General features: G+C 43.5%; 1 protein-coding gene across 3 annotated transcripts; it reads right to left on the reverse strand.

Annotated features, from left to right (window-relative positions):
* Positions 1–9,849: 9,849 nt before the first annotated feature.
* Positions 9,850–35,396, reverse strand: HAO2 (hydroxyacid oxidase 2). Of its 3 annotated transcripts, none has more exons than XM_047728288.1 (8): positions 35,280–35,396; positions 25,653–25,791; positions 23,809–23,960; positions 21,001–21,284; positions 19,433–19,642; positions 14,211–14,369; positions 13,791–13,860; positions 9,850–10,178 (listed from the first exon to the last, which is right to left on the reverse strand). In XM_047728288.1, the coding sequence occupies exons 2-8, from the start codon at positions 25,781–25,783 to the stop codon at positions 10,123–10,125; spliced, it is 1,062 nt and encodes a 353-aa protein (XP_047584244.1). In that variant the 5' UTR covers positions 25,784–25,791; positions 35,280–35,396; the 3' UTR covers positions 9,850–10,122. The 3 variants fall into 3 exon arrangements, with proteins under 3 accessions (XP_047584244.1, XP_047584243.1, XP_047584245.1); XM_047728287.1 differs by having other exon boundaries at positions 13,791–13,863; XM_047728289.1 differs by having other exon boundaries at positions 13,791–13,995; positions 35,280–35,372.
* Between the last annotated feature and the right edge of the window lie 36,464 nt (positions 35,397–71,860).

The raw sequence follows: 71,860 nt of genomic DNA on the forward strand, positions 1-71,860 counted from the left end.
TAGAACTGCTTGCTCTGTGCCCCCAAAGATTTTGGAATGTTGTGTTTCCATTTTCATTTGGGTCAAGGTATTTTTTAATTTTCTCTTTGATTTTTTTATTGACCCATTGGTTTGTTTTATAACATATTTGGCCCCTGTGTGTTTGTATTTCTATTAGTTATTTCTTACAATTAATATCTAGTTTTATTCCATTGTGATTAGAAAAGATGCTTGGCATGATTTCAGTCTTTTAAAGTTTATTGAGACTTGTTTTGTGGCCTGACATGTGATCTATCTAACCTGTACAATGTTCCACATGCATTTGAAAAGAATGTGTATTCTGCTATTTTTGGATGGAATTTTCTATATATATCTGTTAAGTCCATCTGGTCTAATGCATTATTCAAAGCTACTGTTTCCTTATTGACATTCTGATTAGACAACTGTTTCCTTATTAATTTTCTGTCTGGATTATCTATCCATTGATGTTAAGTGGGGTGTTGGAATCCCCTACTCTTATTATATTACTGTTAATTTCCCCCTTTATATCTGTTCGTATTTGTTTTACACATTTAGGTGCTCCTATGTTGGATGCATAGATATTTATAATTTTTTTTAATATCCTCTGGGTGAATTGATCCCTTTGTTGTTACATATTGCCCTTTTTTTCCTTGTTACAGTCTGCTTTAAACTTTATTTTATCTAAATATTGCTAAACCCAAAAAGCTTTGTTTTGTTTTGCATGGAATGTCTTCTGCCATCCCTTCACCTAAAGTCAGTGTGTGTCTTTAGGTCTGAAGTGAATCCCTTGTAGGCAACATATGGGTTTTTTTTTTTATTCACTTGGTCACCTTGTGTCTTAATTGGGTAGTTTATATTTAAAGTAATTATCGATAGGTATGTATTGTCTTTTTGTTAATTGTTTTATGATTGTTTTTGTGGTTCTTCTGTTTCTTTCTTTTTCTATTGCTCTCTTCCCTTGTGGTTTGATGACTTTCTTTACTGTTATACTGGCATTCCTTTCCCTTTATTTTTTGTCTATCTATTATAGGTTTTTAGTTTGTAGTTACCATGAAGTTCACATATAACACCATATATATATATATATATATATATATATATATATATATATAGCAGTTTATTTTTTTATTTTTATTTTTTAAATTTCTTTTCAGCACAACAGAATTCATTGTTTTTGCACCACACCCAGTGCTCCATGCAATATGTGCCCTCCTTAATACTCACCGCCTGGCTCCCCCAATTTCCCACCCACCGCCCCTTCAAAACCCTCAGATTGTTTTTCAGAGTCCATAGTCTCTCATGGTTCACCTCCCCTTCCAATTTCCCTCAACTCCCTTCTCCTCTCCATCTCCCCTTGTCCTCCATGTTATTTGTTATGCTGCACAAATAAGTGAAACCATATGATAATTGACTCTCTCTGCTTGACTTATTTCACTCAGCATAATCTCTTCCAGTCCCGTCCATGTTGCTACAAAAGTTGGGTATTCATCTTTTCTGATGGAGGCATAATACTCCATAGTGTATATGGACCACATCTTCCTTATCCATTTGTCTATTGAAGGGTATCTTGGTTCTTTCCACAGTTTGGCGACCGTGGCCATTGCTGCTATAAACATTGGGGTACAGATGGCCCTTCTTTTCACTACAACTGTATCTTTGGGGTAAATACCCGGTAGTGCAATTGCAGGGTCACAGGGAAGCTCTATTTTTAATTTCTTTTTTTTTAAAGATTTTATTTATTTATTTGACAGAGAGAAATCACAAGTAGGCAGAGAGGCAGGCAGAGAGAGAGGAGGAAGCAGGCTCCCTGCTGAGCAGAAAGCCCGACGCGGGGCTCGAACCCAGGACCTGGGATCATGACCTGAGCCGAAGGCAGCGGCTTAACCCACTGAGCCACCCAGGCGCCCCTATTTTTAATTTCTTAAAGAATCTCCACACTGTTCTCCAAAGTGACTGCACCAACTTGCATTTCCATCAACAGTTTAAGAGGGTTCCCCTTTCTCCACATCCTCTCCAACCCATGTTGTTTCCTGTCTTGCTAATTTTGGCCATTCTAACTGGTGTAAGGTGGTATCTCAATGTGGTTTTAATTTGAATCTCCCTGATGGCTAGTGATGATGAACATTTTTTCATGTGGCTCTTAGCCATTTGTATGTCTTCATTGGAGAAGTGTTTGTTCATATCTTCTGCCCATTTTTTGATATGATTATCTGTTTTGTGTGTGTTGAGTTTGAGAAGTTCTTTATAAATCGTGGATATCAACCTTTTGTCTGTACTGTCATTTGCAAATATCTTCTCCCATTCCGTGGGTTGCCTCTTTGTTTTGTTAACTGTTTCCTTTGCTGTGCAGAAGCTTTTGATCTTGATGAAGCCCCAAAATTCATTTTCGCTTTTGTTTCCTTTGCCTTTGGAGACGTATCTTGAAAGAAGTTGCAGTGGCTGAAATCGAAGAGGTTACTGCCTATGTTCTCCTCTAGGATTCTGATGGATTCCTATCTCATGTTGAGGTCTTTTATCCATTTCAAGTTTATCTTTGTGTACGATGTAAGAGAATGGTCGAGTTTCATTCTTCTACATAAAGTTGTCCAATTTTCCCAGCACCATTTATTGAAGAGACTGTCTTTTTTCCACTGCATATTTGTTTCTGCTTTGTCGAAGATTATTTGACCATAGAGTTGAGGGTCCATATCTGGGCTCTCTACTCTGTTCCACTGGTCTATGTGTCTGTTTTTATGCCAGTACCATGCTGTCTTGGTGATCACAGCTTTGTAGTAAAGCTTGAAATCAGGTAACGTGATGCCGCCGGTTTTATTTTTGTTTTTCAATATTTCCTTAGCAATTCGGGGTCTCTTCTGATTCCATACAAATTTTAGGATTATTTGCTCCAGCTCTTTGAAAAATACTGGTGGAATTTTGATCAGAATGGCATTAAAAGTATAGATTGCTCTAGGCAGTATAGACATTTTAACAATGTTTATTCTTCCGATCCAAGAGCATGGAATGGTCTTCCATCTTTTTGTACCTTCTTCAGTTTCTTTCATGAGTGTTCTGTAGTTCCTCGAGTATAGTTCCTTTACCTCTTTGGATAGGTTTATTCCCAGGTATCTTATGGTTCTTGGTGCTATAGTAAATGGAATCAATTCTCTAATTTCCCTTTCTGTATTTTCATTGTTAATGTATAAGAAAGCCACTGATTTCCGTACATTGACTTTGTATCCTGCCATGTTACTGAATTGCTGTATGAGTTCTAGTAGTTTGGGAGTGGAGTCTTTTGGATTTTCCATATAAAGTATCATGTCATCTGCGAAGAGAGAGTTTGACTTCTTCATTGCCAATTTGGATACCTTTTATTTCTCTTTGTTGTCTGATTATAGCAGTTTATTTTAAGTTGATATTTGCTTAAGTTCTTGAATGCATTCTAAAGACACATTTTTACTCTCCACTCCCTGTTTTATATATATGATGTCACAATTTACATTTTTTAATTTTGTGTATCTCTTGACTAATTTTTGTAGATATAATTGATTTTACTACTTTTGTGTTTTACTCTTCATACTAGCTTTATATATGATTGATCTATTACTATATGTTTCCTTTTATCAGTGAAATTTTTTTCCCCTCATAATTTTCTTCCTTCTAGTTATGGCCTTTTCTTTTCCACTTAAAGAAGTCTATTTAACATTTCTTATAAGGCTGCTTTATTGGTGATAAGTTCCATTAACTTTTGTTTGTTTTGGAAATTCTTTATCTCTCTTTTAATTCTAAATAATAACCTTATGAGGTAGGGTATTCTTGGTTGTAGGTTTTTTCCTTTCAGCACTTTGAATATACGATACCACTTCCTTCTGGCTTGCAAAATTTCTAAAATCAGCTGACAGTCTTAAGGGGTTTCCCCTGTGTTTCTAGGTTTGACAATTTAATTACGTATCTTGTTGTGGACCTCTTTGGGTTCATCTTGTTTCTGTGGTTCCTTGTCTTTCCTGGTCTGTTTCCTTTTCCAGGTTAGGGAAGTTTTCAGCTATTATTTCTTCAAATAAGTTTTCTGCCCTTTTATCTCTCTCTTCTTCTCTGGAAACTTTATAATATGGATGTTAGTATGCTTGCTATTGTCACAGAAATCCCTTAACCTATCCTCATTCTAAAAATTTTGCTTTTCAATTTGTTGCTTTCTTTTACCCTGTCTCCCAGATTATTGATCCATTCTTCTGCATTCTCTAATCTGTTTTTGATTCCCTCTAGTGTATTTTTTCATTTCAATTATTGTATCCTTCAGCTCTAACTAGTTCTTTTTTTATATTCTTTGTCTTTTTATTGAAGTTGTCACAGACTTTATCTGCTCTTCAGTCAAGTGCAGTGAGCATCTTTAAAACCATTACTTTGAACTTTTTATCAGGCAGATTGCTTATCTCTATTTCACTTATCTTTTTCTGTGGTTTTATTCTATTCTTTTGGAATATATTATTTGGAGCATATCTGTCTTCTCATTTTGTCTGTCTCTTTATGTTTGTTTTTCTGTATTAGATAGGTCAGTTATATCTCCTGATCTTAAAAGTAATAGCCTTAGGTAGAAGGGCCCCTGTGGTGCTCTGTAGTGTAATACTACTGGTCACTGGAACAAGTTATCCCTTGTGTGAGCTGCACATTCCCTCCTATTATGGCTGAGCTGTGACTACTACAGGTAAACTGGTGGGTGGGCTAGCCCTCAAGCCAGCTGTCTGCAGTGACTCTCTGCAACTGTTGTGGGTGTACTTGTGGGCAGTGTTTGTTCCTGGGGTGACTAGCTGAGAGGCCTAACAGTAGCTACAACAGGCATGCTGGTGTGTGAATTAGCCAAACCGCTTCTTGGTGTGGGAGATGCTTTGGAGGGACACCAGTTCTGGCTAGAGATGCCTACTTGGTATGATGGGACAGTAGTCACTTTGGGGGGAATGTTCATCCTGACTCCGTGTGACAGAATGGGAGCTGCTTTGAAGAGGCACATGCCAGGGTGAGTGTGCTACATGGAGTGAATCCACAAAGGAACACTGGAGTGGGGCAAGAGGTACAAACAAATAGATGGGGGAGTGTCAGAACTGACTCCCACAAGCATCTAGCCATCTGGATCAAGGGAGGGCAAGAAAAATGGCACCTGCTGGCACCTAAGTTCCCAGAGATATATACAGATCGTTGAGCTTCTGACAAACATTATAAAATTGGTCAGTAGATCTTCATGTATAACCCAGGCACTTTTCAAACTGCAGTTCTGTGCTGGATGTTGGGCTGAGTGATAGAGGGTGGAGTTTTTAAGGGTAGAGATTCAGTTTCCTATAGCCCTCCTTCTCTCCAGGAGTTAAGCTTTACTGCTTTTCAAAGCCAGACTCTATGGGGTCATGTCTTCCCAGTGTGAGTCCCCAGGGCCAGGGTGCCCAGCATGAGGCTTGATCCCCTTGCTCCTCCTGCCTGTGATGTCCCTCCCACTTGTGGATCACTGCACTGGGGCTTTGGTTTCTGACTGTGTCTCTGTCACTTTTACCCTTCTCAGTGTGGCATTCCTTTTATGACTCTAGCTGTGGAAGATCTGTTCTGCCAGTCTTCAGATTGTTTCCAGAGTAATTTGGAATACATGTAGTTTTTGCTTTGGTATGTCCATGGGAGAAAGTGTGTCCAGGATTTTACTTTTAATCTTGTAGGTTTCTTGTAGATAACATTTAGTTGGGTCTTGTTTTTTGATTCACTCTTACAATCTCTGTTTTTTGATTGCCTTAGACCATTTCTGTTTAAGGATAGTATTGGTAGTAGTTGGATTAATGTCTACTGTATTACAATAAATCAAAAGTATTGGCAAGGATGTGGAGAAAAGTGAACTGTTATGTGCTGTTGGTGGGACTGTAATGTTTGTGCAACCACTATGGAAAACAGTATGGAGACCCCTTAAAAAATTAAAAGTAGAACTACTATGCGATCCAGCAGTTCCACTTCTGAGTATTTATCTGAAGAAAATGAAAACACTAAATTGAAAAGATATATGTGTCCCATGTTCACACAGCATTATTTGCAAAAGTCAATATATGGAAACAACCTAAACATCCACTGATGGAAGAAAGGATAAAGGCACTGTGATACACACACACACACACACACACACACACACACACACACACTGAATATTATTCAACCATAAAAAGGAAGGAAGTCTTGCCATTTGTAATACTATGGCTGGACCTCAAATGCATTATCTAAATGAAATAAGTCAGATAGAAATGAATACTATACAATTTCTCTTATATGTGGAATCTAAGAAACAAAAATGAAACAACCAAGCTCATAGATACAGAGAACAGACTAGTGTTTGCCAGAGGTGGGGTAGGAGAAATGGAAGAAGGGATTAACAGGTTTAAAAAAAAAAGGATTAATAAATCAAAACTGTAAACAGAAGTTCTATAGTACAATAGCATGTCAAAAGAAGTAAAGGTTCCTAGGTAGGAGCCAGTATGGAGAATTTGTTTATGCAAGTAAACCATGCAAGTGTGGCTGAAATGCCAAAGCGTGCAGAGTGGAGTTAGATGAACTTGCCGAGGTGAAGTGGTGCCAGAACATGCATAGACTTGAGAGAAATTCATGGCAATGACTGGTTTTCTCCTAAGAGCAGAGTGAAGCCCAAAAAGGAATTTAGTCACGCAGTGGCATGATGAGAATTGCATTTTTAAAAGACCGCTCTGGGTACCATATAAACAGATTAGATTAGATTAGATTAGATTAGATTAGATTAGAAGACTCAGAGAAATCTATTAAGAAAAGATGTTGAAAATCTGATAGAAAGGATGGTAACTCTCATTCAAGTCATGGTATGGAAATGGAGGAAAGATAAGGGGCTCATGAAAAATAAAAGGAAACATTACATTGCCCTTTTTCCAGACCACATCCCAGGCACACATACCATGGTCTATCTGAGTACAGCCACTGTCTAATGTATGATACCCCCCAAAATCCATGATTATTAGCTACAATAGAACTTTCTAGTTAAAATTCACACTCTATCCGGTGCTCAGCTGATTTCATAAGAGGCAGGAGAAAAACAGTGTATGATATGTCGCAATATGTATACTTTGCTTTCTGGAGATGGCAAATGACTGGTGGTGGGAGGAATGTTGACCGCCAGCAGGCCACAAGTGTAAGGGAAAGGCTCACTCGCTCCACATAGGCCCTTGTTTAATAACTTACCAAACTTGGAAGCTTAATTAGTCTAGCTAAGCAAGCCCTTCCTCCCATGTGTCGAAAGAACTGTAAATCAACAAATCAATCAATCGATCAGCCAGAACTTTCCATAAACAGTTACATGAAATACACAATGCCTTTAAAAGAATGCACTAACCTTTTAAAATGAAGTACCCATAGCTCAACACAATGCCCATGTATTAATACTCTAAATGATAATAATAATAAGGAGGATGGGAGCAATTACTTCATATTAGAGGGATACCAGATAGGCAAAGAGGAGAAAGAGTATGAGAACAAATGTTTTGTGCATTATGCTTAATATTTGATATTATTTGTGTTATTGGTCTAAACTGGGTTGCAAACTATAACCTGCAAGCTAAGACCAGACCACCATCTGCTTCTGTGAATAAAGTTTTATTGGCACATAGCCACACCCATTTGTGTATGAGCTGTCTATGGCTGCTTTCATGCTGCAGCAGCAGACATAGGTAAATACAAGACTGTATGGCCCGCAAAGCCTGAAATACTTATCATGTCCAGTCTGTTGATGAACCCATCAAAGACATTCTCCAGATCTGTTAGTGTTTTTGAGCTCTACAATTTCTTTTTTATACTTTCTTAGAATTTTCATCTCTCTGCTTAAATAACCCCTCTGTTCTTGCATGTTGTCTACTTTGTCCATTAGAGCTCTTAGTATATTAACCATAGTTGTTTTAAATTCCAGGTCTGATAGCTCCAACATCCCCGCCACATCTGAGTCTTGTTCTAATGCTTGTTCTGTCTCTTCAAATGGTTATCTTTTGCCTTTCAGTATGCCTTGAAATTTTTTTGTTTAAAGCCAGATATGATGTAATGGGTAAAACAAACTCTGGTAAATAGGCTTGTAGTGGTGAAGTGATGGTAAGGTGTGTGTATGGAGGAGTGTTGTGTAATTCTATGATTAAGTCACAGTCTTTGGTAAGCCTGTGCCCTTCTACTGTGACATTTACCAATGTTGCTGGGACAGGGTGACTACAGGGGCCTAGAGTTGGGTATCTTGCACCTCCTAGGTCAGTTAGGCTCTGGTAAAACCATAGCAGGTTGACATCTGGTAAAGAGGTTTCTCTTTGGGTTAGCCTTGGTGAGAACAGAATATTCTGGTGTATTTCAAAATGGTTACTTTTTCCTCCTCCTGCTGGAAGCTCTAGGGAATTATTCTCTGCTATTCACCATAAGATTCTGGTAGAGTTCCTAGTATGAGGGTAGGGACCGCCTATGAGTGGGACCCCATTTTAACTTTCAGACTCACCCACATAGAACCTCCAGCATCTCATCAATTACAGTTTAGGTGTTCTGACCCTGGTGCTGGTTTTCAAGATTTCTGCTTCTGTGTATTTGCCTGTCTCTCCAATTTTGGGGACAGTGGTTTTTCCCTCTGACCTCACTCTTCTGAGGTATCGAGAGGAATTGTTGATTTTTCAGTTTGTTCAGCTTTTTATTTTGCTGGGATGGACTGGTGACTTCCAAGCTCTTACACTCTGGATTGGAATCAGAAGTCCCCAAATAATTTATTTTCACAGTGAGAATCCAAGAAGATTAGTATTATTTGATAGATAAAGACAAAGATGTTTTGAGTCTTGCCAAACAGCTTGAGGACAGTGGAGCCGTAGTCTGAGTCCAAGCATCCTGACCCTGGGATGACTCTAAAGCTAATTGTCTTTATCAGAACACAATGTTTATCTCTTAGGTACCCAATATTCTGTTCAATTGTTGAAAATGTTCTAGTGGAGAAGCTTTCTTTGCCTTCTTTACCCATCCGTTCTAATGTAGGACATTTCTAGGAGTCAAAAAGTACCTTCTGAGATTTAATATATATCTCTTCAGGTGACGGTAGAAATTCCTCTGTCCACACTTCTGAGGCAAAGAGAACAGCCCTTTGGTACTATCTTTATGATATTTTTCCATGTTTCCCTTGGAATCTTGCATCTAGTTCTCTGAGTCTGCAGGAAAAGCAACTTAAAAAAATAGCACACACGTGTGTACAGTTATTATCAAGAGACATGTGCAGGGAGAACTTGTACTAGATTCTCTAGTACAAGTAAGCTAACATCCTTATCTGTAGACCGGATTGCCTTAATGCCATATGCTATTGTGATTTGTCTCACTCTTACCCCAAACCAATCTGGAATGACACAGTTAAGCCCCCAGCTGGTGGTTTCAGGGTTGTAGAGATGACCTGGCCATCAGCACCAAGCCCCATCTAAATCAGGGTCCTGAGCCTCTTTTCAAAGACCACGATTCCGTTAGGTGTCTACTACTGTTTTAAATGTTCTAACTACAATGGACTTACTTTCCATCTTTCATCTGGTTGGTCTGTCTTGTCCTGTTTGATAGACAGCTCTCGAGTATGATTTTTGTTGAGGAATATTTTATATGAATAGCTCTTCTGTTGAGAGTACAAATTCTCATAATTATTTCATAGAGGTATAGAGAATATATATGACTCCAAAGCCCATGTTTCAACTGTATTATTTCCCTGTTATCTACAGATTGGAGTATTATTTTGCTGGGAGAATATTTTTTATATATAGCCCTTCTGTGCAGGGTGTAAATTCCATTAGCTGGTTCATAGAGATACATAGGATAGGCAAAAAAATTAATCCACTATTTTAGTCATTGTTGATCCACGTTTTTAACATTTTTTTCTTTCAGAGCACAGTTTTAAGCAAGAGCATCTAACAAGTAGTGAGGCAAAGAAGAGCATGTCACATTTGAGGAAGAGGAGGGGTTTGGAGGGCCTGAAGCACAAGGGATAGAATGATCGACGATGCAGGGGATGAGCCTCTGGACAGGATGGGGCCAAGGCAGGAGGACATCACATACCACGCTTTGGGCTTGTCTCCCCCTGTGGGCAACCTCAGCGGTCTGGTCATTAGCCCTTTTTCTTTACAACCTGGAGAACTGGACCAGGTCCTGATTGATTTCGGTAACCAACCGGCAACCTAAAAGAATAGTTAACAAGTTTATTCTTTAAAACACCAGCAACCCACTCATTCATGGATAAGAGGATGATCCAATGGGAACAAGCCTGACTTGAGGTGCTCACCCTGAAAAAACATTATGGATACCAGATGAATATGTGATTCTGACTGCCTTGAGAATTACTTTGTGAGTCTGTGCCCGAGTCCTCTATCAACACTGTCATGCCAAAATGGCATAGTAAAATATAGAAACATATTTTAGCATTTGAAAAATCAGTTCATATGTGCCATAGATATACTTGGCCTTTATCTGAGTGCTGATAAAGCTCAGGGATCTAGGAAGTATGTCTCAGGGAAAACTATGAGTCGGGAATGAGAGATAGGATGAGTATTTCATACAGTGGTTGCCTTCTATGGGAAAGTGCTGCAAAAGGTAACATTTTTTTAGTGGAGGATCTTAATTAAAATGCAAAATTAGAACTGTTGCTGAGATTAGATGCAGGGATTGAAGAGAGTGATGTCGGATAAGAAGCATGAAGAGGAAGGAGAAAGGGGGTAATCCGTTGGTACAGACTGGAGAGTTGTGACCTTGAGTAGATGGGAAATCCCCGGTGATGATAAGTCAGAAAGACTTGAGTGCCACAATGTGTAATGACTAATTCAAAGTTTATTCCACATGTACGATGTGTGCACCTGCACATCCCAAAACACAAATTTAACAAAATGTATTACTTGCCAAAATATAACTAATGAGAGGGTTCTTTCCCCCTCTAAAAACCACACCTGGGTCCATCGCAAGGGACAGAAATGGCAGGCATGGGATGTGTAAGTAACCCACAGACTGAACTCATTCAGCAGAAGCAAGAATTTGGTGCCAGAGGCGGCTTTCCTCAGAATGGACAGTGGTCTTAAAAACTTTGGTTTTCCCCAGGGCAGAGAATAGGAGGTCTTCACAGGAGGCAGACCTATTCAAGGAGCACAGAGAAGACCAAAATATGATCTTGGGTTCTATATTGTAATAAAAGTAAAATTTAAGTGATGTAAAAATGTCTCACTAGTTGACTCAAAATGTCTCCCTTTTGAGACCATTGGACACATAAACCTTGGTAATGTTTCTGTACTTACTCTCCTTTCATCAGATTGGCTTCTGGGTCTCCTGCAGTCCCAAGGGCACTGCCCTGCCCTTGGCAGAGGCTCAGTGGAAGTTTGAGAGAGAATGCGTATTTATAATTTTTTCATTACTGTAAATTAGGAGGATACTTACACTAACATGTTTTGGCTACTTTCAAGTGAAGTGGGTAATTCCAAACAATAAACTTCAAGAAGGTTCATATACTTTTTAATTCAGCCTCCTCCCCTTATGAAGGCTAAGACTTTAGTGAGGTCCCTGTAGCCTCTGTTGGCCTGATTTGTATGTGGATATTTTTCAAGACAGTTGATGATTTTAGCCTTCCTATAAGTATAATTTCAGCAATTGGTCTCACAGAAAAACCATGACTTTTAAGCTGATTTGCTTTCAGCAATAGTACAAATAGAGGTTCCTCCTAGGGCTGTGATGTTACAGGGTCATAAGGGGAAAATGTCATACATCTTCAGGGGAATTCGGAGAGAGAAACGATATTAATGAATTCCTCCTGGGTGCTGATTTTGTGTCAGGCATCTTACGTGCATTGTGTGTGGAAGGGATAAGGGGTGACAGAATCTTGGGGATTTCATGCTCTGATTTTGCATTTTAGTGAGCTCCACCAAAAGCCCAGGCCCCCCTTCCCACCGCCAGAAATCCCTTCTTCCCAAGGACTAGCCTGGGGTAGAGACTCTTATGCAGAGGACACCAACAGATGCCCTGCTGCCTGAGTTTCCTATTCTTTCTCATTGCTGTCCCATGTTTGGTTGTGATTACTCATTTTTCCCTCTTTGCATTTAAAACAACACATTCTCATTGTACAACAGTTAGAAGAAGGGGAGTATAAACTGTCAGCCCTAAATGGGCTCACAATTCTGTTTTTTTCTCTGTCCCTTTTAAAAAAGGACACTCTCCACTCTACTTCAGAAGGAGATTTTCCAACCACTATTTCTACCCCAGCAATTGTTAAGTGTCAACTTTTGGTAAAATAAAAAAGCTTTGTTATTGTGAATTCCCCCAACAGGCTTCTGTTAAAAGAGGATCAGACATCATTTCTCAAAGATGGGAGAAAATATTTGGGGCAGCAGGAGAAGTCATCTCAACCTCTTGGAATCTGCAGAAGCGCATGGGTCTACCCATCCTTCACCCCTCTCCCTCCCAGGGGCAAAACACACCAATATGATATCTGTTCATGTTCATGCCCACCTCTCCATTATGGGAGAGACTTGGGGATACCAGGTCATTTACTAACTTATCTTCATAGGCTCTGAAGAGTATGGTTCTTGTCCAAAGTTGATGGTCCTTGTCCTCCATGCCTTGATCTATCCACCTCCCCCTTTTTTTCTTTAATTAATCTACTCAATGGGCAGGACGCTGGTGCTGGCACTAATGCTGATCTAAGGTTTCTAACTTGTATTACTCAAGCCCAAAAGTTTGAATCTGCAGCCCCAGGGGACACTACAAAGATAATTTAGACATTGAGTATAAGACTCTTGTCTAAATATCAGATCGAAACCAGACTTGAGAAGAACCTGAACATCTTGTCTTGGGCTCAACACATAACCAATGCTCTGTAACATTTATGGAAATAAGTTAATGGCATAAAGATAATATTGATTCCACACCGGAGCTCTTGATTCATTATTTCCTTACTTCTGGAGAAGGTGTCTGTTATTACCAAATTTTAGAACTGGGGAGGGAACGGAGGTCTCAGTGGGGTTCATCTTGTCTGTCCTTTCATGTTGTGATCAGTTAGGTCTACAGCAGACAAAGACAAGCAGAGATAGAGCCGTTGGCCACTAGCATTTGGGTAGAGCAGCTCTTTTCTATGAGGCTGCTCCAGGCATGTTAGGACAGTTAGTGTCCCTAGCCTCTGAGCACTAAGTACCAGAAGTATCCATCCTTCAATCTTTGCACCAACTGGAAAAAAATAAACTTGGAACTCTAAACCAAATCTTCCTAAAGAAGGCAATCATCGACGATCTTAGTTGAGAATACTATTTTGTAGGTCATCAGGATCCCAGGCTTTGCTAAAACGTATAAATTTTAGGAGCACTGCTTTATAATAACTTCCTTTTTGACTGAAGTCCACCAGCATGTAACTTCCAGATGTTCACATTTCTCTGGTCGTGGTTACACAGGACGGCACTTCTCCTGCTCCCCGCTTCTCTCCTCCTGTTGTGTCTGTCTCCCCACTTCCTCCATGCCCCCTCCTTGCCATAATTTCTCAACTCCCCACAGCCCATGAATGTGAAAAGATGACCCACAGAACCACACTCAATAAACCTGCAGGCCGGAGCATAAGGGGACCCTCTTTCCCATAATCTGAAATTTCATTTGCTTTCATGGCAGAGGAATCACATTTGGAGCGTGTGTTCAGTCTCCGTCTGGGGCCTCTCTTCCCTCCTCTCTCTTCTGGGCAGCCACTGGGCTGGGGAAAGGTAGCCACTCCTCTTCTGTAGCCCTCATGCCTTCAGCTCCAATGCAGGAAAAGAATTGTGAAAACTTACCTGTGAGGCTCATGGAAGTGTGGAATTCATTTTTTATAAGGTTCAAAACTTCCTCAACGCCATGTTCACCCTGCTCCCAAGATGGGGGTTGGGGAGAGACAAAAAGAAGCATGAAGAACATTCTGCGCAGGTGCTGAGTATCGGTTCTAGGTATGCTCTCAGCTGCAGCGGGGAGGACGAGGGTGTCTGTGAAATTGGAACTATGCTGGTAAGACAGGGAGGCAAAGAGGAAAAGACGGGGGTGAGGGGTCCTGAGAATGTACAGCGTGCTGCCAAGGAAGCAGGAGATGTGGGCAAGGGAGGAGCTGTCCCTCAGGGATCTGTGGCACTTGGAACATCAGCTCAGCTTGGATGGCAAACTGCAGTAAAGCGTGGGGGCAAATGAGAAGCCCAGTATCTTCCCGCTGGTTTACCTCTCACCTTATAGGCAAGACCCCACAGGATTGGTCTCCCTAGAAAGACACACTTAGCCCCAAGGGCCAGCGCCTTGAGCACGTCATTGCCAGTTCGGATCCCACCGTCCAGGTACACTTCCATTTTCCCTTTCACAGCGGCCACAACTTCTGTCAAGGCATCAATCTGAGAAAGAAACATGCATGGCTTGAGGGACTTCCGTTTTCACTTTCAGGGATCATGGGGCAGAGGTGCCCCCTCAGTGTGGGTTAGGAATAGGAAGTCCGGGTGTTGGTGATGTCTATGAGTTTTTTTCCCCTCCCATGCTGGACGCATGATTCCCCTGTCCTACCAGAGCAGTGCAGCTACATTCCCAAGTCCCAAGGACTTTCTTTTTAATTTTTAAAACTATTTAATTAATTAATTTATTTGAGAGAAAGTGCGCACACGAGCAGGAAGAGGGGCAGAGGGAGAGGGAGAAGCAGGCTCCCCGCTGAGCAGGGAGCCCCATATGATGTGGGAGCTCTATTCCAGGACACTGGGATCATGACCTGAGTGGAAGACAGATGCTTAAACAGCCCCCCAGGTGCCCTGGGAGCCCAGGGACTTTCTGCAGGCTCTCCCTCATGCCATTTTCTTCCCTGACAGAGTGCAGTTTCTCTCTAACTCACTTGTTTGACTATCTACAGCTCGGAAGAAACTCTTGGTTCTTCTTCATCCTAAAAGGGATATTTTCCATTTGTGGCATTCACTTTAATGTTCTTTTCAAAGTACATTTTGACCTTTTATTTTCTCCTGCCTTCTCTGTTTCCAGGGTGGCACAGCTAGGAATATTCTCCATTGCTAAGGCACTGAGTCTTTTTGGCAAAGCAAATGTGTCTGGACCACAGTGTGTTTTGTGTAACTGGGTTGCACATTGCTCCTTACACACCACATTTGAATAACTTGTTCCTGACTCCTATATGGTTTATCTGAGACGTGGGTTAGGAATGCAAGCATCAGTGCTGTTGAGGCAGGGTTGAAGACTCTGAAAGGCGAAACAAAAGCAGCTTACCACTTGGCCTGGTTTCTCCCCAGACTTTGTCTCTCACCTTGCCTCCCCAGTTCCAGGCTCTGCAGCTACGAGGCCTTGCCAACCCACAGTGCCCCAGACTGAGCCTAAGCCTGAGCACCTCCAAGTCTAAGAGGAGGGGTGACAGCAGAGTCTGGGAGCAGGGTCTTTGAGGACAGAGTTCTGGAACTACCTCAGGGCTCCTGTTCTATGCCTCTTGGACAGACAAATGGAGAGGAGGTGAAACTGAGCCCTGGGGCACTTCTGTTGCAGAAGAAATCAATGGGAATCCTATCTCAATGAGATCCTTTGGGTGACTGAGCAGAATATGAAATCAGGGAGGAAAGAACTTGGTACTCTAATTTACAAGTGCAGGAGAACTGAATACATTTTAGACTTACATGTGAGAACTGGTAAGAATGCATGTCCAGATAAGGGCATTTTTATAGCCCCACCATGGTATTACTTGGCATATTTCAATGATGTTGAGAAAAAGAAATAAACCTATCTGTGTAAATTCTTGCAGTAAGCCGGATTGGATGATGGGGCTGATGGAATTTGAGAAACAGACCAGGCAGTGAATTTTAACCTAGGGTCCAGTATTGCTTTAGAGTTAATTTCTATAGGTCACGATAGGACATTTATTAGAGCCTTCTGGAAACAACAGCTAGCTGACCCATTTCTCAGGTCCCAGGAAGAAATACAGGAAGTATATGGAAACTTCTAGAGATGGGAACCTCAAAGAGTTATACCCCTCACAGGGAGGGGTCTGCGGTGAGAGGAGTGAGGCATTGGCCTCCAGCACAAAATTTAGGGAATGCCAAAACACTCAGATAACTAACATTTTAATACTGTCAAACTTTGACCTGTGAGTACTTGTTTTTATAAATAAGTTTTTATTGGATCCGGGGCCAGGTTGACAGTGAGGCAGGTTCTTTGAGTGTAGGGACAGATCCTATCTTTTAAAATGTTGATGTTTTGTTCACCATGGATTTTTTGCACTGATTAAAATTTTTTAAAAGTGCATTTAGCTATTATTTGCCTTACTAAGTTTTTCTGGCACCTTCTCAAGTTCTGAGCCAGAGGTACCTCTCTAGCTTCACACCAATCTTGGCACTGTCCCCAGATGACCTTGGGTGGTTTTGATGTTAAGTCAGATGGCTTGGGAGAATGACATGTTGATCAGCATGATGGGGAAGGAGAAATTCTCTCTCTGAGTCCTGCCTTTGCCAGCAGTCATTCTCTATTGAGGAAACGCAGTGGGGAGCAATTACTCAGCCTCTTTCTCCATGTATTACTCAGTCCTCCCCCAAGGGAACAAGACTAGCTAAACTGATTCATGAGAGAGAGAGAGAGAGAGCCGATTGCATAATGTTTCATTAGAGTTATTTCGAGAGTCAGCATTCTACTCTTTTTGCTACTTTCTGGTAGTGGTCTCTTTTTTGCTTTCTCTTCCTACCCATAGGACTGCTCAGGACCTGCTATACTTTTTTGCATCCTGTTCTGCCAATTTCTGGGTGTGTGGAGGTGGCCTGTGGGCATCCTCGCAGAAGTCAGGTGAGAGAACTAGCATGTGCTCTGCATATCTACTTTCTCCTGGGGTCACAGGTCAAAATTTGGCATGGGAAGTAGGATGCCTGACTGTTCCCTTCAATCAGCTCTTATGGAGAGCTACAGTAAAGTGCCCCTTATCCTCCAACTGGGCTTGTTACTCTGTGCCTGTTCTCTCTCCATGAGAGCCTGGTTGGGGGGAAGGGGCGAGTCATCAGCACCTTAAACCTCCAAGCTTCACAAGTCTTGAAATGTACAAACCAGCCAATATAGCTTCTCCGCTTCCTGGAGTTCATTTTAAAGAAGTAATTGAGACTGTGCTAAAGATTTAAGGATGGTCACTGCTGCATTGCTTAAAATAGTGAAGGCTTGGAAGTCACTGAATGTTCCAACAATAGGCAGCTGGTTATATAAATTGTCCATTCATGCTCTACACTATTAAAAATGAGAGAAATGGGGTGCCTGGTGGCTTAGTCTGTGAAGCTTGTGCCTTTGGCTCAGGTCCTGATCCGGAGTCCTGGGATCAAGTCCTGCATTGGGCTCCCTGCTCAGTGGGGAGTCTGCTTCTCCCTCTGCCTCTCCCCACTGCCGGTGTTCTCTCTCTTTCATGTGCACATGTGCGTGCACATACAAAAAGAAAATAAATAAAATCTTTAAAAAAATGAGAGAAGTGGGGTGCCTGGGTGGCTCAGTGGGTTAAAGCCTCTGCCTTCAGCTCGGGTCATGATCCCAGTGTCCTGGGATCGACCCCGCATCGGGCTCTCTCCTCGGCAGGGAGCCTGCTTCCTCCTCTCTCTCTGCCTGCCTCTCTGCCTACTTGTGATCTCTCTGTCAAATAAATAAATAAATAATCTTTTTTAAAAAATGAGAGAAGTGTATACATTGAAATGAAATTATGTTCTTAATATATTGACAAAGTGAAAAGAGAAGAGTTACAAAATAGTATGTAGCTTTTCAAACCTAACATGTCATCTTTGCATTAAGAAATTGATAAAAAAAATCCCAAAATATTGTCATTAATGATAATCATGAAATTAGGGGTGATTTTTATCTTCTTTTTGCATATGTACCTTTTATAATTTATCTGCAGCGAACATGTTTTACTTACATAATAGAAAGGCCAAAAGAACTTGAGAGAGAAAAAACCCACTTCCCTGTCTTTCTTTTTTTTAAAAAAGATTTTATTTATTTATTTATTTATTTATTTATTTATTTATTTATTTATTTATTTGACAGAGATCACAAGTAGGCAGAGAGTCAGGCAGAGAGAGAGGGGGAAGCAGGCTCCCCACTGAGCAGAGAGTCTGATGTGGGGCTCGATCCCAGGACCCCAAGATCATGACCTGAGATGAAGGCAGAGGCTTTAACCCACTGAGCCACCCAGGTGCCCCTCTTTCTTTTTTTTAAAGATTTATTGATTTTTATTTTTAGAGAGAATGAGAGAGAGGGGAGAGAAAGAGAGAGAGAAAGAGAGAGCATGAGAGGGAGGGGCACAGGGAAAGGGAGAGAGAATCCCAAGCAGACTCCATGGGGAGAGCAGAGCCTGCTGTGGGGCTCAATCCCACGACACTGAGACCACGACTTGACCTGAAAACAAGAATCAGAAGCCCAAACCACTGCATCACCCAGATATCCCCACCCCACACTTCCTTTTTCTTAGAATGAATCAAGTAGTGATAGAAGAATCTCTTGGAAAATATAAGCTATATATCTCCAGGAAAATAAATCTCCCATCCAAGTACTAACCAGGCCCGACCCTGCTTAGCTTCCAAGATCAGACGAGATCAGACGCGTTCAGGGTGGTATGACTATAGACTCCAGGAAAATAAATCAACAATTAGTTCCCACTTAAAGATTCTTTCCTTGCCTGCCTCCTCTTCATTTGTAATGGACACAAATTCAGAAGGGGGATGGGGTGCCTGGGTGGCTCAGTGGGTTAAGCCTCTGCCTTCGGCTCAGGTCATGATCTCAAGGTCCTGGGATCAAGCCCTGCATCAGGCTCTCTGCTCAGCAGGGAGCCTGCTTCCCCCCACCCCCACTGCCTGCCTCTCTGCTTACTTGTGATCTCTGTCTGTCAAGTGAATAAATAAAATCTTAAAAAAAAAGATAGGGGGAAAATCACAGACTGTCATAGATTTTTAGAGAAGGATTCATATGGCATTTTTTGGTTTGTTTTACTTTGAAAGATGGTTATTTATTTGTTTAAGTGAGGTACTGCTCCTTCCCAGGATGTGTCATATGAGAAAACATGTTGTCACACTCCATGCACACAGGCAATCTTTAAGCTGAATGCTTTCCCCAGAAGGCAGGAGACCTCAGTGTCTTTGGAATGTCTCTCCCAACTCCACAACTTGGACAAGTTATGTAACATCTCTAAGCTCTAGGATCTCCCTCTGTAGAAGAGTGAGGAGGATATGTGTCTTGCAGGTCGGTTGTGAGATTTAGAGATGATATATGTGAAGTTTGTAAAAATGAGCTTAAATCACACAAGGCTGTTAATAATTAAAAGTTCTTGCGATTACCAGCATATGTGATCAGGGAGAGGGGAGTGTGGGCCAAAGCGTACAGAGTACCATGCTGTAAGCATGTGCACATGCATGTGCACACACACACACACACACACACCCTCTGAAGTTACCCTACTCACAGAAGCAGGAACGTCATCAAGCTGCCTCCCGCCGTGGTTGGAAACAATGATGCCACGGACATTGTGTTTCACAGCTAACTCTGCATCCTCTTTCGTCAAAATCCCTTTAAGGATGATGGGCAGTCGAGTTAGGCTCTGAAGCCAGGTGATATCATTCCAGCAGAAGGATGAGTCAATGGGGGACATCTGGAAATAAGGCGTTGTATGTCTCTGTGGGGAAGAAAGAAGAATCTTAGACCTGAGCTCCTTTAGGATTGTTTGATCCATTCCTAAACGAGACCCATTCAGATAGCCACATTTTATAAGCCTTAAAAGAGGAGTAACAAAACCAATGACACTTCCAGCTCCTTTTCCTAACAGAATTTGTGCAAAAAGAATGAACTGTCTCAACTGCTCATTCATTAATCGTTAATTGTGTCCCTGCTCTGCCAGGATCTAGGGACACAAAGACAAATAAGACACAGTCTCTCCTTTATTTATTTTTTATTAAGTTCAGTTATCCAACATAGAGTACATGATAAGTTTTTGATGTAGTGTTCAATGGTTCATTAGTTGTGTGTAACACCCAGTGACTCAGCCCCTATTCTCAAAGAACTCAGAGTTCAATAAGTGAAGGGGATGAACAAAAGCATTTATAGGTTGATATAACATGTTATGCTTGAAATATGCCCAAGGTTAGAAGAACTAAGAAATACTTGATGATCCTGAATCAGATACTACCTTATATGTAACCTTGGCTCACCATGTGAATCAAATACCCGTAAATCCCAATGTGCTTCTGGAATCTGAGATAAGGATACCAGAAAACTTCAAGGCTAATTTGTGGTTAATGAGTAGAACTGTGCAGTCGCTTGACTATCACAGCCACCCACTGGCTGAAAAGGCTGATATCATTATCTCTAGCCTAACCGAGGGGCCCCAGTGTTACCATGACTTTCTCTCTCTGGGGCATTCCATCCCATCTGACTGTAGGATTTTAAGGGGGAAGTAGCCTTTTTCACCTATTTCAGTTACCTATTTCACCTATTTCAGAGATTCCAAACAAGGGTGGTGCAGCTCCAGGAAGGAGTTCTAGGTGTAGAGAGGTACTGCCCTCAGTTCTCAAGGCAGCAGGGGGAGGGGCCAGGACTGGCTACTGTGGCTCTGTGGACCAGTCACCTGATCTGTGAGCATCCTCTTCAGGAGATCAGTTTACTTAAATGTGCCATCCAGAATTATCATTTTTTTAAGTGTCCCACAGTGTAGAAAACGTTGGAAGAACTTGATGAATTTCCTCTCCTATGCCATGGAAAATTCCTTCCCATAGCTTTCCTATTTCTCAGCACCCAGCTCTGGCAGAGCACTTCTGGTGACAGCACTAGCTCCAGGAGTGAGGACATTCTGTGTTATCTCCTGTTCACCTGATAGCTCTGGGGAGCAGGGACCAGTTCTGCTTTTTGAACCATGGCCCCTACAGTGTCTGGCAAGAGCAGACACTCAGTGTCTTTTTGTGGCAAGAGGGAAGGGAGGAAGGAGGAGAGGATTTATGTCCTGTCATGCCTGCCCATCGGATCTGCTCTCTCTCCTACCTCCTTTGGTGAGCGAAGGTCTTTCAGCAGTAAGTTCCTCTGTAAGTCTAGTTGGTTTCGAAAGTCGCATCTCCTGTTGCCCATTTTGGGTGTATCCACAGTGATGACCAGAGCTTTGAAACCCAGGGCTTCAGCCCTCTGGACCAGCTGTTTGTTGAGCTGCCGGTCTGATGTTGGGTAGAGTTGGAACCACTTGAGGCCCCTGGGGGCAGTAGCCACAATATCTTCAAGGGAGCAGCTGGCATAGGTGCTGACGATGTAGCAGATCCCGGTTGCTTGGGCAGCTGCAAAGCAAACGCCACAGCTCAGGTTGGAGGGAGGGCGGGGCTCTGGGCTGGGCTGAGATGCCCTCGGAGTCTGTGCCACCTCTGACCTGTTTGTACTGGAAAGGAAGACAAAGCTTGACTTCATTCTGCTTTCTACTGGGGCAGGGGGCATAGGGGAGCATTCGGTCAGCCTGGGAGGCCCCCTGCTATATAGCCTGTCTTCCAGACTCTGTCAAGATCCCCGGCTGGAGGGGTCCTTTAGTCCTCAGGATGTTCTTGGACATGCTGCTGCTTTCAGATGGGAGAATGGGCTGCTCATGAACTTGTGAACGATGCAGAAGGGAACTCAAGAGGACAAAGGGTGAGGAACTGTAATGCCAGTGGAGAGGACTGAGCTATGCACTGGAGAAAGCATGGTATCTGAGTTAGAAGAGTGCTCATTCTACTTAGCTGTGTGCCTTGTGTCTCATTTTCTTCTTCTGTAAAATGGAGGGAAATGACAACACCTCTCTTATAAGGTTGCTGAGAGATTAAACAAGGTACTAGATTTGGAAGCATTTTTATGTATTTTATTTATTATTATTATTATTTTTTAAAGTAGGGGCTGGTGGGGAGCTCACGATCCTGAGATCAAGACCAGAGCAAAGATCGAGTTGACGCTCAACTGACTAAGCCACCCAGGCGCCCCTGGAAGGGTTTTTAAAATTCCTAAGTGATGTGCTGTACACAGGCTTAGTGATAACGAGGTTGCCGAGGATGATGGCAACAGTGATGTTGACACTCACTGCCTACTGTGATCGTTGTTTTCAGCAAGATTCTCCACTAGGTCAATGTCACTACCATTCTGCAAGCCATGAGCCGAGAACCTGGCCTAATCAGGATTTAATATTTTCAGCTTCCAACATCAATAGGAGATACCCCATTCTTCGGACCCACTACAAAAACACGACATGTCCCACCATGAAGATTTAGTAAAGCAGTCATAGTTCTACAGGATATTTGTATTTTAACCTAGCCAGACTTGGCTTCTTTTTTTTTTTTAAAGATTTTATTTATTTATTTGAGAGAGAGAGATCACAAGCAGATGGAGAGGCAGGCAGAGAGAGAGAGAGAGGGAAGCAGGCTCCCCACTGAGCAGAGAGCCCGATGCGGGCCTCTATCCCAGGACCCTGAGATCATGGCTTCTAACCAGCCACTTGGAACTCCAGAATCCTTGGATTCATTGCTTCCTGTATCACGGAGTCAAAGGAAAAGATCCCAGGGAAGTCATAGGGAACCTGCAAATAAAATATTTCCTAGATGTGACCTAGAGTGAAGATTATAAAGGGAGGGGGCGCCTGGCTGGCTCAGTCGTTAAGCATCTGCCTTCAGCTCAGGTCATGGTCCCAGGGTCCTGGGATCGAGCCCCACATTGGGCTCCTGCTGGGTAGGAAGCCTACTTCCTCCTCTCCCACTCCCCCTGCTTGTGTTCCCTCTCTCACTGTGTCTCTCTGTCAAATAAATAAAATCTTAAAAAAAAAAAAAGATTATAAAGGGAGTCACAGGACTATTTTCAGACCCTTTCCTCTCCCTTCTCTTCTCATTATTTTTTGGAGGTGAGGAATAAGGGAAGAGAATAACGGGCTACTTGGAAGGAGACATACAAAGTAAGAAACTTTTTGTCATGTAAAATGACAGTCAGCGTGCCTGGGTGGCTTAGTTGGTTAGGCACCTGTCCTCAGCTCAGGTCATGATCCCAGGGTCCTGGGACTGAGCCCCGCATCGGTCTCCCTGCGCAATGGGAAGCCTGCTTTTCCCTCTCCCATTCCCCCTGATTGTATTCTCTGTCTCTCTGTCAAATAAATAAATAAAATAAAATAAAAAAAAGATAACAGTCAGCTGGGGCATCTGGGTGGCTCAGATGGTTAAGCATCTGCCTTCGGCTCAGATCATGATGTCCAGGGTCCTGGGACTGAGCTCCACAATCAGGCTCCCAGCTCAGCAGGGAGTCTGTTTCTCCCTCTGCCTCTGCCTTGCCACCTTGCTTGTGTTCTCCCTGTCTCTCTCCCTCTCAAATGAGTAATAAAATATAAAAAAAAAAAAAAGTGACAGTCAGTCAAGGAGGCGGGAAATGTGACATATGGGCAGGGGCTTTGTTAGGACTTCATGTCACGACCCTCTCCTCATCCTAAATTCAGAGACTTACCATTCAGCCCCAGCCCTGGCCCATGAGGGGGTCAGGTCAAAGAGAGCCCTATCCTTGAAGCCACCCTGAGAACCCCTTTCCCCACAGACAGTAAGTGGCCTGTATCCCTTCTTTGCAGGATGGCCTGCTTGATTTCCACATCTACTCCTCTGAAGCCGCCCTGTCTAACCGTTAGTTATGATGGAAATGGATGTTTTCTCAATCTCAGATGAAATGTTATGCAAATATCCCTCCTCAAGCCTGGCCAGATTGCTGTCCCTAAGCTCCTTCTGGGAGAAATCCCGCCATAGTTCTGAAGGATACCAGCATCCTTCAGGACTCCTGGGAGGGGAGCCTTGAGGGACAGCTGGGTCATACCTCTGGCTGTGCTCATTTCTCCATCCGGCCAGACGAGGCAGTGGAAACCCGTGGGCGCGATGCAAATGGGGGCCATGATCTCCTCCCCTTGGATTGTGGTCCGGGTGTCCACCTCTCGCACATCTCTCAGGTACCGGGGACGAAGGCGGATTCTGCGCTCAGAAACAAAGATCTTCCATCAGTGGGCTTATTCTCCAGCATGCAGCTGCCTGGGACCGGGGTCTCCAGATTCGGGTGTAGGTCTACACCAGACTGGGTCCCGAGAAACCGTGGTGGGTCAATTGGCTGATTAGGTTACATAGACCGACTTTCCTTCAGAAAGCCTTTCCCAATACCCGGGCCCTCATTAACCCCTCTTTCTCTAAACCCCCAGTGCACCTGTGGTCCATGCAGCCTCCGGCCTTGCTCTAACACAGGTCTGTGTCTTTGAGTCTTGCCTTCCTGAGCAGACTCTCAGTGCTTGGAGGCTTTGACTGATTGCCGTAATGAGGATCAGAAAAGAGAATAAGCGGGAAGGAGTTCTAGGCTCTTCCCTCACAGGTTAGAAACAAGTCTCCGCTGATGGAGGACAAATCCCAGAGAATGATCATGGTAGGGGCTTGTTTTGTTTAGTTTTGTTATTTTGTTTTTTGCTAGCGGCTAATTCATTTGACGATTAGACTTAACTACTGCTTTAGAAAAGGGTAGGGAAAGTCACAAATAGTAAATATGTAAAACACCCTTTTAAGTCCAATAGAGAGACTTAGTCTCAGGATCCAAAAATGCTTGTTTTTCACAAAATATTATTATTCCTACACACAAATGTGGAAAGGTTTTGCTAGATACATTGTACAAACTTGGGGAAGATGCAGACTTCATCTGTGAAATGGGAGAAATAATCCAAATTTCCTAATTGTCTCATGAAGGCAAAATGAGCCAAAGCAAGTAAGGGACCTAGTATAATTCTGAACAAGTATGAAAATTGCCGAACTTGGTGTTCACCTTGTATCCCATTTTTCTGTTTTCTCCTCACCTCTCTTATTACAAGGGGCAGCAAACTTTTACTGTGAAGGGTCAGAAAGTAAATATTTTAGACTCTGTGGACCGTGCAGTCTGTCACATTGACTCAGACCTGCTGTTGCGATGCAAAAGCAGCCACAGACAGTATGTAAATGACTGACCATGGCTGGTTCTAATAAAACTTTATTTATAAACACTGAAGTTTGCATTTCATATAATCTTCACCTATAACAATTTATCATTCCTTTTTTGATCTTTTTCAATCATTTAAAAACAGAAAACAAAAATTCTTAGCTTGTGGACCATGCGGACACAGGCAGTGGGCCTGCTGCCATGGCCTGTGGGCTCTTTTCCACCTTGTGCTGTACCCGCTTCTCTTCCAGCCCAGCTCTTCTTTGAAATCAGCCTCCTTTCACCCCTTAAGAGTCTGTGGGTCTCCATATTTCTTGTGTCCCCTCTCCCAACAGACATTATCCCCTTCAAGCCAGAAGTTTAGGAACTCAGGAGATTTAGGCCTACTCTGCCGACTTCTCCCCTTCCAGGTGACCCTGGACTCTTGTCCTGTCTTGTTAGGTGGCAGAGCTGCTGGGATGCAGAGGGAGGTTGACTCATGCTAGTTCTGCAGAGGCACAAAGATAAACTCTTTCTCCATTCATCCTCTCCCTGGCCACATGCCTCCACCTGCCCCCCAAACCTGCCAAACCCCAAACAATAACAACAAAACCCATGAATTTATCTTGAGTACTTTGTGTTCTTTGGAGGCAGAGAGCTGGGCTGCTACCTTCCAAGGACCCCTCACCCAGTGCACCTTAGCTTAACAATAGAAAGGATACAGAAGACCAGACTTTTTAAATGCTGCGATGTTATCATCCCGGGTGAAGCATTCATCAGATCCTCCTTCAATAAAATCCCAAGTTGACTTAGATAGATGCTCCTGGGCATAAGCCTGAAAATCTGTCAAACACACCAAGGGCATTTCTGGACCTTCAAAGGAAAAACCAAAACCAAACAAGACACTGAGGTTTCGTCAGATGTAGAGGAGAGGGTAAATGTGGGGACTATGTCCTAAAGCTGTTTGGATTCAACATTAACCCCCCAGCATTCCTTATCCCTGGAAGTAGAGCCAAAGATGCTGATCCCCGCGCTTCCATTCTCCTGCCCCCATACCCAAATGCTGATTAACTGGTTTTCTAAATATCCCTCATGTTTATCCCCTCATCTCTACAATTCATGGCCCCAGATTGAGTTGAGGCCCTGCCACCTCTTGTAAGATTATTACAAAAATGTCTTCTCTCTGTCTCTGAGCCTCCATATTCACTCTCTAGCTTGTCTCCCTCCAGCTTCCTGGATCTTTCTGAAATGTAAGTCTGATCAAATGCCCCTTTCATGGTATTCACAGCTTTCCTGGACCAGCTCCTAATGGTCTTACCAGCTTCATTTCTGGGTGGCTTTTCCTTGTCATTTGAGGCACTACAAGTGTTTCCTGAACATTCCCAAGGGCAGTTTCCTACCTCTTCACCCTTTGCGGGAGGAGATCATCAGGCTGGGAAAATTGGGGCTGAGCTGATATGATAACTTGGGAGTTCCTGGGAACCTCTAGAATGGTTTGCCTGGAGCTCTGGTTGGTATCAGAGAGAAGCTTATGGTCTTTGACTCCTTGACAAGGACATTGAACATATTCACTTTGAGACCAAGAAAGCAGCATGTGTGACCTCCACTCATTCCCACCCCCAAACCAAAGTAGATCTGGAGCTTGGTACTTTTGGTATGCCCTCTGCCCCACCTAAAGACGAAAGAGAGCATGGTTTGGGGATAGATCTGTCTAGTGGGGGCAAGGGGAGTGGGAACCCTAGCTACAGAGATGTCGAAGGCACTTGTTGCAGACGAGGACAGCATGTGGAGCTCCTGCAGGAGAGGATTCCAGCATGAAAGGGTGAGAATCTATAGTCCAGAGTGTTGGGCATCTCCCTGGCAGCAGCCAGTGAGGTGAAAATTAGCCAGAGGCTGTGAGTAGAAATGGAATGACTTTTAAGTCATTGACTGAGGGACAGGAATAAGCTCCAGGATCTAGGGCTTCAAACGTGAATGGGCTGGCTCCTCTAATGGACACGGAGGCCAAGGAGGCCAGATGAAATATGGAGTGTTGGGGATCTTGGTGGGGATAAGGGTGGGCCAGAACTGGTGGAGGGAATCCAGGGCCATGCTGGAATCTAGTCAAGTCCAACAGAGAAGTGACCCCAAACACCTTCCCAAGGAACTGAGCAGAAAGAAGTTATGGCAGAGCCCTTGGGATGTGCAGTGAAGAATCTGGAGCACAGCCACAGAGCCTTTATAGGCAATGCACTTTGTCAGTGAGCAGGCAGGGAGTTATTGAGGTGCTGAGTTGAGTTTGACAAGGTAGAGCAACCATGTCTAATTTATCTCATTCCTGCCAGACCTTTCAAGTCTCAGTGACTTTGGTTGAATGTGTTTCTCATTGTAGTTATCCATCAGTATCGCGATCACTAATTTAAACCTCTGTGTGCCTAAGAGTTAACATACCAGGCTCGAGAATGCTACCCCTTGAGAGGCCTGCTTGCAAAGTTGAACCTCAGTTGGAGTCTGGGAACTTGGATTTCAAGAAGGTTCCCACTACTCCCTGATAAGAATGGAATGGCCCACTGGTCTAAATTGTACAAACAACGTGGTTTATGCTGAACACCTGCTTTCCCTCTGAGGGTCTAGAATTTGGGCATGGGTGTGGCAGAGAGTGTCAATATGACCAGCTCCCAATAAAAGGCTTTGGGCAATGAGTCTCTAAAATGACCCTCCATGCTGGTCAGTGCTTCACACGTGTTGTCACAACACACGGTTGGAGGGATGCAGTGCATCCTGTGTAATTCCACTGGGAGAGGATGCTTGGAAGCTTATACCTGTTTCCCTCTAGATTTTGCCCCATGAGCCTTTTCCCTGTGCCAATTTTGCTTCTCATTCTTTCTCTGTAATTAGTCATAGCCTCAATGACATGCTATGTCCTATGAGTCTCCCTAGGGAATCCCTGAATTGGGACCCTCAACACACTTTATTTTGTTTTTGTGGGTTTTTTAAAAGATTTTATTTATTTATTTGACAGAGAGCACAAGTAGGCAGAGCAGCAGGCAGAGAGAGAGGGAGAAGCAGGCTCCCCTCTTAGCAGGGGAGCCCGATGAAGGACTCGATCCCAGGACCCTGGGATCATGACCTGAACTGAAGGCTGATACTTAACCAACTGAACCCCTCAAGAGCCCCCCAACATGCTTTCTATCCCCAGGCATTAGGATGGTATGTGACAGTGAGTTGCTGTTCACGAATATTCATTATTTGAATGTAACATTCCTCTATCTGTCATTTCTGCCTTGTTGGATGAGAATTCTCCACCAGGTTTCTACTTCCAATGTCTCAACAAATCTCCATCTCCTGGAAACTTCTTGGAAATAAATAGCCCAGAATCTTTGTATACACCAAACATTTTATTACCATGTTTCTATTTACCATTTCTTTTTCTGTCTACTGTTTCCTTTCTACTTCCCTGCGAAGTAGATAGAGAAGTCATTAGTGTCTTCATTTTGTATTTGGAGAGACTGTGGCCTAGGATATGGAATAACTTGTGAAAGATCAGGCAGTAAAGTGTGACAGTGGAAGGCTCAGAGTCACGTCTTCTGATAGTCTCTAAAGACAGACATTTTTTTTTTTTTCGATTTCATGGTGTAGAGCAGAATAGTTGGTTGACATTAATCACTTGTTTCATTGAATTTAAAAGGATTTCACAGGGTGAAAATACAATTATGCATTTTTGTCTTTTTATATCTTTTTAAAGTATTGAGCCCAGTGGATTTTTATCAGAGGTCCAATATGAGGCCTCTAGTTGAACAGAAGGGCAACTTCATTGTTCAAAGCCTTCCCCACATGTGGAAGGGAGACTTAACACTATATGTTTTTATGTATCTCAGTTTGATCCATACCAAACTTAAAACCACCAGGAATTCAAGGGAGGATCCAAGTTATCAAGTGGTTTTCTTGTATTCCCATTTTTATTGATCTCCGCTGCAGTATTTTTTCTTCTTTTCTCCTCTATCTCAACCACCCAAGAGGAAGAGAAAATGGAGAAAAGGATAGAAAGGATAAAAGTCTTTTGTAAGAACTTTAGCTTATTGTCAGCCATTTATTTTCTTCAGGCATTTTGTCTCTTGGTTAAAAACGGTGAGGCATGACTAGCATATGGGAGATGAGAAAGTTCAAACGTAAGAGCAGAGGACATTCAAGGTACACATTGCTCATGACTGGAAGGTCAAGTAGTTTTCTCCGACTGAGAGATAAAGAACAACATAGACTATGACCAGTGGGCATTTCAAGGCAGATCTTTTCTTCAAGATTGCCATTTGTTCTAATGCAATTAGGCGAGATAAACAAGTTATCTGTCTTTGAAGATTTTAAATGACTCGTAATTCATGTTGGTGTCACTTTAGGAATCTGGTTTATCAGAGCTTCCACTTGTGTGAGAAACCCCTAGGTGTTCTATAAAAAATGTCAGGGTGGAAATCACAGGGCAGGTCACTGAGATACAAGGGGGAGCAAGGCTTGCTTCAGAGGACTCAGCTCCAGGTGCAAGTGCTTGATGATGAAAGGTGGTGTCCTTGAAGACCCTCTGGCCTGGTCCCCTGAGAACTTATGCCAAATTTCTCAATGGAGTGGGAGAGATAACATCAAGGCTATACTTTGGGGACCTTGTCTGAGAGATTACACTGTTCAAGGTTGGCAGAAAGTGCTTTAATCACTGTATGTGGGGTGACAGCATCAAGGAGAGTGGCTGCAAAGCCTACGGCCATCACCATAGCAATGGTAGCATTGGGAGGGGAGACATGACAGCAGGAGGAGGCCCTGGTAGTAGAATGTGTGGTGGCAGAGGGAGGGGGAGCCCAGGGCTGGGGCCACAGTCAGTGTCAGGACCAGAGAAGACATGAATTGGCAATGGCTATAACTGAGGCTCATGAGCTCCTAGAGAGTCCTCCAAATGGGGAGGAAAGGTCAGGGTAAAGGAGTTGGATTTCTAGAAACATCTGGTCAGATATCAGTGTCTGTAACATTCGGGTGGCCTAAGGAACCAAGGATTACATCTGTGTGGGAGCAAGGGAACAAGGGGCCCAGGGTGGGTCTGACAGACACCAGTCTCATCAAATGCTGCAAGAATGGGCTTAGGTTTCTCTCAGCCCAGGGTCAGTTCTGGTTTTTCTCCTGAGCCCTCACATGGCATGAATGGAAGACTCAGGAACCCTCCTGGGCCACGACGGCCATTTTAAAAAAAATCTTTATTCTGTTTCATGTAATAATCATCTCTCCTCTTCAGCCCACCACTCCTCCATTACTCCCATTAGCTGGTTTTCCTTTTCAGGAATTAAACTTCTCTTGACCTGTTGTCATATTCTACCATGAGACGTAGAATGTTCTGGTTTTTCAGAACCTCTTCTGCAGGAATGATGGGAAATGACTCGTGTCTTTGTTTTACCCCAGAAGCTTTGTTTATCACAAGTTGAAGGCATTTTTGAGGTTCTGAGGGGAAACACATTTTTATCAGGGATATGCTTGGCCTGGAGCCATTGTGACCTAATTAGGTCATGAACTGCCCACTATCCCACCTCCTCAAGACTGCAGATCCTGCCCAGTGAGGATTAGAAGACAATAAGAGATGCAAGGGACATCAAAGAGAGGGAGAGATGTGTGCCACCTGACACCGTAGCAGAATTTAAAACGAACCTAGGTCTTCTGTCTCTACATTCAGTGCTCTTGCTGACATAATAGATGACTCTTGCAACTTCCCCTGGATAGCCTGGCCATGGTCCCTGGATTCACTGCACCTTATTTGAGGACTAGCTTCTCATAAGGCTGCGGGGGGCACCTGGGTGGCTCAGTCGGTGGAGTGGGTAACTCTTAATCTTGGGGTTGTGAGTTTGAGCCCCATGTTGGGTGTAAAGCTTAATTACAAACAAAACCTTAAAAAAAAAATCCTAACTCTTCCAGAGTTTTATCTACGCTGGATTTCATCATTCCAGTTCATCCTCTACTCCTTCTGACCCAACTTGGTTAACAGGTATCAGCCAGAAAGGCTGAGGTTGGAGGTAGAGCCCAAATGGGACCAGTGAACTGGTCAGTAGACTAGTGATGGCATCAGGCTGGGAGGCAGCCTGCTTCAGGGAGGTTATTGACCATTAGTAGGTACAAGAGGATAGGATAGGCAAGTTACTTCCTCTCCCTAGGCCTCAGTCTCTCATTTGAAAACTATAGGTTTTTATATACTTCCTTTTAATCTTTGCCAGGTTTGAAGTCATCAGAAATTAAAGATTGGGCTGAGGTCCTTGGTGTGTGTGGGGGGGTGTCTTCACAGTCTGTGCTTCTCTGGCCGGTAAATGCAAAGACCTCATTTAAGTGACGCTGTGTTACTAGATCACCATTTACTTTGTGGCAGTAAAGTTCAGAACAGGGAACCAGCATATCCTTTGGGCTTCTTTCCTAACATCAAGGAGCTGGGTACTCACAGCTTTCCTTCCCTCTTGCCCCCCAACCTTGAAGCCTCTCTTTCTGCAAGCTGCTCTGGCCCTCTAGTGCCACCTTATGCTTCAGTGGGGAACTGCTTGACGTATACAGTACAGCTTCCCGTCTACAAGCGGGTGTGGGCTCTCACCCAACATGTGTTCCCAGCTCCCAGACCCAGGGATTCCATCTCACTACATGTGTATGCTTCTTCCTCCTTCCTCAGTTTATCCAAACCACTGGCTGATTTTCTTCCTCCACCTCACCCCTGCACCGGAAGTCTTTCTTCCCTCTGCTTCCCTTTCCAGGATCTTTCCCATTTCTTTTCCCTTTTCCATTTGCAAACCAAAAATAGCTCCGTTGTGGTGAATGAGATTAGTGCTATGTAGTCTCTTGGGTTAAGAACACAAATGTTAAAAAAAAAAAAAAGTTATGATTCTTTACTTAAAGGGTCTCTGAATTCTCTCTTCCTCTAATTAAGCCCGTTTTTCCTCATTGTCCTCATTCATGAAAAATAAAAGAAGCTATGTATTACATAATTTTCTTAGTTTTCAGTTTCGGCCTGTGACTAGGAATGCAACTGCATTGCTCTCTACTCTTTTGCGTTGCAAATATGCCAATTTTCTGTTACTTCGCCCACCCAGAGGGTATTTCCAGTGACCTGGGAACCCCACCACGACTTTAATGGCATTCTTTCTATGGGAAAATATGTGTTGGGTTCCAAACAAATAACTTCCAAGTAGAATCTTGGAGCACAGCCATGTTGTAAATTGCGTGCTTTTTCCGGGGGCGTTGGAGACTGTTGAGGACATAGTGGGAGACCTTGATCCAAGTGCTCATATAGTGTTTTGAAAGGTTGGGGATTTCCCAGTTCTATTGAGCAGTGGAATAATTTGATTACACAAAGACCCTGGGAGACAGCATGATGGTCCCTTGATAATAAAATGACAACGAAATTGCAATCATTTATCAAGTGTTTTACGATGTGCCATGAACCCTGTAGATCGTTTATGTGCATCCCTACTTCAACCCTTATAACAATTCCCAAACATAAATGTCGTTATCCCCATTTCACAGGTGAGAATCCTGCAGTTTAGAGAGATTCGTTAATTAGTACTTTGCCCCCCATCACACATGGGGTGATATGTTCTGACTTCCACGGCCTGGTTCGTAAGCACCATGAAAAAAAAAAAAAGCAAATGTATACAGCCAAGTGTGGTTTCTAGAATGAAAGAGTTGGCATTTCAATGCCATGGGCATATGTAGCTTTGCTTGCCAACTTCCCTCAACAATCTGCAACTCCATGAGAAAGTAAGAAAATTTCCTTATTTGGCTGGTCATAAACAATAACCAGCTAAGCGATGAAGCAATCCTAGCAATCTAAAAGCACTCTTAAATACATTATACCATTGGATGCCTCCGGGGAGACAGTGATCAGAAAGTAGATGTGCCACAATCCCATCTTAGAGAGGAAAAAGTTAAAACCCAGAGAAGCCAGGGGAATTATGTGTATGCACACATGATGAGAATAGCAAAGCCTGACCAGGAATCCTTCTGACTTGCTGTGGGTATGATTGAGCTGGAATAGAGCATTAGTGGTGCCTTAGGAGACCTTTGGGTCTCTATCTTGCAGGGTTGGGAGAACTGCATAAAGCGAGCTTGGCCAATTCCCACATAATCTAGGCTATTGGGAAAGGTATCCCAGAGGGAGATCACTCCTCCTGCCTTTGCATTTGCTCAAACAGATGGCATGTGTGGAATAGACCTCACAGACTAACCTCCTAGCACCTCTCACTATGGCAATGACTCCAGATTGTCTTTCTGAAGGCCATTGCCTACAGCTGCTAATGATGTTCCCTAAGGTATTAACAGCTGAGGGAGTCCATGGAATCAAGAAGACAGACTCTCTGGGCACCTGGGTGGCTCAGTCGGTTAAGCGTCTGCCTTCAGCTCAGGTCATGATCCTAGGGTCCTGGGATTGAGCCCTGCATTGGGGCTCCCTGCTCTGTGGGAAGCCTGCTCCTCCCGCTCACACTCCCCCTTATTATATTCGGTCTCTTGTCTCTTTCTCGGTCAAATAAACAAAATCTTAAGAAGGAGAAGGAGGAGAAGAAGAAGTGGGGGGAGGAAAAGGAGGAGGAGGGGGAGGGAGAGAAGGAGAAGAGGAAGAAGAAGAGAAAGAAGGAGAAGAAGGAGGAGGAGGAAGAGGAGGAGGAGAAGAAGAAGAAGGGGGAGGAGGAGAAGGAGGAGGAGAAAAGGAGGAGGAGGAGAAGGAGAAGAAGAAAGACTTTCCTAAGGCCCACTTGGCTCAACCTCAGCTCTGCTACCTGCTCCCCATGGTTGTGTGAAAAAAGATTCATGAAAGAAGAATATTAAGGCCTATCCCACAGGGCCCTTGTGAGGACTAAGTACTCCAGCCTACGCGAAGTTCCTAGACCAGCGCCTTATGTCAAAGAGTCCCCAGCAGATGGTGCTTCACAGGCGTTATTACCTTTGCTGACGACACTGGCATTCTCATCTGAAGCTCGGGAGCCTCAGTTCCGTGACTGCGTAATTTGGACCCTGTGTCAGGTTTACTTGTTAGTTTACCCAACACAATTTCCTGGGTACACACAGTTGGCCAGGAAGGCAGAGACCTTGACTGCTCATCATAGGCAGCCCCCAGGTGATAAGAGACAGGCAGGGCTCTGCCACTCGTTCTGGCCCGTGGGCTCGGGGTGAAGTAACAGGTGTTAAACCCCGGGCCAGGAATTAAAGATGATGCATGACCTTTCATCATTCTCTTCTTTTGGCTACAACAGTGTGAAGGCTGTGCTCCCTGGAAGGCAGAGCTGTGAGATAAAGACAGCTTTGGTCCCTGAATCACCATTTGGACAGGAGTAGCCCTGAGGACCAGCTGATTTTGTTGTGGCCAAGAAATACATATTTATGAATTAACTTTTGGGATGCCAATCTCTGCTCTCAAGAAGTTTACAGTCAAAGACAGACTTCAGTAGCTCATTCCCTGTCCGTTGCTATGGCATAGAGTTTAACAGGAGTCCCTTCCTGGGGGATGCTGTCTGGGGATTTAGGAATATTCCCATTGTTTCTCGAGGAACACCCACAGATGATATCCTACTCCATCGAGTTTAGACAAGCTCCAGTTCTCAGCTACCCAGAAAATGAGGAAGTGACTACCTTATAGAGATCTTGTACAAATGAAAGGATTCTTCACGATGCAGAGTAGCCTGGTGGTTAAGAGTAAAGTTTGGGGACCTTTGCCTCCTGTTTGGAGGTAGGAGAAAGCAGAAAGCCATTTCTCCTTCGATTCTATTTCAAGACTCTTTCTGTCTTGTTCCAGTGATCTATGTGTCTATCTTTATAGCGATACCACCCCAACTCCATCACCATTCTTGGGCAGTTTCCTCCAGACTGATCTACAGATTCGGTCTGACCCAGTCACAATCCCAGAAGGCTCTGTACTGGAGGGAATGGTTAACTAGTTCCCTGCAAGCTTATTTTTCAAAGAAACAACCCCAGTCCAGTTGTTTGAGAAAAGTTAACTTCTTTGCCTTTTAGGAGCGACAGCCATGTCCCTGGTTTCTTCTGCCAGTGCTCAGGAAGCAATGGTCAAATTACAGTGTACTTCCCCAAGGGCTGGAACTTTTCCCTCTTAAGGACACCCGTAAATATTCCGTTGAGTGGTTTCTAAGACTTAACTTCACTAGGCAAGAGCTTCTCTGTAGTGTCTTTGAAACAAAGCCTTTTGCCAGTCCTTTCAGGGTCCTTTGACCTGTCTCTATACAGCCCCCGTTGGCCACATATCTCCCCTTGAAAACTCACAGTCAACACCTCTGATGCCCACACAGTCTCCGGTCTCTCTTCTAGAACTCCTGCCACTTGGTCTGCTCCCCCTCTCCCAAGCACACAGAAAATGCCCCGGAACAAACCTGATGTTAGCGTCTTCCAGTCTCTGGGGAGAGTGGTGTCCAGAGGCAGCTGTGGAAATCCTGACTCACTGCTGGACGTGGCAGGAAACCTAAGTCACTACCCAAAACTCCATGAGTTCATGGTAATAATTTTCCAGCTTGGAAGTAAATGAGCAACTAGGCCAGCACAAGGTTAATCTTGAAATGAACTTTGTGGGTTTTGCAAGGTCACTTCAAATTTGAGCGAGTTCATTACAAAATGAAACTTCAGAATAAAATAGTTGCTTCTTTGCTCCCATGTCATATAGGTTCCCAATTCATCAAAGATGGTTTCTGGAAGGGAGCAGGTGATCTCAGGTGGAGAATTACAAAAGCCTCGGTGCTGTAAAGGAAAGGCTTGTCTGAGGAGGTTCACCGAAGGTCAATAATTAAACAATTTGTTCAGGTCCTTCCCTCCGGGCCTGCCCCAGCTCTTGTCACGTCTCCTTTGTAGTATAACAACACTGAACATTTATTAAGTGCTTACAGTGTGCCTCACATATTGCCTGCATTATTTTACTCCATCCTTGCCTGCAGCCATATGGGTGGATATTAGTTTCTCCATTTTTTCAGAAAAGAAAATGAAGTTATATAACACCCTTTCCTCCTAAGGAGCAGAATTGGAATTTGACTCGAGCTTGCAGCCACTGTTTGGCGGCATGTGGAGGATTGTAGGCAATTCTGTGGACCATGGCAGTGGGATCTGTCTGTCTTTTAGGATCTGTGGTTGGAGCAACAACAACAACCAAAAAATCACTTCTATGGGATCGTTTTATCCGCCACCCTCCCCGCCCCCCCCCCCCGCACCTCCCCCCCACCCCGTCTCGCCCCGCCCCGCTCCTCCATACTGTATTTGCTTGGAGAGTAATTGCTGCCTGTGGTATTACCGCTAGATGGCAATGTGACCTCAGAAATGCTTTCAAAGGGCCCATACTCTGGAATCTGGAAATTCCATAGCAGTTCTCACTCCTCCGCAGTCAAGTCTCTAGGCCATGCCCACAGTCAGCTCCCCCAACACCTGGTCTGCTCACTGTCCCCTGATCCAGACTTTCCATTGACATTTTCCAATCTTGGATTCTGTCCCTTCTCTCCAGGGGACATTAGTGTAGTGGTTAGGAACACAGGTACTGGAGCATAATGCTGGAGCTTAAATCTGTGGCCACTTAATTTCTCTGTATTTCAGTTTCCTATAACGTCTCCCACACTTTAATGAGAAGGAAATGAGTGAATGCTTTTAAGGGTCTTGTAATAGATATAACATATAGGTCTCATAACTAGATTCATAGTTTGAATCTGGTTGAAAGTAGATTCTCAAGTTTGAGTCTAATACAGTTTGGGGGACATTTTGAATCTGATCACTGAGCTAAGGAGCATCCTCTCTTCCAAGATGACTAACTTTTGCCTCTACTTGCACCAAAACACATCGTTTTCATGCCTCTGCCTTGTAAATGCTATTCCTCCTTTCTAGAATATTCTCCTTGCTCCTACTTGCCCTTAAGACTGAGTTGGTATGTCTATCCATCCATGAAGCCTTCTCCAATCTGCCAGGCAGAGCTGGCAGTGTGTGGGGTATGTGTGTCTGTGTGTGTGTGTGTGTGTGTGTGTGTGTGAGTGTGTGTGTGAGAAACTCGTCACACTCTACTCCAGGTGGTCCATTATGGTGGCGGCTTTTGCAGGTTTTGAGTTCTTTGAGGTCAGGAACCATGTTGTGTTGACTCTTGAATCCCATGGCCCAGTGTAGGGCCTGGCCCATGGTAGGCACAGGACGATTATTTGTTGTAGAATTAAGAAACAGATGTTACAACCTGAGTTTTCAAAGAAACAGGCATAGTATGCAGCCAGTATCATTCCTTCTCATTTTTACCAACTTCACCCTCCTCTTTTTTCCTTACTACTCCGAGTCCCACCGGAAGAGTAAGGTCAGTTTAATGCAAAGGTCAGGATAGCTTTGGTTTCTGGAGCGCTGCCCGAGGTTCACATTTTTGAACTTGCCATGACAAGAGTAGATCCAGGGGGCGAATTCCAAGTGAGCACACATTCTGTTGAATCAGCTTCTTGGAAGATAACTTTATTAAGTCCCAAGATTCCAATCAGCTCCCTAGCTGCTTGCCCACACACCACTGATTCCCCCTGGAGTCCACCATTATGAATGCTGAATGAGCTACCTTGGGCTCAGCTGGACCCTCTAAGCCTACCATACCACTTTGGGTAAGAGGAGTTTTTGGTGCCTCTGGAAAGCAGGTGCCTGAAACTACCCTTCTTCTTACCCCTTGACACACTGAATTTGTGAGTCCTCTTTCCCTGAAAGTACTCTGTGGGCGCTCAAGGTTCATTCCTTGATGTAGGGAGATTCAGACCCTCTGAACATGCTGCTGGGCTGTTCTTATACTCCACTGGGAGGTGGCAGCAAGCATTGGGTGTGCTTCAAAACGGTTTGATCCACAAACCGGATTGACTTCCTAGAATCATGGGTTGACTATAATTTTAAAACCTTAAGCTACAATTGGACCTAATTGCCCCAGTCCCTCCCCCTCATTATTTCCACTGTATGATTCTTGGTCACTTAAAGTCTGAGGCATGAGAAAAGAAATGCAAGAGAAGGCAGGCGCAGAAATAGACATGGTTCTGGTTTCCCAGTTGCTGAAACCATCTTAGGTTTCACTTTTTTAGGTTCTAGTATAATTTACACATAATAAAACAAACTTATTTTAAATGTACAGTTTGATGAATTCTGACAACACTGGTATAATCACTGACACAATCAAGATGTGGGATATTTCCATCACAGAAAATTTCCTGTTTCTTTCCAGTCAGTGCCTTCCTACCCGCAGCAACGAGCACTGCTCTGATTTCTATCACTGTGGCTTAGTTCTGCCTGTTTTAGAACTTCAGTTTATGGGAATCCATTAAGTGATTATTTATGCATGTTTGGCTTCTTTCACTCAACAAAATGCTTTTGAGATTCATTTATGTTGCTTGTATGATTTTTATTTATTTGAGAGAGAGAGGGAGAGAATGAGCAGTGGAGTGGGGCAGAGCTATTGAAGAGAGAAGCAGGCTCCCCACTGGGCAGGAAGCCGGACACAGGGCTCAATCCCAGAGCCCCGAGATCATGACCTGAGCTGAAGGCAGATGCTTAACTGACTGAGCCACCCAGGCACTCCTAGGGTTGTTCTACTATGTTAGCATAACTCAAATTTGTTTATTCATTGCCATATAGGTGGGCACTTGGGTTGTTACCAGTTTGGGGGTTACTATGAATAGAAGTGCTATGAACTCTCTCCTACAAAATTCCTTTTTTTTTTTTAAGATTTTATTTTTAAGTAATCTCTACACCCAACATGGGGATTGAACTAGAAACCCAGGATCAAGAGTCGCGGGATCTCCCCACTGAGCCAGCCCGGTGCCCCACTCTGCTATTCCTTTTGTGAACACGTTCGCATTTCTCTTGGATAGATGTCCCAAAGTAAAACTGCCCAGTCACAGACTAGGTATATTTTTAACTTTGTTAGAAAAACTCCTTCCAAGTGGTCATACCATTTCACGTTCCCAACCCCAGGGTACAAAATTTTCAGTCCTTTGTCTTCGTGTAGGTTTGTTCTGTTAGCACATAATCACCACTTAGAACGGTTCAAAGAACCATAACACTGGGTCCCAAGAACAGATTTCTGAGTGTTCTTTCCCTAAGAGATGCTTCATGCTTTAGTACCCTTGTTAGTAAAAGGGTTGTCCCGTCACTGGCACCTTAGACAGAGCATGCAGATTTAGGAAGGATGTCTGAGGAGCAGTAAAGGAGGAAGGCGATATGGCTCAGCCCACCATCTGGGATCAAACCCAACAACCAATCTGATGACAGGTGTTCAAGCCAGATCACCCTCCAGCTGAAGGGTGCCTTTGCAACAAGTCGCTATCCCATTCCTGAGTAATAGAGAAATTTATTTGCCGTCCGTTAGCTAATTGTTCCCATACTGAGCACAGATCTTAACTAAATGCCCTGAATGACATTTAAATCTCTGGTCTGTTGTGAAACAGTTGATGATTTACCATGCTCATATCCTGCCAGTAGAGTTGACTAATTTGCTTGAGATCTCGGCTGATGTCTGAGATCCCTAAAATAAGATACAAAGTAAAGATCACAGACAAAACATAAATGGTGTGAAAGATACAGACTCTGGCGTCAGGATGGGGACACAGCCAGACAGCTGTGTGGCATTTAGGAAGTCACATCACCTCTCTTGGCATCAGGTGATGCAAAACCAAAGTGGGAACAATAGTTCTCATTTCTCCCCACTTTCCTGCTATGGTGGGTGTGAGATTCAAATGAGATAGAGCTGCATTCAAATCCTGACTGACGCATCCTACCAAAAGCTTGACGCTGTTACTTTTTTTTTTTTAAGATGTTATTTGTTTATTTGAGGGAGAAAGAGAGATAACGTGTGCACGTGCACAAGAGCAGGGGGAGGGAGGAACAGACTCCCCACTGAGCAGAGAGCCCTGACTGGGCAATCCCAGGATACCTGCCAGATGGTGACCTGAGCCCAAGGCAGATACTTTAACCCCTTCCCTGACTGAGCCACCCAGGTGCCCCTTGACTGTGTTACTTACTTGACTTTCCAAATTTGGGTTTTCATCCCTGTTAAGTGAAGATAACAAGAAAATACCTTGCAAGGTTGTTAACAAGAATCAGGTAATGTGTGTAAAGCACCTGTCACCATAGGTGCTCAGCAAACGGGAGCCTCACTGTTAAGCAGGCTACTAGTTAGGGACACTCAAGTGTTCCCTTAACCAGATGGCTGTTTTTTCAAATGGCACAGCTACTCAGTTGACAACCCACCTCTGTTGAACTAGGTACCATGTCCCACCGATAAAACTCACCAGGTGACAGCAACAGTGCCTGGGCTGTGATGTGTAACCTGGGTCACATGGGTCCACGCTCTTTTGAACACTAAAGAGCAGATAAACCTGCTCCAGCTCCCATCCCCCATGAGTGGGGAATTCTCAGCCCTCCCCTCCATGCTTCTGTGGATTCTTAGCACCTGCCTCTCTTCCCCGTTCTTCCTGACTTCCAGCTTCTGCTGAATTCTTGATCATGCCTTGTATCTTCCCTCCTGAAACTGTTGACTCATTTTCACTCTTCACTGATCCCAATGGAAAACCCATCTCCTTTTCTCTTCCATGAAAGTGACTTCCTTCTATCTTATTACATACAAATAACCAGGTTGGTCTGTTAGGATTATCGGAGTACAAGGTTTTATTCTAGCGTGCTCATGTATTTTCTTTTACTTTCCTGCATTTCTCACAGAGAGTGGCTTCTGATGTTCTTACTTCTCTTAGGTTCACAATCATTTTACACAGGTGCAAACATGTGATCCAATTGTATGTTCTAGTTTGTTCATGTGTGAATATATACATATTGAAACACATTTTTAAAAGTCACATGCTACTATGTTTTCAACTTTCTGTCACAGTTAGGACATCATATTGATTTTTATAACAACGTGCATAGGTAGTATATTACCTATGAAATTAATTATAGGATAGTAAAGGGGGGCAAAAACTAACTATATATTACAAAAAGAGGGCATTGGGTCTAATAGTGTTGAGAACAAATGCTGTGGGTACAACTGGAGTGACATCTTTCCATTCCTGTGGCTTCTCTATTTGCTGGCCAGTGCTCTGGTTAGAGCAGAGGGTGTCCAAGGCAAACCTCACAGTATAGAGTGAGGTCTGGATGAGACCCTCCCTGTGCGAATGCCAACTACTTTTATGTGCCAGTGGCTTCTCTCTCTTTCCACTAGATGCCAGCAGCATCCCAGGAGACTGGGTGGCCGTGCAGCTCTGGGAGTTCCCAGGAGCAGCACAAAGCATGTTGTTCCAGGTCCAAGCTCACTGCTGTCCTCTGGAGTTGGATGGCTACTCACAGCATCTTGATTGCTTGATTCCCTACCTGGTCTGATCTCAGAGCAATAGGGTCAAGTTTAGGCACACAGCAACATATCAAGTGAGAAGGTTAACCACGATGGGATCCCAGCCTCTATGCTGATGGCCTTGCTGACCCAACCACCCCCACACCCACCCACAGAGTACATCTGCTGGAGACTGACCATAAATATTTACCTTTCACTAAACATGTCATCGCTGCCACTCACTCAGAGTACCCAGCACCCGCGCAGAAGCCAGGGGCTGAAGCCTGGCGATGGGAAGCAGTGAACCTGTGTTTTCTTCTAACTGCTGGCAGTCTTCTCCATTCTGCCCCCATCCAGAAACTGGAGTAAGGTCCGGTCTGTGCTGAGATGCATCTTAGTCTTGGGTTTTGCTGAATGGAACTGAATAAGAATGAGTACTTCCTAGAAGCGAAAATAGATCCCTCTGGGTTCCTAAATGTGATAACAATATGGACAGACACAGAAAGACATGGAGAAATGATGCGGAGGAATGCTGCCCAACAGATGTGGCTTCTTATAGGAGCCACCAGCCACATGGGGCTACTGAGCACTTGGAATGAGGCTCGTGTGACTGAAGACCTGAATTTTAAATTTTATTCAAAATTAATTAATTAAACTTTAAATAGCCATATGTGACTGATGGCTACTGTATTGAACAGGTAGATAGAGAATATGACACAAAGGCAAAATCAAAGACCTCCAAAGTGTCAAGTGCTATGTTGGGTGTATATATGCACATGTGTATGTATTACATATAATACATATGTAACTCACACACATGCAATTTACATTAATTTAAATATATGTAAATGAGAACCCAACCCTCAGAGAGGTAGTTGAAGTTGGACCTGGAACTAGAAGCCACAATAACTCTGGGAATGGGTGGATGGGCAATATGGGGAAGAGAATTTGCCATTAGAGAATAAGATGAGCTAACTGATTGGGGCCAGGGTGTTCCTAAGACCCAGAGATTGAAAAGAGCCGAACAGAGTCCCTTTCCACCAGAGGAGGGACAAAAGGAGCAGAAAGACAGCTGAGGTTATCAAGGCCCCTTCTCTCCATAAGGTCTGTGGATTTCAGGATAAAGGGGAGGGGCAAGCAGACAGCAAAAAGAGCTGGGGGCAGACAGTCCCGGAAAGGAGGAGAAAGGAGATCCCCTGCCTGGTGGGAAGGTGGGTATGGTGGGGACATCTGGGACAGTGGGAGCTGCAGCAGGACAGTGCTCGCTTTGTTAGCCCACGAGTCAGGTGGAAGACATGCAGAACTGGGCAGCAAGAGGAATTTTCAAAGACCCTGGATATCTACTGGTTTGATACATCTCCCATGTAATTTCCTTTTAATTATAGTTATCTTAATAATTTGTATTAGCAGAGGAAGCAAGAGTGTCGGGCCCTACCAATTCCAAATAATAAACAAGGTATTCTCTGGGAAAGAATCCATGAGTGCTGTGAAAGAAGGAGCACCTCATTTAAATGTCACAGGGATTGTGCCTTTTGAGCTCCAGAACAACATTTTGTGGTAAGTGTTATGGGTTTTACAGCTGAGGAAACTGAGGCTCAGAAAGGATAAGAAACTTACTCAAGGGTGTACAGCTAGAAGAGGCAGACCTCAGTTTTATACCAAGATCTTAGTACTGTGTTTAGTGTTCAAATTCAGTGGAATTGAACACATTCAAAACATTCTCATCTTCTTGCTTATGATGACCCAATAGACAAATGATTGGGGAACAAGAAAATGAAATTAATATTTTATAGACACTGGGGTTTCTTCTTTTGTTTTTTGTTTGTTTATTGAGGTATAATTGGTATATTGAGGTATAAAATTTTACAGACATTTTTTATAAGCCCTCGAATAGTTTAACTTTTAGATACCAAATAGTTTTTCCCCCTAAGTTTTGTTTTATATTTAAATTACTTTTATTGAAATAAAATTGGTATAAAACATTATATAAGTTCAGGTGTACAGCACTATAATTTGATATACGTGTACACTACAAAGTGATCACCGTAAGTATAGTTCCCATCCGTCACCATATAATTGAGCCCCTTCATCCATTTCACTCCCGCTCAGTCTTCTTCTCCCTTGAAACACCAATCTGTTCTCTGCATCTATGAGTTTTTGCTTTGTTTGTTCATATGTTTTGTTTTTTTAGATTCCACATATAAGTGAAATCATATGGTATTTGGACTGACTCATTTTGCTTAGCATAATACTCTCAAGGTCCATCCATGTTGTTACAAATGGCAAGATTTCCTTCTTTTTAATGGCTGAGTAATATGCCATTATGTACATATACCACAATTTCTTTATCCAGTTTCTTTATCCATTCATCCGTTGATGGACAACATAGGTTGTTTCCATATCTTGGCTATTGTAAATAATGCTGGTGAACATGGGGGTGCATGTATCTTTTTGAATTAATGTTCCCATATTCATCAGATAAATACCCAGAAGTAGGATAGCTGGATCATATGGTATTTCTCATCTTAATTTTTTGAGGAATTTCCATACTGTTTTACATAGTGGCTGCACCAGTTTACATTCCCACCAATGGTATATAAGGATTCCCTTTTCTCCATATCCTCTCCAACAGTTATTTCTTGTCTTTTTGATAATAGTCCTGAGTGATGTTGAACATCTTTTCATGTGCCTGTTGGCCATCTACATGTCTTGTTTGGAAAAATGTCTATTTGGATCCTCTGTCCATTTTTAAATTGGGTTTGTTTGTTTTTGTTATTGACTTGTATGAGTTCTTTATATATTTTGGATATTAACCCCTGATTGGATAGATGACTTGCAAATGTCTTCTCTCATTCAGTAGGTTTTCTTTTTTTTGCAATTGACTTCTCTCATTCAGTAGGTTGACTTTTTGTTTTGTTGATAATTTCCTTCACTGAGCAGGAGCTGTTAAGTTTGGTATAGTCTCATTTTAAAATTCTTTCTTTTGATTTCCTTTGCTTTTGGAGTCAGATCCAAAAAACAATGTTTAGACCAATGTCAAAGAGCCTACCACTTATGTTTCCTTCTACAAATTTTATGGTTTGAGGTTTTAACTTTGGGTCTTTAATCCATTTTGAATTGATTTTTGTGTATGGTGAATGGATAGTGGTCTAGTTTCATTCTTCTGCATGTAGCTGTCCAGTTTCCTCAACATCGTTTACTGAAGAAGTTGTCCTTCCCCCAATGTATATTCTTGACTCCTTTGTCATAAATTAATTTACCATGTTTGTGTGGGTTTGTTTCTGGGTTCTCTATACTATTCCAATGATCTATATGTTTATTTTTATGCCAATGCCAATGTGTTGATTACTATAGTTTCATAGTATAGTTTGAAATCAGGAAGCATGATACTTCCAGCTTTGTTCTTCTTTCTCAGGTTTGGCTATTTGGGGTCTTTTGTAGTTCCATAGAAATTTTAGAATTATTTGTTCTAATTCTGTGAAAAATGCCTGAATATTGATAGAGTTACATTGAATCTGTAGATTGCTTTGAGTAGTACAGACGTTTTTAATAATGTCTTCTAATCCGTGAACAATTGAAGATCTGTCCACTTATTTTTTCTTCTTAATTTCTTTCATCAGTGCTTTATGTACAGGTCTTTTACCTTCTTGGTTAAATTTGTTTCTAGGTATTTTATTCCTTTTGATGCAATTGTAAATTGATGTAAATGTAAATGTAAATGTTTTCTTTCTTTCTTTTTTTTTAAGATTTTATTTATTCATTTGACAGACAGAGCTCACAAGTAGGCAGAGAGGCAGGCAGAGAGAGGGAGAGAAGGAAGCAGGCTCCCTGCTGAGCAGAGAGCCCGATGTGGGGTTTGATCCCAGGACCCTGGGATCATGACCTGAGCTGAAGGCAGAGCCACCCAGGCGCCCGAGATTGTTTTCTTAATTTCTTTTTCAGATAGTTCATTACTAGTGTATAGAAACGCAACAAATTTCTGTATATTGATTTTGTATCCTGCAACTTCACTGAATTCATTTATTAGTTCTAATCATTTTTTGGGGGTAGAGTCTCTAAGATTTTCTATGTATAGCATCATGTAATCTATAAATAGTGACATTTCACTTCTTCCTTTGGGACTTAGATGGTTTTTATTATTTTTCTTGCCTAATTGCTATGGCTAGGACTTCAATACATGTTAAATAAAAGTGCTGAGAGTGGGCTTTCTTGTCTTGTTCCTGGCCTTAAAGGCATTGAGTATGATGTTAGCTGTGGGTTAGTTATATATGACCTTTATTATATTAAGGGAACATTCCCCTCTATACCCACTTTGTTGAGAGTTTTTTTTTTTTTTTATCATAAACGATGTTGAGTTTTGCCAAATACATTTTCTACATGCATTGAGATGATCATATGGTTTTTATCCTTCATTGTGTTAATGTGGTATATCATGTTGATTAATTTGTGGGTGTTGAACCATCCGTGCCTCTCTGGAATAAATCCCACTTGATCATGGCATATTATCCTTTTAATGTATTGTGGATTTTGGTTTGCTAATATTTTTGTTGAGGATTTTTTCCCATCTGTATTCATCAGGGATATTGGCCTGTAATTTTCTTTTTTTGTGCTCTCCTTATCTGGTTTTGATATCAGAGCAATACTGGCCTTGTAAACTGAGGTTTGGAAACATTCCCTCTTCTTTAATTTTTTGGAAGAGTTTGAGAAGGGTAGGTATTAAATCTTCTTTGAATGTTTGTTAGAATTCACCAGTGAAGCCATCTGGTCCTGGACTTTGGTTTCTTGGGATGTTTTTGATTACTGATTCAATCTCTTTACTAGTAATCAGTCTATTCAGATTTTCTACTTCTTCCTGTATCAGTCTTGGAAGACTGTATGTTTCTAGGTATGTGTCCATTTCTTCTAGGTTGTCCAGTTTGTTTGGCTTATAATTGTAGTAGTCTCTTATGATCCTTTGTATTTCTGTAATATCAATTATAAATTTTACTCTTTCATTTTTTATTTTATTTACTTGTGCCCTCTCTCTTTTTTCCATGGTGAGTCCAGTTAAAAGTTTGTCAATTTTCCTTTTAAGAGCTCAGAGAATGAGTTCTTAGTTTCATTGACTTTTCTAATTGTCTTTTAGTCTCTATTTCATTTATGTCACTCTGATCTTTATTTGTTTCTTCTCTTTTTGGTTCCCTTAGGTGTATAGTTAGATTGTTTATTTGAGATTTTTTCTTGTTTCTTGAGATAGGCCTATATTAGTTTAAACTTCCCTTAAAACTGCTTTTGCAGGGTAGTTGGGTAGCTCAGTAGTTAAGTGTCTGCCTTCAGCTCGGGTCATGATCCCAGGGTCCTGGGATCAAGTCACACATCCGGCTCCCTGCTTGGCAGGAGGCCTGCTTCTCCCTCTCCCACTGCTTTTCCCCTGCTTGTGTTCCCTCTTTCGCTGTGTCTCTCTCTGTCAAATAAATAAATAAAATCTTAAAAAAAAAGAAAAAGAAAAAAGAAAACTGCTTTTGTTGTATGCCATAAATTTGCTACTGTTTTGTACTGTTGAATTTATTTTGTACTGTTTTGTACTGTTGAATTTATTTCCATTTTTGTTTGTCTCTGGAAATTAAAAAATTTAAATTTAAATAAAAAAAATTTAAATTAAAAAATTAAGAAATTAAAAAAATTTCTCCATTGGTTTTTTTGTTGCTCTAATGATTCTTCAGTAGCGTGTTGTTTAATCTTCACGTAATTGCCATATTGTCCAGTTTACTTTTTATAATTGATTTCTGGTTTTACACCATTGTGGTAAAAAATGATGCTTGATATGATTTCATTCTTCTTGAATTTGTTGAGTTGTGTTTTATGGCCTAACATGGAATCTGTCCTGGAGAATGTTGTGTGTGCATTTGAGAAAAATGTGTGTTCTGCTGCTTTGGGATGAAATTTTCTGTATATCTCTGTATATATCTACTAAGTCCATTTGGTCTAATGTGTCAGATGGCTGATGCTTCATTTTTGATTTTCAGTCTGGATGATCCATCTATTGATGAAAGTAGGGTATTAAGGTTCCCTACTGTTATTGTATTGCTATCAATTTCTCCCTTTAGGTCTGTTAATATTCATTCTATATATTTAGGTGCTTCTATGTTGGGTGCATATATATTTACAAGTGTTATATATACTTTCTGGATTGACTTTTTTAATCATATAATTCCCTTCTTTGTTTATTTTTACAGCCTTTGTTTTAAAGTTCATTTTGGTTGATATAATTATTTCTACACCAGCTTTCTTTTCACTTCCATTTGCATGGAACATCTTTTTCTATCCCTTTACTTCCAGTCTGTGTGTGTCCTTAGATCTGAAGCAAGTCTCTTGTAGGCAACGTATGGGTTGGTCTTTTTTTTTTTTTAATCCATTTAACCATTCTATATTCTTTGTCTAGAGAATTTAGTGCATTTACATTTAAAATTATTTTTGGTAGATATGTAGTTATTGCCATTTTGTTTTTTTTCCTGGTCGTTATTATAGTTCCTCTTTGTTCCTTTCTTCTTCTCTTGCTCTCTTCCCTTGTGGTTTGGCGATTTCCTTTAGTGTTATGTTTAGATTTCTTTCTCACCATCTTTTGTGTATCTACTATGGATTTTTGCTTTGTGGTTACCATAAGGTTCATATATAACTATATATGTGTGTGTATATATATATAACTATATTATATATATACATTTTGTATATATATATATTTTCACACACACACACATATATACATTATATATATATATATATACACATATATGTATATATATATATTCCTTAAGCTATCTTTACTTTTTGAAGTTCTTTTTCTTTTTGCTGCCCTGTTTAGGTGATGTCCACTGCCCTGCTTTCCAGGTTACTAATCCATTCTTCTGCTTCTTCCAACAACAATCTGCTGTTGAATTTCTGTAGTTTTCAGTTCAGAAATTATATTTCAGTTCAGAAATTATATTCTTCAGCTCTGTAATCTGTATATTTCAGTTCAGAAATTTATTCTTCAGCTCTGTAATTTTTGTTTGGTACTCTTTGATCTTTTCTTTCTCTGTGTTGAAGTTCTGACTGTGTTTATTCTTTCTTCTCCCGAGTTCAGTGAGCATTATTATGACCACTACATTGACCTCTATCAGGTAGATTTCTTATTTCTGTTTCTTTAAGGTCTTTTTTCTGAAGTTTTGTTTTCATTTGGAACTTTTTAAATTTTTGGTCTACTCATTTTGCTTGACTCTCCATGTCTCTGTATTAGGCAACACAACTATCTCTCCTAGTCTTGAAGGAGTGAACTTAAGTAGGAGATGAAACTTATCATTCGAACTTTTCCTACTTTTGTTTGTTTCTTGGACCTTTGTGATTGTCTCAGTAGCCTTATTTGACCTTGATAGTTCCCAGTAGTTGAGGATGTGTCAAGACCTGTCAGTGTTCCGGAGGGAGTGATCACAGGCAGTGCCCAGTTTCAGGCTCATTGTAACCTAGAACCTCAGGCAGCAGCTTTTTAAGTTTCCAAATATATACTGGCCTGTGGGTTGGTAATTATAAACCAGGCCTACCTCCAGACTAGGAGATATGGAAGGTGTCCCCTAGGTGACAGTTTCAAAACTTACGGCTTCAGATATGTATAAACTCCTTCTGGGAGCTATCAGTGAGCTATGATGAGACCATGGGAGGATGCTAGTGTGGTGTGTTTCCACCTACATTCCCTGGGATCAGCTTTGTAGTCTCTGGATGTGTTGCAAACATGAAACTGCTCCTCAGGCTGATCTCTAGGACAAGCAATAGGCCATTTCCACATGAAGAATGGGAGTGTGTTTCAGTCTGCTCTTTGTGCAGTGCTCAAGGGGTGGTAGCTTGCCAAAAATTGTCCTGATTGTTTCAGACCCTTGGGGCCCAAAAATACAATCCTCCTGGCCACCAGGCACATGCTCAGTGGGCATCTGTGTGGGCTGCACGTGCCTACTGGCTTTGGCCTGCTCTGCCACAGCCATGATGCATGGGGAACAGGAGCTCAACTGGTCTCTGTGGCAAAGCGAGCCGTGGCTAGGGTGTGCGGGGGTTAGCAGGTTGTGGGTTGGAGTGTGAGGGGTACAACAGTGGTAACTACCAGTGCCTAAGTTCCTGGACAGTATCCCAACAGGTATCTGTCTATCTTGCAGAAGCTTTCAGATAAGCAAATGAGTCTCCTTTGTATATGGTCTAGGTGCCTTTCACACTGTTTCTTTTGGACTGGGCTCCTGGATGAATGAGTCTGTTCATGAGCCCTTTAAGAACAGATTTTCTGTTTCCTATAGCCCTGTGGTACTCCTGGAAGTAAGCCCCACTGGTTTTCAAGGCCAGACACTTGGGTGCTTATCTTTCTGGCCTGGGTCCCAAGGCTTGGGGTGCCTCATGTGGGACTGAAATCACTCACCCTCAGAGATGAGCTCTGTATTATGAGATCTCTCCTAGCTATGGGGAGCTATGCCTGGGGTGGGGTTTCTTGCAAGACCATGACTCTTCCTCCTCTACATGTCTCATTGTGGCCCTTTTATCCTTTGCTGTGGAGGCACTGGTCAGCTACATTTCTTGTCCTTTTTTGAGGGAAGTGTTGCATCAATACCTGTAGATTTGTTGTGTTATTGGGAAGAAGTGAGTTCAGGATCCTTCTACACTGCTAACCCTCCCCTCCCCCTAGGTTTTAAATGTTAGTAGTAGAGGATAGTTTTGAACTACCAGCCTCTGAGTCATGGGCCCAGCACTTTCCATGCTCCATTCTGCAGCATGGCTCATTATCAAATGATAATGATAGTGTTAATTAAATAATAATATCACAACCGTTAACAGTCCCATACTCCAGTTAGAGAGATACAGCTATGGCCCCTACCTAACCAAAGCAGAACTATTATCAGTGCAATTGGCTTTTGCTTTAAGGAAGAGCTTGGTTACTTGTTACTCAAGTTGAAGCAAAAAAACATGGAGTATCTTTTTTTTTTTTTTTTTTAAACATGGAGTATCTTAAGGCGGGCTATTCATTCATTCAACAGATATGTCTTGGGTATGTCTTTGTGTGGCATGCACTGTTGCAGGTGTCATCTATACTCTTGTCATTCTAGTGCTCAGAGCCTAGAATTCTAGTGTACTCAGAGCCTCCTGGGAATTTCAAACCTACTCGCTTGACATTTAGAATTCTTCCATGTCTAGTCCCCCACTTGCCTATGAGGGCTGCCCCATCTGTCCCTTCAGGCATGGTCCTGGCTGATTTGGCATTGCTACCGGGCCACATAGCCACCCCACATTTCTTCCTAGGCATCCTTTTCAAAACTATGCATTGCAACACCCCAGAAAGTGGGGGACCATTCTTTTATCAAGGGTATACATGTATAAAGCTCTCTTATATGTAGAATTCTTCTATGATACCTAGTGGCTCTGGATGTGGCAAGGCCTCTAAGAAACCACGTTTAGGAAAATTCTACAAGTCTGTTGAAATAATTCAAGCAACATGAATTGCTATAAATTCTAGAAGTAAGTAACAGGAAAAAAAACCTCGGTAATTACTAGTTTGGTAAATTGATCATTTAACAAATTAATGATTTTACAAAACTGAATTTTTGGTTCATTTGCTTTCATCCAATTGATTTTTGTGAAGTTCTTTTTGCTTGCTGATTTTGCTTCCCTATTCCTAGGAAACAATGAGACTGTATAGAAGAATCCTGAACTAGAAGAGAAGCAGTTTAGAATTATGATGATATGTGAAGAGTCAACTAAACCAAAGACAGTGAGATGCAGCTTCACAAAGGGGTGTGTTTTGCCTGCCCTCTCTCTCATCCCTTTCTACTTCTCCTTTTTCTGTTCTATATTTGTCCTGTTTATGGACCCCTTAGTATGCACAGTGAGTTCATCTCTGAATCCCTACAACATCCACACCAATGCCTTGAGCAGAATAGTGTCTGTTTACAATATTTATGATGGAGAACTTTGTTTTAGGATCCATTCTTACCTAAGGAATCCAGCCTGAAGGTTTTATTTCAGTGTAAATGACAAAAGGGGCTTGGATAAAATGAACCCTATGACAAAGGGGGCTTGGATAAATGCCTTTCCAGAAGGCATTAATGTGACGAGGAAAAGAGATTTGAGAAGGCAAATTTGAGAAGACTCTTTCTGTTTCCACATTCTGGAAGATAACCCCAAAGTTTCCTTCTTTGTTTGTTTGTTTATCATGAAAGATGAGACTGAGCTTAAGATGGGTCAGGACCTCACATAACAATTAAATGGGGAATCAGAACTAGAATGCTTGCTATTTGGATCAGTTGGGGGAAAGGGGTGAGAGAACTAATGCTTAACTTTTTTCTTTTCTTTATTATGGAAATCACAAAGTGAGATAAAATCCCTGCTTCTGCTTCTTCCAAGTGAAGATTTATAAGATTATCCTAGTGGTCACTTGCTGGAATGCTGCAGGAAGAAATATTAGTTTTATACACTGATACAATGTCCATAATTCCACATGAAAATGAATTTAGTGGCCACCAAGCCCAGACAGGCCACAAGGCTGTACAGAGCCCTGATGAATGAATAGAACCACATTATAAGGTTCTCCAGAGAGTGGAGCAAAAAGAATCAATTGTCTTTCTGAAATATACCAGCAAGAATGCAAGCCTTAATTAACGAAGTCCAAGGTTGATTTTTCTTGCTGCCTTTTTCTCTAAAAGACAAATAATAAGAAATGAATGAGGTTGAAAGCAAATGAGAACCATATTTGGAAAGCAAAGCATACTCAAACTTTAGGCTGAGCTGGTTGCAAAGAGCTAAAGTTCTTTAATCATCTTATGGGAGATGTAGCCAAAAAATGCAATTTGAAGCTCTCTCTCTCTCTCTCTCTCTCACACACACACACACACACATTTCCACACCATACCCTCCTACTTTTTCACTGTAGATGAATCAAGATGGTGGAGACAGGATATGATGAGAACCATTCCTGCCCTCCATCTATTTTATAAAAAGCCTTTGGCAATTGGTAATCTTTGCTGCCTTGGTTTGGGGAATCCATCTATCAATTCTTATTCTCTAAACATTCGTTGTGCATTTATGAATTGGCTGCAAGGAGTTAAGAAATAGCTGAAATAGGTAATGTACTGTGAATATGCAGGGAATGGCAAGCTATTTATTATCCAGATTCTTCTCACAGATTTTTCTAGAAGAAGATGAACCAGTTTGGGCCTAAAAGAACATTGCTCATTTGAAGGTGGGGATGAGATGGGAAACAACAAGTTTTCTATAATTAAAATAGTGTCTAACAAATTGGTGAAACATGAGGATTTTCCTTGTGTCAGGCAGAGTTAGCCTGGTCCACTTTACAAAGAAGCAGAATGGAAGGTTGAATATGGTGGTGTGATTTCAGGGTCGTCCATAGACACTCCATGCTTCACAGCACCTCAGGGTTTGCTCAAGGTTTGAAACATTACTACTGTCTTTGTTAACGTAGAGACAGAAGACCTACCAATCTCTCTTTATGGATGTGGGGAAGATATGGGCTTTGATTAATGAAGCCTAACTTAGATTGATATCAGAGAAATCTGAGGTACTGTAGGAACATTTTTACTCAACTCATGATGTTTCTGTTTGTTAAAGGGAGCTCATTTAGTGTAACTCCTGGCCTCTTTCCGTCTATTACTCATACTTCCCCAAGGGGGAATGGAGTACCTTAACCAACTGGTATATCTGGGCATGCTCGGCTCAGTTGCACCTATGTTTCTCTTGTAGGTGAGTTGCTCACAAAGAAGAAGCATTTTATTCTGCTCTTCTAGCAGGGAGATCATTTTCCTTATTGGGGTCCAGCATTGGCAGATCTACTCAGCTAACAGACAGCCATATCCTCCCAACCTGGCCCCTATTAGAAACAAAGAGTATTTTAATCTCCATTTGCCAGTTAATTTGTACAGAACAAGGTCAGAAAAGAGTGTGGTGTATACTGGGCTCCCTCAGACACCACAGCATGTTTTTTTTAAAAAAATTATTTATTTGAGGGGGGAGGGGCTGAGGGAGAGAATCCTAAGCAGACTCCCCACTGAGCACGGAGTGCAGCATGGGGCTCAGTGCCACCACCCTGAGGATCACGACCTGAGCCGAAACCAAGAGTTGGATGCTCAACCAGCTGAGCCACCCAGGTGCTCAACCCCAGCATGGCTTAAATGTCCAGAAACATGAATGGAAAACTTGAACATTTTCAATCTGATCTTGGCTCTGTCTTTCCTTAGGTGTTTGAAATTGGCTGGATATAGAGGCTTTCAATGCTTCAGTTTTCTTGAATGTGAAAGTACTTCATAAAATCATTACCTTATAGTTATATGCACAATTGGATGCCATTACAAGACTTAAGTTTATATAATACAGTGCACTGTCAGAGACTTTTTTCCAGCCAGAGGAGCTTCCAGATCTCTGTATAGGCAAATTCTGAGGAATCTGTTAGTTACATAACAGAGAGCTGATCAGGTTATAATTTTCTGAGAGAGGATATAATTGAATTTTTCTGGATTTTGAGCCTTCATAAAACTCCCTATCTCCTTGGAAAGAGCAGCTCTGGCAAGGGTCTATAATTATTTGCAAAAGGGTCTTGGGGCCTTCTGAGATCTCAACCCTGTGTCCCAAGAATCAAAGTAATAGTATCCACCTGAGGTGGGCCAGATTAGTCCTAACCAAGGCCAGTGATAGGGAAGATATGTGAAGTCCCTAAAAATGAAATTATATTGAGGAAAGGAGGAATGAGATTGATGGCTTGAGCTCAACACAAAGCCAGTGATCCATGGGTCAGTTAAGAAGGACCACACTAATTATATACAACCACAAAATACTGGTGGAAAAACCAGTAAGCACCATTTAGGTCAGGAGTCTGTGGGTTGACTAGGGTATAATTATCTGTGCTGGGCTCAGCTTCATGGTTCCACCGATCTCCAATAGGCTTTACAAGTATATACTGGTTCATTGGAGTTTAGCTGATCTAGACGGGCCTTGATTGGAGTGACTCAACTCAGTTCCACAAGCAAAAATGCATGGCCTCATTATGGCCTAGTCTAAGAATTGGCACACTGTCACTTGCTCTTTTTTATTGGCCAACGTAAGTCACATGGATAAATCCAAATTTAAGAGGCAGGGAAATATACTTTGCCCTTTAGTGGGGGAAACTCCCAAGATACATGGCAAAGGACATGGATAGGGAGATGTGGAGAATCGGGACCAATGATGTTGTCTATCAGTGGTGGGGAGTGGTTTGGGCACAAACTGATAAGGTTCCTTCTGGGAGCACCTCTAGACACTAGACACAGTGCTCAGGCACCAATGTGTGTGCTCTAGAGACTGATGGCTAAACAAGGCAATGTAAGCTGAAGAGAGTTGTAGTCTTTGTGTGGAGGACAGTGGTGATCTAGGCAAGGTCCTCACTGCATTATAAGTCAAGAGAGCTGTCAAGTTATGAAGGGCCACCTGTGCAGTGGTGGATGCCAGGTTCTTTTTCCAGAAAATAATTACAAACCTCTTTGCAGCTGTGTGAGCTCCTGGAACTCTCTTGGGTGAGAAACTGGGGGAAGGATTAAAAAGTAAGTTTCTGGGCTCTCCAAGAATACAAAATGCAAGAGATTTTGGAAAATTAATAGAAATGGGCATAAATGGTCACTGAACTGATGACACAGATAATTTCACACACACAGGAAAACCACTCACCAATGGACCCACCTCATCTGTCCCACCATGCTCCTCTTCCTCCTATCATTTTTCTATTTTCTTCCTAATTTTCTGAAGTTTATAGTTACAGAGACCGAGGAAAGTGTCATGATTCCTATTTAGAAAATGGTCAATGTTATGGGTGAAAGGATTTAGAAGTATCATTATGTTTCATCCCCTTCCTAGAATGAATTTTAGGATAATCCTCCTGACATCCCACAGTCAAGTATGTGATGAAAAATCTAACCCCCATGTATCATTATGTTTTATCCCCTTCCTAGAATGAATTTTAGGATAATCCTCCTGACATCCCACAGTCAAGTATGTGATGAAAAATCTAACCCCCAAGGCTTCATTCAAACAGGGCAGCCATTTTGTTTCCTGTTCTTTGTTCAATTGAATGATCTGTTCTTCCTACAAGACCATGAACAATCTGACAGGAAACCAGTGGTGCTGGCTGGCTATGTGTCTGGAGGAGAACAGAGATTTGATAGGAAAGGATATTCTTTTGTCCTCCCTTCCCCAGTGCCTGTGGTCTTCCAGTATACCTCTTCTGTGCCCCACCCTGTCCAAAGTTTAGGGTCCTAAAGGTTAATGAGCAATATTTTTAATCAGCAAAGAAAGAACTTCAGGTCCATTAGACCTTTGAAGGAGTCTGCATCTCAAAAGTTTACTGGTCTTATTTGCTTATGAGGGCATGAGGCCATCCCAGCCCACACTGCCTGCTCATCCCTGTTAAAGGAGAAGATCACTCTGTTGCCCAGCTAGAGTCTGGGTCTCAGAAGTCAGTGCTAGATGGACAATTATAAAGAAGAGATGGGGAAGGAATTCAATGGTTTGTGAACATCAGTGTGCTTTTGTGCAGGGAGGACATGGAAATGGGAATAATGTGTCATAAAAATCATGAACTTCACTTTTACTATTTTAATTATATTTATTATTACGTCTATAACAATATAGTCACAGGGTTTAAAATTCAAAGGTACAAATGTTATCCTGGATAAACTCTTCCCTCCAATCCCAAACATCAGAGTTGTTATGATTAAATGAGATGATGTGTATAAAGTACTTCATATAATATTAATTCTCAATAAACATAAACAAAAGCTAATGTGATGCCTATTCATTTCACAAAACACAGACTTATGTGGGCAAAAAAAATACCTTTCTTTATTTTTCCTGTTTCAAGCCTTCCTTTCTATCTCGAGTCCTCATTCAAATAGATACAGAAAAGTTAATGTAATTATTTTGGGGTTAAACCCAGTTAAATTCAGTGATCTCCCAGACATTATGGGTTATAAGCAAGTCACAGTCAAGACTTCCTTCTCCCTCTTTCTTCTTTTTTTTTTTTAAGATTTTATTTATTTATTTGAGAGAGAAACAGTGAGAGAGAGCATGAGCGAGGAGAAGGTCAGAGAGAGAAGCGGACTCCCTGCGGAGCCGGGAGCCCGACGTGGGACTCGATCCTGGGACTCCAGGATCATGACCTGAGCTGAAGGCAGTCGTCCAACCAACTGAGCCACCCAGGCGTCCCTCCCTCTTTCTTCTTATACCTGGCTGGTCTTTGTTCCAGTTGGAAGAAGGCTGTCTAGGCCCTGACTGACTGCTATCATGCTTGCCCATGTGTATTGAAGGTTGGGTACCTATATATTCTCAGCTGTGGCTTGCCTTTGTGCTCTAATGGCCTGCTGCTTCAGATGTCCCCTGTCCTCTCTCCATCCAAGACACTCTCCCACACACTGGCAGTCCTCTAAGATACAGCTCCATCCTTCCAGAACTTCAGTGGTCCTGTGCATGGGCTGCATGCTTCTGATGTGGGATTTCCTTATGCTGGCCCCACAGGCTTGCTCTCTCCCAGATATCTTCTGTGTTTCCCTCAGGAGCCTTTGGTATTTTCAGATGGCCATCCATACCCCTTTAGGGATATAGAAAGCTCAGGGTAGTGTTGGTTTCCATTGTGTTTGGCTACCATTTCTACCCGCACTGTTGATAATCTAGCAATGGATTATGCTTGCAATCTTTCTGGACTTCATGCAGGTAGCAAGACACAGGTCTTCTCCATTCTCAGATCCCCAATTTAAAAAGGGTTCCTTGGTGTGCCCACACTTGGGACTTGACAGGTTAGGAGGAAGCACAATTTCTATGCCTCACCTAACCCTACTATTTCCTCTTCGGCTCTACTCTCTCTGCTCAGCTTAGAGGCCTTCCTCGGTTGGTTTAGAAGTGGAGGAGGACACAGATGGAGGGAAGGCAGGGCACATCACAGCTTCTTTCACATTTTTTCTGCCTTATGCCTGGTTAAGGCTTTCTGAAGTTAAGGAGTTTGGTGTCTTTGCTCCCTGTTTCTGCAGTGGTTGGATTATGGAAGCTATTGAGGATACAAATGAATAATGTGTGTGGGAATATGCTTGGGAGAACATGTCCATTGCCACTATATATATCATCCCATACTCAGTCTCCTGTCGCTGCCAATGCCTCTGGTTGGTGTTGGTTCTGGTAGGGATGCTGTCTAGCAGTCCTGAAGAGGAGTTTTGTCTGCTCTGAAGGGCAACTGTGGATTAAAGAGAAGAGCCTTGGCCTTGACCTGAGATGTCCTGGGTGGAGTCCAGACACTGCCTCTTCATTTTTAGGTGATCTTGAGCCCTTATTCCCTTTGTACCAAGCTTTCTCAGTTCAGAGAGACAAGGATCATAATACTTCCCCCTCAAGGTGTTACAGAAATTGTCAGGTAATGTCTCGGAAAGTGATTTAGTATGTATAAAGCCCAGTAAAATCTCAACTATGGTTTCTCCCAAATCTTCCACCCAGTTAGATTATCTTATTGAAGGTCATGCAAATGAACTGGGAAGAGAAAAGTTAACTCGAAGACAACCTGATGAGATTTCTCAAGTGATCAGGCTGAAACAATAGCTGGTAATGAAACCAACATAAACAGTTAATTCACCAGGAAAATAGTCCAATAGGATTCCAGTAATAAAGAGCAGACCCTTAGACAAACTTGGAGAAACTTAGTCATGATCTGACATTTGACAGAATAATTTTATATATGTGCTATAATGCCAAAATGCGTATGTTGAGTCCCTAACCCTCAATGCAATGGTATTTGGAGCTGGGGCCGTTGGGAGATGATTAGGTGCAGATGAGCTCCTGAGGGTGCGGATCTCTCTCTATTCTCTTTCTGCCTGGTGAGGATACAGTGAGAAAGCAGCCATCTACAGGTCAGGAAGAGAGATCTCACCAGAAACACCATGTAGCTCAGTGTCAGACTTCCAGAATCTAGAACTGTGAGAAAATAAATTTCTGTGGTTTAAGCCACCCTATCTGTGGTATCTCCTTGTAGCGGCCTGAACTGACTAATACAAATACCCTTAGAAATCCTCTATCTCTCCGTGGTTGGTTCCTTCCCATGAGCCTTAGGCAAAGTCTGTTTATAGAGCTTTCTGTCTGCCACACTGGAAAGGCAAGCAAACATTCATCCCTATCTGTACACATTTTCACTTCCTCCACTGTGGAACTAAAATCCATCAAATACTCACCACAACTTTACACTCTTAAATCCACCTTCAACCAATACAGTCATTTATAGAAAGAATGTGAGCAAGCTTCTGCGTTTTCTGGTATGCAGATGTTAGAGGTATCTTTCTTTTTCTTTTCTTCCTTTTTTTTTATTTTCTTTTCTTTCTTTCTCTCTCTCTCTCTCTCTCTTTTTTTTTTTGAGAAATCCAACTGGTTCTCTCATCCTCTCTGATAAATTATAAATTCTTTGAAAACAACAATATCAGGGTGCTTGGATGGGTCAGTTGTTAAGCATCTGCCTTCAGCTCAGGTCCTGATCCCAGGGTTCTGGGATCGAGCCCCGCATCTGGCTCCCGGCTCAGCAGGAAGCCTGCTTCTCCCTCTCCAGCTTCCCCTGCTTGTGTTCCCTCTCTTGCTGTCTCTCTCTCTGTCAAATAAATAAATAAAATCTTAAAAAAAAAAAAGAAAAGAAAAGAAAAACAAAACAACGCTATATTTCTTGTTTATGAATGATCTGTAACTTCTAGATTAGACCAATCTGGGTTTTCATGCTAGCCTTTCAATTGTCATTCCATCACTTGGACTTGGTGGTTTTATGAGTTGTTTTTTTCCATAACCTTCCTGAGCCACCCAGTTTTCTCATTCATAAGTAGGAAATGCACCTAGCACAGAGGCGTTGTGTGACTATCAGAGTGTGGGAAAATCTTTAGCACATGGCTTGATTCTCAGTACACCCACATGTGGAAGATATTACTGATTTACCACCCCACAAAGCAGCCCCAGAGAAGCTAAGCACCTATACCTTAGGTGGTGGTTGGTGAGAGGGCACAGGGCTCTCCCAGGGGCTGAGAGGCTGTGAGCCTGTGCAGACACAGACCTGGCCATGGTGGGAGCACAGCTACCCATCAGGGGAGCATAGAGGAGCTCAGGGTTGCTCAAGGACTAGCGAGACCTTGAGTCAAGGAGATAATCAAGAGGTCAGCTTGAGGCCTTGGGCCAGTTCTACAAAGCCTCTTGAGTCCAAAGAGGAGTCACCCTCATATCATGACTTTGCACTCCAGAGCTTAGGAGTCCCTCTCCTGCCCCATACATGCCTCAGGCCCTGGTTCTGGGCACCCAGGCAAGGGCCTCAGTGCTGGGGCATGGTCATGAAAGAGGGAAATAAAGACAGATAACTGACAGAGAGAGAGGGAGGGAGAGAGAGAGGGCATGCATGTGTCAGGGGTTGAGTTCATCCCCAGAGCCTTGAGAAAAAAAGCAGGGAAACCACACCACAAACACCAATGGCAGGTCCCAGGGCGGGTACACCAATGGCAGGAGAAGCAGACTGAAATGGGGAGCCATTCGAAATCGGAGAGGAGTGAGAGCAGCTCTAGAATGAGGATTGGAGGCCCAGTGCTCAGCCCTCGGGCTTCCTGATAGGTCAGCTGGAGTGTGGGGCACACCCGCAGGGCTGGTTCAAACCCAGGTTGGGGCCGAAATGTTATCTCTGTAGCCATCCGCATGCTGTTCCACCAAGTGAAATTTCTTCTCATCTTGGTTCTTTCATAAAATTCCCTTCTCTGTGCATTGCAGGGATTCAACCTTTGTTGATCTCAACTAAGAGCCATTGACCATGGGGCTGGGATTCCCTTGGAATCTCCATGGAAGACCTACTTCACTTCAAATTACATTCAAAACAGCAAATAATTTGTCGAATGCATTTCGTAGGAACAGGACACTCATTTTAGTATCCTGGACATGGGCCAGGGGACCACAATCTAACTTCTCCATTTCATATGCTCGCATTTCTAACATTGCCCAGAAAGGTCATTCCACCTCAAGGGCCAGAGGGCCGTTATGAAACTGTATTCCCCCATTCACAAGCCTACTCCTGCTCAGGAAATGCACCCACTGTGTGCTCTGCCGGTCACCCTAGGGCTCAGCAAAGCTGGGAGCCCAGAAAGGTCATTCCTGAGTTACAAGGGATTGTGAGGCAGGAAATAAGAATTCCTCCTCAGCTCCACCACCATCTTCTGTGCTTCTGGGTCCCTGAGCAACTCTTTCCTGACTCTGCTCTCAGTTTTTCCATCTGGGAAATGGAAATAATAAACTCCCATTGGAAAACCTAAAGCTGGGTTAGAGAGTGAGTTCTCTGCTAGGTAAGAGAGTGATGCCTATTTCAGACATGCTCCCAGGGACAAAATCACACACATGTAAAAGCTGTCTTCTCTCCCCTGTGATTGAGAAGAATTATAGAACTTGAATTGGGCAATTCATCATCCTGATGTTTGTCAGGGTGTGGCTAGTCATCTAAAAAATCGATCATTCCCAGTTAGCATCGAGAAGGAGTAAATACTAGTGGAATCAGTTGACTCACTAAAGAAGTCACTAAACCCTAGCCTTCGCTCTGGCTCAAATCTCCACACTAGGGTCTTTAAGTCTGATGAGAAGTTTTTGGCTTTGCATTTGGCATCAACACCACCTCAAGGGCCAGCGGGCCCTTATGAAACTGTATTCCCCCATTCACAAGCCTACTCCTGCTCAGGAAATGCACCCACTGTGTGCTCTGCCGGTCACCCCAGGGCTCAGCAAAGCTGGGAGCCCCACGGAATGTCACCTCCCCATGCCTCACCGAGGGTGTGACGCATCTTGTGTGCTCTGTGCCCTCCGTCCAATGAGTGAATGAAGGTGCCCACTCTGTGAAGCTGAAGGTTGGGGCAGCCCCACTTACTCTTCCTAGAGAGAAGATGCAACAGAGTGCATACTAAAGGGACATTTGATGGGTTCCCAAACCTAGAGAGGGGCCGTCAATAATATTTAGGACTTGCTAAGTGTGACAGTTATGATTATAAGCATTTTGGGTGTTCTCATTCATTCTCTATTTGCAATAATCCTAGGAGGTATGTTCTAGGATTATTAGTCCCACTTTTATAGATGAGGTCAATGTAGCCCAAGAGAGGTTTATGATTTGCCTAATGGTTAGGATGCTGGGGTCTCATTCTAGATGTTGCCTGAGTTACAGTGCACAAGGATCTATAGCTCCCACTGGGGAGTAGGCTCCTGGAGAAGGTGCGACTGTGCACCGTGTCACTGTCCCCTCAGGCAAGCTAGCTCCCCTCAGCTTCATAAGTTGCCTGGGTAGGTTGGGCCTGCTGTTTCTGTTTTCTAATGGGGATGCTGAGATGCAGGGGCACTCGGGTGTCTCCCTTACTGTCCCTGGGCTCTGTGACATAGAGCAGTGACCAGAAAGCAAGCCTGCCGGCCTCTGCCAGGCAGCTGGAGTGTGCAGCCCAGCCATCGCCACCAGAGACACCCAGCGACAACACTTCCCAGCCCCCCATCAGCAGGCTTCCTTTGCCTAAAGGTGACCAACTGAGAAACACCTACCGTGAGAGGCGGTCCGCAGGTACCAGAGATAAAGCCAGAAGAGAAAGTGACTTGAAGAAATGTTTAATCTGGCCCTTCATTTCATGAATGCCCACACCAAGGCAGCTTGCTCAGGGTCCCAGACTCCTTCGTAGCAATGTGCAAAGTGGAGCCTGGGCCACCCCACAGGACACCTCCTGTGGTTTTGCTACTCTGCCCTGTGGTGCTGGGCCACAGCCATGGATTGGACCAAGAGCCCGTCCTTACGGCCAGCGGAACTCCTCTGGCTCTACGGAGAACCTGCGGGTCTGGGCACCCCCTTATCACCGTGCCCCTGTGGCCGTCAGTACAAGGAAGGCAAGACCTGCTGTGTGGGGTGAGGCACCCAGGCTTGGGGGTTCTCCCAGGACCGGTGAATAAAAAATGATCCTCCCCAAGCCATCCGTCCCAACCATCCCCCTCCCGCCCGAAACTTAATTAATCATGTTTGCATCTGGATCCAGACAAGACAATAGCAGGGATGTGTTTTTTGTTAGGAACTGAAGCTGCATTCGCAAAGGAATGTTGATTAGTTAGTGGTCGGTATCATTTTTCATGCCTTTTTAAGTCACAAAAATTTTAATATCAAAGCATTTCTCCCTGCACCGCACATATCTATTTCTCATAAGTGCATTCTGCTGGCATAATTTTCTTTTCCTTCCTGCGGGCTCTGTTTATGAGACAATCCATCAGATTGTCTGAGAGTCTCCGTTCGGCCCTTCAGCAAGCAGAGGCGGTCCAGGTGAGCCGCCGGCTGCAGCCCCCAGCCCCCCTTGAGCCCAGGCTCAAGGCCAGGGCCCATCAGGGAGACAACCACCCTCCACAGCAGGGACTCTCCTGGGAGCACATCCTGGGCCAGACTGAGCCCTTATTATAAATCCCACTGCTGTTGCTTAGAATGGGGGTGGACCCCAAAAGTGAAGAAAACAGTCCAGACCTGCTCTAGACCCATAGATGTGGAGGTCAATCTGAACACCTCGGTTCAGTCTTTAGTTCAGCACCAGGAAAATATCCCCAATCTGGGAAAATCTCCTGATGCAGGAAGCATGTGTTAATGTGTACAACATGCCCATGTGTGGGGAACATGTCAAGTCCCAGATGATAAGTCATGGCCGCAAGTAATGTTGGAAGAATGTGGCAGAGCCGGAAATCCGTCTGCCCTGCTGGCCCTCCAGCTAGACTTCCCTTTCAGACAAAGGTGAGAAAGGGGTCATGGAAGACAGTGAGGGACTCTTCCTTCTGTTCAGTGGCCTTTTCTGCTGAGTTCCAAACCTGGAACTGCACTATGAGTGCAGTTGCAACAGGACAGACCAGCAGGGCCAAGGAGAGCAAGATGTTCTAAGATGCTCAGAGAACAGGCAGACCCTCCCTCCTTCTTAGAAACCGTCAGAGTCATGAGACCATTAATTCCCCAACCATCCCTGGTCCCAGGGGAAGGGAAAGGGCTGGTTCCAGGACAGAGTTGTGGCAGAGAAGGCAGGAATTCAGGGTGTGTTGGGGGCACACTAGTCGCCAACATTTTTTTTAGTTTGCCTTTGCTATTTGATTAGTTAATAGCCCCGGATAATTGCTGTCGCTACTGACTTTGGCAGAGAAGTAAGATAGAATGGTGAAGCTGATGGCTGACCTGGAGAATGAAGAGTGCTCTGAACGACTAAATAGCAAACTCAAATTCCCAGAAATAATCCATGAATCACATCATCATTTATTCAGAAAATAAAGTGCTAGCTATGTGCCTCAGGCATTGTGCCAGAGGTGGGCTACACAGGTCCCAGCTACCCTGGGTCTCACCGTGGGGTTCCCCCTGACTTGGCCTTATTCTTTGTCCCTCTACTCCCAGGACTTTTTCTAAGAACTGACCTTAGGGCTGGATAGGCACTAGGGTGGACACTTAGTTATAGCCATCCTCAGTTCTGAGGAAAAATGTTAGTATGTCCATTTTTACCCTCAGAGACACAGATGGTAGAGAGCAGGAAACAAATGTGGCTTGCAGCCTATTATGGTGAATAGTTTTATTGGAGCAGAGCTATACACTTACTATGGCTGCCTTTCTGCTTCACCAGGGGAACTGAGGAGCTGAGAGACAGAGTGTATGGCCTCCAAATTCAAAATATTTGCCACCTGGCCTTTTACAGAAACGGTTTATCCTGGTATAAAAACTTTTGCCATTTCCATGAAGAGAATCAGTGATCCAATAGGGAGTACACTCATGCTTCCTGATTTTCTTCTCTGAGGCCCCCACCAGAGACTGGCCTCCTCAGTAGGTCTTTAATATTTTTAATCTTCACAATTCCTGCCTCCCGGTGGAAGCTGTCTATAATACCAAGCAGCTGTGATGGGAAAGCAAAGGATGAGAAAAGTCTTGAAATCTGCGACCCAACGCAGTGGTTTAGAAACCAGGGGACAACCTCAGGCTCTCACACTTCCTAAGTCTGATCTGAGTTAGGAACCGTGACCCTGTTGAATCTAGATGGCCATTGTGGGACAAGCAAAAATTGGGTAACTTACACTCATTTATTTTAGAATTTAAAAGCATTTATGTATCGATTCATTGATTTACCACAGAGGTCTATAGGGCATGCGCAAACAAAACAAACCTTTCAGATATTGGAATAATCTAAAAATGTCCTTTGGGGAAAATTAAGTATTAGGTAAATACTCAGGCTTATTATCATCTGGACAAAAACACAGATATTTTTGTGGTACTGTTGGGACTTTGGAGGCAAATGAATATATGAAGAATGGAGGACAGAGGTGTTGGGTTTCTTATACAGGGCCGCATGGCTCTCAGTCAGGCTAATCCAGGTCAGTCTTACTGGAAAGTCCACATCTCAAACATTCTACTCTACACACTGGCTTTTCTGGGGAGCCTGGGGGGAACTTGGCGCCTTGGAGAGTCAGGCTGGTGACACGGCCCTGGGATGCGCCTCACAATGGGTTCATGAAGATTCTCCCAGGCCACTCACCCAGAAGCTTGTGTCCTCAAACCATACATGAAACCATTCCCTTGACTCCTTTCTGGACCCCAGATCTTTTTCCCATTCTTGTTGGAAGGCTAAGTGAGACTTTCAGAGTATTCAAGAATTTGCCAGAACTGAGTGTGCCTTGGCACCTTCTCCTGGATCCACTGTCTTCTTTGACTGTATGAGCCATGGTCCAGGAGGGATGGGTTAGACAAAGATGAGGAGGGTCACTGTGTTCATACAACTCATGAGAGTCAACAAAGAGGCACCATAATAAATCTTCTGGGAAATTTTCCAAGCTGATAGTGGGATCTGCAATGGAATGAAGGAACACTGACAATTACCACAGCTCCAGTTCAGCTCAGCCCAGCATTACAGACTTTACTTGCTTGGTGACAAGCCCACGGAGAGTGTTGAGTGTCGGGAAATCTGGGAGGAACAAGCTCCTGGCCTTGCTTTGGAAGCTTTCAGTGGAGGTCACCCATCTTGGCCTTGTCAGCTGAGGGGTGGACGTAGCTACGGAGCCTGTGGCGGGAAGACCTGAGGTAATGCCAGGGCTCTGTTGGGCATGCAGAAGTCCTGCCATCGGCAAGCCCTGAATGCCTGTTGTCCCTTACTCTTAAAACCAACTCAAGGTTGGGTATTATCTCCCAAACCCCCATCTAGAAAAATGGGGTTGTTGTTAAAAACCTGAGGGATGGGCCGAGACTCTCCAGGTCATTGCTGGGTGGGAATCACCTTTTCCTCACAGAGCCCTGTGATAGAAGCAACCTTATTTCCACTTTGCAAAAGGGAAAGTAACTCAGGAAGATTAACTGATGAGCCCCAAATCACACAGGCTAGAGATGGCAGAGCTAGGAATTCTATAGCTCTGGCCCCAGGTGTCCGCCATGATGGAGGGCTGGAAGGGGAAGACAGGTCACGGAAAAGCAACTCAAAGGCTGAGTCTTCCCTAGAGTTGTGCAGTTGACCCCTGTAGAAAGGATCCCCAGCAGAGGGAACCAGTGTTGGCTGAAATTCAGCCTGTATTCTGGTCCCTAGGCCCTGTTCCCTGTCAAGGTACCGGGCCCTCTGGAGAAGGACCCTCTTTTCTAATATGCACCACAAGGGCACTGGGGGCTGATCTGGCCCTGCTTGTGGGTGGGCCAGTAGTGAGGTCGAGTGTGGAGAGGGACAGCAGATCTAGCCCTTAACTCGGTGGCATGGGGAGGGCTATGGACTGATCTTGTACATGCCTACTTTATATTATAGCTTTTGTTGACGTGGCTTTCCCTGCTTCAGTCACTCCCTCTCTTCCCTAAATACCTATATGAAGCCATCCAGCAGAATATTTAACTATAATTCTTTTTTTCCAAGACCAAGGCAGGAGATAGGAAAGAGGGATGATGAGCGATGAGAGTAAAGCACATTGCCAATTAAGATATTAAAAAAGACATTGCAAATACAAATTTAGAATTAGCTGATTTCCAAATATCACAGCAGGATGGAGTTCTAGGAAAGAAAAACCAACAAATAATTCTTGAATATTGTGGGCCCAGTAGTAAGCCTAGGCTCTAACTGCAGACAGAGCAATTAGCAATAAAAGTACTGGAGTTGATCAAAATCACAAACTTTTTTCACCAATTTGGGCTCCAAATGCAATTTAATCTCTTATTTTTCCAGCCCGTCCCCACCTGCCCTTTGAACAGCTAATCCAGTGTTCTTTTCTTTGCCCCATCCTCACCCCGCATTGCATGAGAGTGCTGCGTACCTACAGTTTAAAGAGACAAGAGCTGGAGTCTGATCCTTGACTACTGCTGTTCATCTTGCCACCTTTGATGATGTTCTTGAACTCAGAATTGCCGGTTGAGAAGGTAACTTGGGTCGGGCTGCTGGAATGTTGCCTCACACGCCTGTCCTCGCTCTAGAAACTTTAGGTTCACATTCTTGTGTTCAGCCATCTTCCCCCCAAACACAACCACTGCGCCTTGCGGGCGGTTCTGAAACACCTTCCAGTATCAGCCACACCATGTCACGTGATCGTCCGTGGCCCTCTTCCGCAATTCTTTGTGTACTGAGCTGGTGTTACGGACCCAGGCTTCCCTTTTCCTTCAGTTCATTTTATTTCCGTGGCCCACACGTCCCTTTCTGTCCACAGACCTTGGTTGGGGGCACCCCAGTCTACCCTCTCCAGTCTTCCTGTTCTCAAATGCCCAAAAGCCCCCGCTGGCAGCTTCAGCATCTCTCTCAGAAGGTTCTTGTGTTCTTCTTTTTTCTTACACATTGGAACATTCTGTAATGTTCCAGTTACCTTGGAGTTGCCACTGTACCCCCTGGCTACACCATCTATCCCCTGGACACGCCTCACTTCAGGCTTTCTCTTATGCTAGGGAGTTTAGAGATTGGCAACCTCACCCTAGTAACAGAAAGTTCTCTTATCTCCTAAGGTCAGAACACCACAGGCCTCCACGCTTACATAACCAAGAACGGCCTTTAAGTTACTTTTTTTGTGCCCCTAGGAAAACTCTTCCCGATGACCGGGTGTCTCTACTTCGAGATATAAGAAAAGGTAGATTTTTTTTTTTTTAAATCATTACCTTAAAGGAAGCCCTGTTAGGTACACTAATATAACACTGTGGCCAACCGGGTGTTGGAGCAGTTAGAGAACAGGAAAATCCTTACCGTGGGCTCCCAGCCTCATCTTCCTGGCTCCTTTTCTGTGGCCCAGATAGGCGCTCCTTCCTGCTCCCTTCCTAGCTGCTTCCCACTAACATCATCCTTCAGAGCTGGCTTGGCACCTGACCTCCTAAATGAATCATATTCACCCTATTCAGTGTAGATATTATTATCACAGATGAGGGAACAGATAGAGAGGCATTAAGTAACTTGCTTGAGATGCCGCCATCCAATCAGTGATTGCTCCAGAATTCCCATGCAGGTCTGAGCCCTAAGTCCCCAGCGCCGGATGTGATCGTCAAAGATATCTCACTGGTTTAAGAGCCAGGGCGCGGTGCTGGCCACCAGCCCGCACCCCAGCATAGCGCTGTGGGGGGGGGGGCGTGCGGCAGGACTGCGACACCCCCCCCCCCCCCGAGTCCCCCGGCTAAAAATGAGGCCAGGACTAAGGCGTCTGGGACAGCCTCCCCGGCTGCTGCCAGCCACAGAGAGAAGGGGCTGGCAAGAGCCCAGGGAGGATCCCCCGCACGAGATCTATCGCGTGCTGACACTTTTATGACCTGGGCCTGCTTACAACATACCGGCCGGTACGCAGCTCTGCGTTCCCTGCCCAGCTTGAGATCACATGCTCGCCCCAAGGCTGCCACTTGGAGTCAGGAAAGCCCATATATTTCCCTCCTCAGATAGGCCTAGTGGTTCTAGGCAGGTGCAGAAAGCCAATAAATCACCAGCGAAGTCTCCCTGTATCTCTCAGTCAGGAGGCTTGTCATCTTCCCGGCCTTGATCCACATGAAAGCAGCCGGCGAGAGGGGCGGGACACGGGGCGGGGCGCAGGGGGCCCCGCCGACACCTGCAGGGGCACGGGGGCCGAGGCTCAGCAAATGTTCACAGCTCTGAGGGGCGGTGGGCAAGCCGGCACCTCCTCCTCCACTCCTCCCGCACCCGCTTCCCTTCGCTTTGATGTCAGAGGGCTCGGGATCCGGGAGGGGAGGCCAGGCCTCCAGTCCGGGAAGGGGGAGGGTGGAGTGTGTGTGTGTGTGTGTGTGTGTGTGTGTGTGTGTGTGTGTGTTTTCACATCCCATCCTCACTGCACTTCTCCAGGAGTGTGTGTGTGTGTGTGTGTGTGTGTGTGTGTGTGTGTGTATGTGTGTGTGAGAGAGAGAGAGTATTCACACCCATCCTCATTGTAGCTTCTCTGGGAGGAATGAGAGCTAGGAAGAACGTTTCTGGATGATCTCCCATCATAGCACCAGGAGAGGCAGGGGGGTTTTCACACAATGCTGCCCCATCTTGATATCCACGCTTGACAGAGCTTGGGTGCCAGTCCCTGTAGGCAGAGGGCCCTGTTGGGTGAAGTCCCTTTCCCATGTTCCGTTTCTTCCAGAAAGCAGCAGAGGGGTCCTGCTGGTGGCATCTGATGGACCTTACCTTGATTCAATATCCCACCTCGCCACTTCCCTCTTTTTGGATGCTAGTACATTCGCTTGTACTCCGTGCTTTCACTTTCCTCGCGTGTCCGTGGGAAGCTGGTGTGGGAGTTAAATGAGGCACAAAGTGGGAATGGCTCTGCCCAGTAGTACACCTAGTAAAATGGTGAAAAGGTGATAGTTGCATGTTTATTATTTCCTCATCTATAGAATGTTGGTTTTGGAAACATTCTATAGATGAGGAAATAATAAACATGCAAGCACAAGAAGCACTTTAAGGCCATTTCTAGCTGTGAGCTTCGTACCAGGTGCAGCGGGGAAACAGGCCCTCCCATCCCCCCAGGTGGTCTGCTCAGGCACCTGAGCCCCTACTTCTCATGCTCACATTCACCACGAGAGGCCGAGGGCCATAGGTCTGGGAAGTCTGACTGGGAAGAGTGCCTTACTTCAGAGACATTTGGAAGTCTCCTTCTGTGTCCACAGCGCATCTGTGTGGGAGGCACACCACGGGGTGCCAGATGGGAGACCATAGTGGGAAAGCCTGAGTCTTGGGGGTTAATAAGGGAACTACTCTTAGCCACGTGGGTAGCTATGCATTGCAGACTGGACCCCAGTAGCCTTTTCCCTCCTGCAGCCATGCCAATCATGTTCAAGTACCACATTCACCATGCAGAACGGTGAAAACAGAAAGTTCCCTTAACAAGCTCTCTTTAATTTCCCTTTTTAATCTCTCACTCGAGTAGTTTTTGATCATGTCCCATATGAAAGCCACCAAAAACCCATCCCTTAACCACACTGGGCCTCAGTTTTTTTCATTGCAGACCGAGGGGGCAGAAGTGCCAGTGTCTTTCAATAGGGAGTTTGGTGTCTGGGGCCAGAACAGTTCTGCATTTAGAGGAAGTTTAGCACCTGCATTCAGGACATTAAATGACAACAGAGCCTCAAGGCGTGGGACAGTCACATAGGCCCTCACATTCTAGACACCCTGAGCTGATCCCATTTCCCTTAGGGCTTGGGGGTCCTGCTTCAGGTACTAATCAAGAACTCTACTGCGACTTTGGCCAATCAAGCTGCTTAATTAATAAAAAAAAATCTGTATTATGGGATCGGCGTGTCCTATACTGTCTGTGTCACAGAACTATTGTGTAGAAATGATTAAAAAAATGGATGTGAAGGGACGTCTGGGTGGCTCAGTTGGTTAAGCTGCTGCCTTCAGATCAGGTCATGATCATAGGGTCCTGGAATCGAGTCCCACATTGGGCTCCTTGCTCACCGGGGAGCCTGCCTCTCTCACTGCCTCTGCCTGCCACTCTGCCTGCTTGTGCACTCTCTCTCTCTCTCTGAACAAATAAATAAATAAAATCTTAAAAAAAAATACAAAAACAAACAAAAAGACACTTTCATTTAAAAGAAAATGGAGGGGCTCCTGGGCGGCTCAGAGGGTTAAGCCTCTGCCTTCGGCTCAGCTCATGGTCTCAGGGTCCTGGGATTGAACCCTGCATCTGACTCCGCTCAGCAGGGAGCCTGCTTCCTCCCCTCTTTCTCTGCCGCCTCTCTGCCTACTTATGATCTCTGTCAAATAAATAAATAAAATCTTAAAAAAATTAAAAAAATAAAAGAAAATGGATGTGAAAAGACTAAAGTGGTCTCTGAGGTGAGGTACTCTTATTATGATGAGAAAATAATGATACTTCCTTACTAATAGGTTCCAGGCATTTCATGGACATCCATTCAATTCTAAAAGTATTCTTAGAGTAAGTTTTATTCTTTCCACTTTAAATATGAAGAAAACAAATGAAAAGAGTAAGTAATTTGCCCAAGGCCATGCAGCTAGAACTTGAACTCGGACCATCTAAACACAAAACTCATGCACTAAATAATGTCCTCTACTTCCTGTTCATGTGGGTCAGAAAGAGCTTGTCCCCATATCATCACAGTCTCTATCCATGAACAATGTACACAAGAAGCCATTGTATGGGGTTGTTGCTTTGAGAGATGGAATGAAGGCATTAAGAAGACCTTAAGAAGGTCTCTCTCTTTTGTCACTCTTGCTCTGTCGCCATTGGCGTGATACTCCAATTTTTGTCTCTTGTGCCTTTCCTGTGCCCTCTGTGAGAGTGAAGACTCCTTACAGTCATTTTAATATCTTTTATCCTCATTACTTCCCTACAGCTCTCTGTTCCTGCTGACTACTCTGCACACACACACACACCAGAACTAGGGTTGCCAGATTTACCAAATAAAAATACAGGATGGCCAGTTAAGTTTCAATTCCATATAAACAATGATTATTTCAAAATTAAGTATGTCCCACATATCGCATTGGACATACTAAGACTAAAAAATTGTTCATTGTTTATGGGAAATTCATATTTTGTTGAGTGTCCTTTATTTTATCTGATAAATCAAGTCTACCCCAAGCCCCAACTTTCAAGTCTATCAGCACAGAGAAGTAGGGCACTGCATGACACATGGGAAGAGAACCCAGAACACAGAAGTCGTAGTCTTAGGAGCATTCTGAGTCTAACTGAAAGACAGAAATCTCAAAAGACAGCTGGTAGACCCTTCTCTTGAATCTCAAACCAGAAGTCATGCAGGACCTCTTCCTCGTGGGTGACCTGACATCTATATTCACCTCCCCATCCACAGCATCCTTTCACATTCTCTCAGGTAACTTTACTTCCCTCCATCTCCAATTTGGTCCATTTGCTCAATAATTTGCATCTGAGGGGCCCCTGGGTGGCTCAGTTGGTTAAGCGACTGCCTTCGGCTCAGGTCATGATCCCAGAGTCCTGGGATCGAGCCCTGCATCAGGCTCCCTGCTCAGTGCGGAGTCTGTTTCTCCCTCTGCCTCTGCTGCTCCTTCTATTTCTGCTCTCTTGCTTGCACTCTCTCTTGCAAATAAATAATTAAATCTTTAAAAATATAATAATTTGCACTTGAGGGGCTGCAAAATTCTTCTAACTAGGCTTTGTGTTTCCATTCTTGATTCTGAATGCCCCTCACCCCACTGA

Source organism: Lutra lutra, chromosome 4, assembly GCF_902655055.1.
Source record: "Lutra lutra chromosome 4, mLutLut1.2, whole genome shotgun sequence".
Taxonomy (NCBI): domain Eukaryota; kingdom Metazoa; phylum Chordata; class Mammalia; order Carnivora; family Mustelidae; genus Lutra; species Lutra lutra.

Excerpts from the sequence above, each read along its gene's own strand:
- HAO2 (XM_047728289.1), bottom strand. The coding sequence starts at position 25,783 with ATGCCCTTGGTGTGTTTGACAGATTTTCAGGCTTATGCCCAGGAGCAT. Across the intron at positions 21,285-23,808 it reads AGAAATGAGCACAGCCAGAG|CTGCCCAAGCAACCGGGATC; the intron begins GTATGACCCAGC and ends TTTGCTTTGCAG. Across the intron at positions 19,643-21,000 it reads ACCTTCGCTCACCAAAGGAG|AGACATACAACGCCTTATTT; the intron begins GTAGGAGAGAGA and ends TCTTCCCCACAG.